Source organism: Cavia porcellus, unplaced genomic scaffold (genome assembly GCF_034190915.1).
Source record: "Cavia porcellus strain 051 isolate PalLab524CR breed Dunkin Hartley unplaced genomic scaffold, mCavPor4.1 scaffold_21, whole genome shotgun sequence".
Classification (NCBI taxonomy): domain Eukaryota; kingdom Metazoa; phylum Chordata; class Mammalia; order Rodentia; family Caviidae; genus Cavia; species Cavia porcellus.
In genome coordinates, this window is record NW_026947504.1 from 15,827,249 (window position 1) to 15,899,337 (window position 72,089).

The window sequence follows — 72,089 nt, forward strand, 5'->3', positions numbered from 1 at the left end:
GGAAGAAGGGAGGAACTCAAACAAAGTAGAGAACCATTTGGTGAAGAATATAAAAAATATATAGAATACATGAAGCAGATTCAAAGAGATCACCAGGAAATTAAAAACGCCATGGAAAGATGGCAAATCTGCTTGAAAGAAACTAAGGATAGATTATCCAATCTGGAGGACAGTTTTGCGTGTGAGAGTATGAAAGGGAAAACTTTTTAAAAATAACAAGGAAACAAGCAATAACAATACAAAGGCTAGAAGATGGCTATAACTTGAGAATAAAGAATGTGAATGAAGAAGCAGGGGTACAAACAAAGGAACTACAAAGGTTATTCACAGAAATAATTAAGGAAAACTTCCCAAACATAGGAAAAGGAAATGATATTCTGATATTTGAGGCATATAGAACTCCAGCCACCTACAATCAAAACAGAGCTACACCCAGGCATATAATAATCAGGATCCCAGAAATTCAATATAAGAACAGACTTTTAAAAGCTGTTGGAGACAAGAAACAAATAACCTATAAAGGAAGGCCTGTCAGAACAATGGCAGATGTCTCAACACAAACCATCAAGTCAAAAATAGCCTGGAGCAAAATATTCCAAGCCCTGAAAGAAAATAACCTCCAGCCCAGATTGATATACCCTGCTAAACTGTCTCTAGAAATTAATGGAGAAATAAGATGCTTCCAAGACAAAGAGGAACTGGGGAAATTCACAACCACCAATCCAACTCTACAGAGAATACTGCAGGGCATTCTAGAGAGAGAGAAAAGTACTAGGATTCCAGGAACAGTGGCAAAGAGGCCTCAATGAATTGAGCAGCAAACAGGATGAAGAAGATAAGCAGACAACTAATGGCAAAAAAAAGAGCATAACAGATATGAGGCAGAGAAGATTTTATTCAAAAATGATACGATTGATAGTATTAAGTCTGAGAGTATAGGCAACTACACTGAAGATGACAAGACTCTATGATACACATTCTGGTTTGATAACTTCTGGTTTTTGAAGTTCTATACAATACACAAAGTTGTGTTTTTATTAATACTGTTATGTACTGATATATTCAATTATATTATGTCTGATGATATAGCAATTCTATTGGAGATAACAAGAGACAACACAAGAACCATGGTAGAACTCTTTGTACAACAGTCTTATATGTTTATTTCGTTTCACATGTTTATAGGAATATGTTTTGTTTTGACTTGCTTTGTTTTGTTTCTCCCTCTAATATAGAAAGGATAGAAATACATGTTAAGACTCATGCATGTGTAGAATGTATAAACAGTTTATGAGAACTGATCTTATGACACATGATGAAATGAACAGATACTTTGAAGAAAAAGAGACACTAAAATACCCAGTACTGATCCTGGAGTGTCATAATGTGAAACCCAGCAATAGTATTATTCTTTGTTCAGAGTGATATTAGCCTGCGTGGGTTTATTCAGTCTCAACATAATTGAAGATATGGATAACTGCATGTATGTTTAAGTGTATAGGATTGATAACCATATTTCTAATTTTTTGTTGGGCAGTTGAACAGAACTGTTTGCAATCTCACTGTTTGAATCCCCACTTTGTATGCTTCACTTTAGTATCTTGAATAACTAGTCATAAGAAGACAATCTGTAATCATCAACTAGTGATTTCTTACTGTTTATTTTTTCTCTGAACATATGTCTTATTTCTACCTTTAAAAAAAAAAAAAAAAAACAAAACTAGGATTGGAGGTCCCATTTGATCCAGCTAATCCCTTGCTGGATATCTTCCCAGAAGTATTAAAAACATCATAGCACAGCAATATATGTGCTCCTATGTTTATATAAGCATAATTTTAATAGCTAGATCTTGGAAACAGCCCAAATACCCATCAGCCAAAAAATGGGTAAAAAAGATGCAGTATTTTATACAATGGAGTACTACTTAGCCAAAAAGAAGGATAAACTCAAGACTTGATAGGTGAATGGAATAAAAACCATACTCATAATAAGTGAAATAAATCATAAATTTATGTGCAAACATTGTATTATCTACCTAGGGTAAAAAGCTGAAAGAAACTATATACATAATATAGATAAATAGATAGTTAAAATAGTTATGCTACTGATTTCTCTTAATTCATTTAAAAGGTTTTTGCTAATATTGTTTGGATGATTAAATGCTGGTATCTTGTGCTCTAAATTAATTTAAAGATAACAATACACGATGTGTTTACCATTGTTACTAAGTATCTTGTTTTGAAACTTTGTTTTTTCCCTTTAAAAGAAAAGTTTTATTACAAAAGAATGACAAGGGATGTTGCTGCAAAGACAGATGTAGGTCAATTATGCATCAATAGGATAAAACTGAAAGCAACATGTAAGCTCATGTCCATGATGAGCTGATTTTAAAAGAAGACTTAAAACCATGACGCTACTAGAAGTAAACACAAATAAATCCACATGATCTCACATTTAAAAAGGAACTCTTCAATATGACATTAACATCATGAACAACAAAAGGAAAAATAGGTAAACTGAATTTCATGAAAATTATTTTTTGTTTCAAAAGACAGTATTAAGTAAAAAGACCACCCACAATAGGGAAGAAAATACTTGTATATTATATATTCAATTAGGAACTTGTATTCAGAGTACATAAAGAAGCATTAAAACTTAGTAAAAAAAAACAGCACAACTATAAATATGCACAGATATCTGTCAAAGGAAGGTGTATGATGACCCAAAAGCACATGGAAATCAAAACTGATAACATACATCATCAAAGAAATGCAAATAGAAACCACAGCAAAATTTCACTTCACACTGAGATGGCTCAACCAGATCATACAAAGCATTAGTGAGGATGTGGAAATTGGAGTCCTCAGGCACTGCTGGGGTGAACATAAATGGTAAATTCATCTAATAGTGCAACAGTCCCCCAGTATGTCATAGTTATCACGTGATCCAGCAAGTCCTCCCTCAGTTATACACATCAGAGAAGGAAGCCACTTCTCCACAAACGTTTATGGTAGAATTACTCATAATAATTGAACATTAATAATTATCTTTGTTTCTTCTGGTAGAACAAAACACCCAACACCCCCAGTTTAATCAAGGAGAGGTTTATTTTGGTTCATAGCTTCAGAATTTCAGCCCATGATCAAAAGTCTCAAATCAAGAAACATCAAGGTGGGAGGATTTGTGACCAAACTATTCCTGTAGCAATGGCCATGAAGCACAGCCACCAAAGGTAGGAGCCAGGGAGGGAGACAAGGAGACTGGAAAGATACAGGCAAAGGGAGAGAACAGCGAGGGGTGGAGATCAGGTTGAGCATGCTGAGCACACAGAGACCCACACACGGGTCTAAGGACTTGGACTTTTACTCTAAAATGAAATATCAAGGCAGTGGTCAAGGAAGTAATTACATCTCCACTGCATATTAGAAGGAGCATTCTGCGTTGACACTAGATGTAGACAGACAAGGGTAGAGGCGGGGATTGTGGAAGACTACGGTATGCAGAAGTGTGAAGAATGGGTACGGTTTTAGTTTTAAAATCATAGCAGACCCTGTGTGTACTGAGAGGATGAGGGGAGAAGGGAAAGCAGGTTGGTACAGAGACACGAACCGCCATCTATCGCCATAAAGCGTCAAGCAGGTAAAACCCAAAAGCAGTAAAGAAAAACAATGAAATAACAACATTTAGAAATATTATGTTAATTCAAATAAGAGCTCAATAAATGATTGCCATAAACAGAGAAACTGGGAAGAGAGACAAGGAGAGCTGTTTCCTATTATGAGTCTTTTGGTTTTTTAATCATATGAATGTATTGCTTTGATAATTGTTTTAGAAAGGACCAGAATAAGGCTGGAATTTAACTTCACAATTAATGTTGGGTTAGAAAAGGAAGAAAAGAAGCTTAACTGCTGAAGAGGAAGTTTATGGAAAATATTATTTGGAGATGGCAGAATGCCTAGTTAAAACAAGAGACTCAACTAAAATATTTCATTAAAGTGATCAGATAAAGAGACATTTTTAAACTTACTTGTTAGTGTAATGTCTTGTTCAATAAATGTTTCTCTTAAGTGAAGTCAAATTGTCTTTACTACCAGCAATTTAAAGCTAACTACGGCACTCGAGGATAGTTAATGATGAAGACCCTAGAGACTTGCTCTTTTTAAATCCTAAATGCTAAATAGCCATTCTGCTTTATCTGTTTTTTAAGATTATTTGCAGCTTGGAGTTCCTTTGGGAGGGTAAAAAGTATTCTTTTCTTTTTGATATTTTAGTTTGGAAATATTTGCTCTGCAGAGCTACAACAGTCCGGGCACACACTGTATGCTGTCAGAAATCAAGGGCAGATCACAAGTGGTTTTAAGTATTCCCTCATCCCTGTTATGGAAAGGAGGAATACAAAGTAGTTTGCATCTGAGTTCAAATCAGCAAATCATTAATCTCCCCATCATTCATGCACACATTCATTTATGCACTCTTTCAAATCCTTACAAAGAAAGGGGAAATTGAGTGTGAGAGGTTCAAAGAGAGAGCCTTGCTCCCAGCTCTCAGTGGGCTTATATGAAAGAAAATTTTAGAGGACAACTAGAGCCCACTTCATTGAGGACTGAGAGAGAGAGGGGTTTGCCTAGGGTGTTAGGAGAGCCAGATCTGAGTTAGTGGAGGTGCAAAGGATGACAGTACATCAGAGAGGGGAAAATTGCATTGAAAACTGTAGTACTTTGGAGAGAGAAAGAGAGACAGACAGACAGACAGACAGACAGAGACAGAGAGAGAGACAGACAGAGAGAGAGAGAGAGAGAGAGAGAGAGAGAGAGAGAGATTGATTCAGGAATCCAAACCTCAAATGACCACAGTACCCAGCAGGCAGGTAACAGGAATGCAAGGAGTGAGCAGCATTCACACCTGTAGCAAACTGAGAAGAGCAGGTCCCACTCAGAGGGGAGCCCCTCCAGAGCTCCCACAATCTGTGCAGGGCCCAGTGTGTTCACTTCTTCTGGTTTTACAACAGAAAGCCAAATTTGTGTTTTCTGTGTGGTATGAAATTGTTACTGACTCCGAATGTCTTAAAATTATGAAAATAAAATCTATTGTGTGCTTCTTCATCTCTTCAAAATACGTGTCTGACTTCCAAGTGAAAACTTAGTTTTCTAGCCTTCATATAAAGTTGCGTTTTTCTGTCTTTGTTACCTTAAACAAATCACTTACATTAGCATAAGCCTCGTCTCCTCATTGGCAATAAATAAGCTAAATAATGGTACCATTTTAAATATTTAAATTACACAATTGTTTTGGTGAGAGCTCAGTAAGGAAATCAACATACTGCTGTATCCTATTTAAAGATGCTGTTTTGCTATAAAGTTGCCTTTCAGAATATTTTATTCAAAACAGGTTGCATATTGCATTGAATACACTGCATAGCATAGATCACGACTTACCAGTGCATTCCCATGTATGCTACAAATACCCACATTTGCCTTCAGCCAATGAGAGCTCCAGAATGGATGGCAGGAAAGATTTTATTTAATTCATCAAAGTGTATAGTTTAGTCATCTGTTATCTCCTTTTCTGTCATTTACTTTGCACTCTAGCAAACACCTGACCAAGATCAGGTGGGTGATGCTGTTGACCTGTCTACAGGTAACCAAGTCTTCACGCGGAAATGGGACTTTCCACAACTGCAGGGGCTCCCAGCTCAGAGGGCACTAAGGAAAGCTCTCATCAAGGATTGTTTGTAGATCCGGGACACTAGGAAAGACAACCCTACAGCCCAGTTAGAAATCTAATTAAGAGAAACTGGTAGAAACTGGGATTAAAGACGCATAATGGTCTCAAGACCATTCTTTCTTCAAAGAATGAAACTTTGTGAGTAACCTACAGAAGCAACCCTAGGGTATATACCCCACCCTTCTTATTCAATTAGCAATCTCATTTCCAGGAATTCCTAGTTTGAACTGAATGCAATTCATGGTAAAGTTGTGCACAGAGACTGACTCAATATGTGGCTTTTAGTATTAGTTGCTTAATAAGGGTATAGTGTATTATACATAGTAAAGCATGAGTCTAAAAAGACAATGCCCAGGTATACTACAGCTACCCGCCGGGAGGAGTGAGTTGGGCCGAGTCACAGGACCCCGTTCTGGCCTTGATGACCGCCCTCTCTCACCCGGAGGGCACACAGCAGCTGCCCTACCTGAAGGAGGGAACTGGGCCAAGCTGTGGGAACCTGCTCAGGCCTTGCCTGCAACCTTTTTGGACCTGGAGAGCACCGGCACTACTGCCATCACCTGGAGGAGGGAACAGCCCTGCTGAGGAGGTTTGAGGCCTACCTAGGCCATTGGGGGACCTCTATAAGCCTGGGGAGCTTTGCCATCCAAGGAGCTGGATGAATACACAACATCCAATCCCTGGGGAGAATATGAGATTCTTGCTCTAGGGGGTTGGGGGCCCACTGGGCTTGCAGACACACTAGATTGGGTTTAGCGGGATTTGGGATTGCCTGGACCACACCAGGTGGCCTTCTTTCCCTCAGGGGAGCTTTGCTGCCAGAGGGGGGAGCTGTGTAGCTTGAGGAGGCTTTAGGTCTACCTGAGAGGAGCCTGGCAACCTTCTTTTAATCTAGGGCCTCGCTGCCCAAGGAGGGACCTACACTACCAGAGGAGTCCCAGGAGCCCAGGACATAAGAGACAATTTCCAAAACGCCCAGGGGAAGCTTTGGAAAAACACTTGAAAAACGGAAATATAGGACAAAATGAAAGACCAAAATGCAATCTGAAACATCCAGTCTATCCCAAGAAAGCCTAGGAGCTATTTACATAGAAGAAAATACATGCCAAATGCCTGAAATACTTGAAATAATAGTAACCGAAATAAAGAAGTAACTCCGGGAAGCTTTAAAGGAATTCAAACTAGAAATAACCTCCCAAGTAAGAGAAGAAATGATGAAAGAAATGAAAGAGATGCTGAACATATCTAAAGAAGACACAGTTAAACAATTGGAGGAACTAAACAAAAAGATAGAATCCCTGGATGAACAATATAAGAAACAAACAGAATATATAAAGCAGATGCAAAGAGATATACAGGAAATCAAAAATTCCATTGAAAGTTGTAAAAACCGCCTCAATGAATGTGAAGATAGAATTTCAGACCTTGAAGACAAGATTGCATCCAGTGAACAGGAAAGGAAAGATCTTTTAAAAATAACAAGAAATCAGGAAATAACAATTCAACACCTGCAAGATGACACAAAGAAAAATAACATAAGATTGATAGGGATAAATGAAAAAGAAGGGGACAACATAAAGGATGTCAAGAGGATATTTAGAGAAGGAATAGCTGAACATTTCCCCAACATGAGATTGGAAACTGATATCAAGATCAATGTAGCATATAGAACTCCAAATAGCCATAACCAAAATAAAATTACACACAGATATATAATAATCAACATCCCAGAAATCAAACAAAAGAACAGAATATCAAAAGCTTTCAGAGAGAAAAGACAGATCACCTATAAAGGAAAACCTATCAGAATCACAGCAGACTTCTCAGCACAAACAATAAAGTTAAAAAGAGCATGAAGTATTTCAGATCCTAAAGGAAAATGATTTCCACCCTAGACTGAGGTACCCTGCGAAACTGTCCTTCAAAATCAGTGGAGAAATAAGATACTTCCATGACAAAGAACAGCTAAAGAACTTCATGATCACCAAGCCAACCCTGCAAAGAATACTGAAAGACACTTTAGATACACTTAGGAAAAAAACACTAAACAAAAAAGACAATTAAACAGAATAGAATGATAAAGATGCAACAGCAGAAAGATAACATGTCAACAATAAATGAACATATAACAGTTATAACCATTAACATAAATGGTCTCAATGCACCAATTAAAAGAAACAGACTGGCAGAATGGATCAAAAAACAAAATCCAACCATATGCTGTCTACAAGAAACCCATCTAACCCAAAAGGATAATCACAGACTGAAAGTCAAAGGATAGAAAACAATACTTCATGCAACAGGAACCCAAAAAAAAGTGGGGGTAGCTATTCTGTTTGCAGACAATGTGAACTTCAAACCAATGATGATCAGAAGAGATAAAGAAAGTCACTACATACTGGTTAGGGGAAAACTTCAAGAGGAAGAGATAACTACCTTAAATATATATGCACCAAATTCCAGAGCACCCAGTTATATAAAACAAGTACTAACAGAAATGAAAACCCAAATTAGCAGTAATAGAATTATAACAGGAAATCTTAACACACTACTGACACCAATGGACAGATCAACCAGACAGAAAATCAGCAAAGAAATGAAAGAACTGAATCACACCTGTGAACAAATGGACTTGATAGACTACAGAATGTTCCACCCGACAACAACAGAATACACATTCTTCTCAGCAGTACATGAGTCATTCTCTAAAATAGACCATATATTAACTCACAGAACATATTTAAATAAATGCAAAAGAGTTGAAGTTATCCCTTGCATGTTATTGGATCATAGCACTTTGAAATTAGAAATTAATGATAAAAGATACTGCAAAAATCCCACAAACACATGGAAAATGAATAACACACTCTTGAGTAATCAGTGGGTCACAGAGGAAATTACAGAAAAAATTAAACAATACCTACAAACAAATGAAAACACAAATACAACTTACCAGAATCTGTGGGATGCAATGAAAGCTGTCTTCAGAGGAAAATTTATTGCACTGAGTTCCCACATCAGGAAAACAGAACGAATACAAATAAATAACCTGATGTTACACCTCAAACATCTAGAAAAAGAAGAGCAAGTCAAGCCCAAAGTCAAAAGAAGAGAGGAAATTATAAAAATCAGAGCAGAAATCAATGCAATAGAGACTAAGAAAACAATCCAAAAAATCAATGAATGAGTTAGTTCTTTGAAAGAATAAATAAAATCAATTAAGCCCCTAGCCATCCTTATTTTAAAAAGGGAAGAAAAAGCTCAAATTCATGCAATAAGGAATGAAAAAGGCAAAATCACTACAGACCCTATAGAAATACAGAAGATCATCAACACCTATTTTGAAAACCTCTACTCTCAAGGTTTGATAACACAGAACAAATAGACAGATTCCTAGAAGCATATGAAGTACAAAGCTGGGACAAGAAAAAGTAAAACTGCTGAATAACCCAATATCTATTAATGAAACTGAAAACGTAATTAAGTCCTTACCTACAAAGAAGAGCCCAGGCCCAGATGGATTCACTGCAGAATTCTACAAGAAATACAAAGAAGACCTAATGCTGACACTTCTCAAACTCTGCAATGAAATTGAAAGGGAAGCAATCCTTCCTATGTCATTCCTGGAAGCAAATATTACTCTAGTACCAAAACCTGAGAAGGACTCAGGTGAAAAAGAGAACTACAGACCAATCTCCCTAATGAACACAGATGCAAAAATCCTCAATAAAATATTGGCAAATAGGATGCAGCAAATCATCAAGAAGATTATACACCATGACCGAGTGGGATTCATCCCAGGCATGCAGGGATGGTTCAACATATGTAAATCACTGTAATCCACCATATCAATAGAGCCAAAAGTAAGAATCACATGATCATTTCTATAGATGCAGAAAAAGCTTTTGATAAGGTCAAACATTCATTTATGATAAGAACCTTGCAGAAAATTGGAATAGATGGTTTTAACCTCAATATAATAAAGGCCGTCTATGACAAACCAACAGCCAGTATCATACTAAATGGCCAAAAATTGAAGGCCTTTACTTTAAAATCAGGCACAACACAAGGATGTCCCTTATCACTGCTCCTATTTAATATAGTGCTGGAAATACTAGCCAGAGCAATTAGAAAAAAGAGAGAAATAAAAGGTGTAAAGATAGGAAAAGAAGAAGTTAAATTATCATTATTTGCAGATGACATGACACTCTACATAAAAGACCCCCTCAACTCCATTGAAAGACTCCTAGGTATAATAAATAACTTTAGCAATGTGGCTGGATACAAAATGAATACTCAAAAATCAATAGCATTCCTCTACACTAACAAGAAAATCACAGAGAGGGAAATAAGAGAAGCCACACCCTTCACACTAGCAACCAAAAAATGAAATATTTAGGAATTACTCTCACGAAAGAAGTGAAAGACCTATACAGGGAAAATTATAATACACTGAAAAGTGAAATTGAAGATGATCTCAGAAAATGGAAAGACATCCCTTGCTCATAGATAGGAAGAATAAATATTGAGATTACCATTCTCAAAACTCTTATACAGATTCAATGCAATCCCAATAAAAATACCATCAACATACCTCATAGATCTAGAGAAATCACTCCTAAAATTCATCTGGCGCGAGAAGAGACCCAGAATAGCAAAGACAGTTCTAAGCAGCAAAGGCAAGGCAGGAGGCATCACAATCCCTGACTTGAAGTTATACTAGAAAGCAACTGTAGTAAAATCAACATGGTACTGGAACCAAAACAGAGCCAAAGATCAGTGGAATAGCTCAGAAGATACAATCACAACTACAAACACACTCAACCACCTTATCTTTGATAAAGGAGCCAAACATGTTCACTGGAAGAACAACAGTCTCTTTAATAAATGGTGTTGGAAAAACTGGCTCTCCATGCCAAAAAGTAAAACTAGACCCATGCCTATCACCATGTATAAATTAAAATCTAAATGGATCGGGGCTGGGGATTTAGCTCAGCGGCATAAGCACCGCCTTGCAAGCAGGCAGTCATGAGTTCAATCCCCAGTACCAATAAAAAGGAAAAAGACCAAAAAAAAAATCTAAATGGATCAAAGATCTGAATATTAAAACAGAAACACTAAATCTATTGGAAGACAAATTGGGTAAAAACCTTGAAGACATAGGAGTAGGTAGAGAATTCATGAACAGGACTCAAACCACACGGGAACTACTTCCCAGAATCAATAACTGGGACCACCCCTTATTAAAAAGTTTCTGCATGTCAAAAGAAATCTCCAGCATAGTGAAAAGAAAACCCACAAACTGGGAAAAAATCTTAGTGAACTTCCCCTCAGACAAAGGACTTCTGGCAAAAACATATAAAGAATTAAAAAAGAATCAGACCCCCAAAATTCAAAAACCCAATCCAAAAATGGGCATCTGAGATGAACACACAATTCTAAGATGAAGAAATACAAATGACAAATAAATACAGGAAAAAATGTTCATCGTCATTAGTCATTAGAGAAATATAAATTAAAACCACACTGAGATTTTCATCTCACTCCTGAAAGAATGGCCAAGATCAAGAAAACCACCAACAGCAAATGCTAGAGAGGCTGTGGGGAAAAAGGAACTCTCCTGCACTGTTGGTGGGAGTGTAGACTGGTGCAACAATTGTGGAGGTCAGTCTGGGGATTTCTCAGAAAGCTGGGATTGGAAGCCCCATTTGACCCAGCTATTCCCCTTCTAGGCATATTCCCAGCAGAACTGAAACCATCATACCACAGTGATACATGTGCATCCATGTTTATAGCAGCACAATTTGTAGTAGTCAGATCTTGGAAACAACCTAAGTGTCCATCAACTGAGGAATGGATAAAAAAGTTGTGATATTTTTATACAATGGAGTACTACTCAGCTATAAAGAATGATCACATTGAGGTATTTATAAATAAATGGACGCAGCTTGAGACCATACTCGTAAGTGAAATAAATCAAACTCACATGTATAAATACCAAATAGTTTCTCTAGTGTAAGAAATGATAAGAATACATAAAAGTATGTCGTAATCATGATTCCCAATCATATTGGCTTGAAGCCATATAATGTTTTCACTCATTAATTGGAATGGTTTTAATCTGGGTTGTTCGATTTTATTGTCTGTAATAGTACGAATAGCTATTTTGAAGAAAACAAAACATCATAATAGCTAGTGCTGATTTAATATCATCTTGTTTTGAAGTCCTATCAAGCTGTTGTTCATCTGTTTCCATTGGTTTTAACGCGTTGTATCTTATTATATTTTAATATATGGGATAGTATAAACAAAAATTTTTATAGGCAAAGAGATAATATAGAAACCATTGTTTGTTTTCTGTTAGCTGGTTCTAAATACCCTGTAATTCTTTCATTCTCTTGAATGGTTTCACACTGTCGATATGTTTAATGCTATAGTATACGAAGTTATACTCAAATATTTCAAGGAAAGAGAAACTATGATAACTACTGTTAGGTCAGGTTATCTGGTGGTGAAACACTATGATGCTTAAATTGTTCTGTTCTGACCTATGTTGTGCTGTTGTTATGTCCTCTTTTATCTCAATCTCCCCTTTTTTTAAAAAATTAATTATTTTTTCTTATTATTTTTTTAATTAAGGGAAAAATAAATTAAAAATAGCGGGATATATTATAGTAACTTTTTTGTTTTCCTATAAACTGATTTGAACCCCTGGATTGCTCTCCCCATCTTGTTTTGACTGATTTTATTCTATTCTGTTTTGTTTGATAGTATCATTTGAGGGTATAGGCAACCACTTTGAAGGCAATAAGATTTACTATGATGCCCATTATGGTTTGACTATTATCTTCTTTTGAATTCCTGTAAGGTCTCCAATGTTTAGGTTTTATTAGTTTTGTTCTGTACTGTTTTGTTTAATTCTATTATACCTGATGATATTGGCAACTCTTTTAAGATAGCAAGAGACATAAAGGTAACCATTGTTGATCACCTGGTATTCTGTTTTTACATCATGTACTATGTCCATCCTGGTGTTCTAACTGACTCTGTTTTGCTTTGTCACATTTGGCTTTTTTCTCTTCAAAAAAAAGTAATAAGAACTGTGGGAGTAATAAAACCCAAAATGCGTAATTGTTATTGTAAAAAGGAGGAAAAGAAAGTGATCTAAAGGATATAACTGCATGTATATTTAAGTGTGTAAGATAGAAAACCATATTACTAAGTTTTTGTTGGATCATTGACCAGAACTGTTTGCATCTCACTGTTTGAATGTCCACTTTTTATGCTTTAATTTTGTAATTTGAACAACTATTTCGAAGATGACAATATGTAATCTATTAACTAGTGATTTCTTACTGTATATTTCTTCTTGAAATTCTGTATTAGTTGTACCCTTTTACTGTTTTTTTCTCTTTAAATAAAACAATAGCCAGAGACCAGATAATGAAAGGTGTTGTAGGTTATGTTAATTGAGATTTGTAATTTCTGCAAAGAATTCGGGACGTACAGGAAGATTTTAACCAAAGCACTAATCACCTATGTTAACAATGGTATATAACAAATGCTTGCTACTTACTCTTAAATGAAATGATCAACATGAAGCTGAAACACATTGAGTTTTTCAATTTTCTCCAGTCTGACAATTTATACACTGAATACAATCTTTAGAAGCTGCCTTTAGTTAAGAGTGTGTTTCCCAGGGGAGAAGTCAAATTAAGGACCACCTGCTGTACCTCAGCAGCTCCCCTGCTTCTGAACTTTGTACACCGACGGCTGCTCAAAGGCAGCAGCAGCATAAGACAAGCACAGGGACTCCTCACTGGAAACAGCGACATCTCCTCAGTGTTGAATCCAACCTCTTAAACCGACACCAGAGGCGAATCAAAGGGTGTGTTAGTTCTGCTTCCTGGTCCCTGAAGACAACAGCTGATGGAGTCAAGAGAGGACGAGAGGTGGGTGGTGGGAGAGAAGGAAGCTGCATTTTAGTGATGGAAATAGTTCCTGGAGAAGGCCTAACTCACAAGTACTAAATGGCTAGTTGCAAAAAGACGGCGCAGGAAAGGTTTTCTGAACCTTGATGTGAAAAGGGTTGCAGAAATTTTCACTCAATTTTTCTGGGCTATGGCACAGAAGGTAGTTGAGATGAAGCATCTTTGTGGATGTACCTCCCTGACAGTTGCTAAATTTCTTAGCCCCCAAATTACAAGGAGCGGAGGAAATTAACATTTCTTGAATACTTGCTAGGCTGCAGTGTAGAGACATTTTCTGTACACGGAACTCAAAATTCTCCATTCTTTTCCTGTCTGACTCTTAATATCTATTGTTATTCCTCTGAGGCAGAAAGATTTTGAAAATGGCTGGAGGGCTTTCTGTAGTTGCATAATGAGTACCTTTTGTTGTTGCCCAAGCTTAGAATTCCCCCGTGACTTCCCTCATCCCCCTATTGGGGTATAATCTGATTTATAGTTAACACATTACCCAATTCAATTTTACAATCATATTAGTGAATATATTCACATCATATAAATCCAGATGGCAGAGCAAGAGCTTTTTCAATACTAAATAAAGAGTCTTCTATGCTCCAGAATAATCACCAGGAAAAAATCTGAGGGAGTCAATGTAATCCTTTAGCTTCCTAAAGTATTTGGAAAACCTGTTCTCTCTGCATGTATTTTACATGGCCCCTTGTTAGATACCACGCTGCAAATACAGAGCTGCTAATATTTATCCTGATAAAATGATCTATGTGTTCTCATAAGTCATTCAAGATTAATAGATCATAACATGTGGCATCTAATATACAATATAAATATTAGTAATTATTTTTTTGAATAAGGTGGTATACCCTTCTATGTCAAAGTGTATTTTTTACTTTTCGTCAGCACATAATTGTACAAATTGTCACTGTATTTTGAGTGGTATGTATCCAATACACAGTGATCAAAATCAGATAAAATATATGGGAATGGAATTCTGGAGATGAGGGAGGACACTGGAAGAAGTGAGGGGAAAAAGGAAGAAAAGAGGATCAAGATGCAATATGTATATGTATAATTACCCGCAATGACTGAATGTGTTAGATATGACAAACAAATACTGATAAAAAGATCAGAGTAATTAACATCATCCACAAAACAAACACTAAAGAGTTGATCTTACATAAAAATTAGAATGACATCTACCAGAGATTATGAAGAATGTGCAGAGTGGGCAGCTTAGAGAAAGTTTGGTTAAGAGGTACAAAAAATATAGTTAGATAAGATTTCATTGTAGTGTCCCATAGAATGTTAATTATTATTGATTTAGGGTCTACTATTTAAGATATACTGTCAATATTGAGATGTGAGAGATGCTAACAATTTCTTTCTTCTTATCTGTCATCGCTTCTTCCTTAATATCAGAAACTTAATTTTGTTGGAAGCATCAAAATACATTGACACAAAAGTGCTTTTTCTAGGCTGTCTTTAAGATGGGAGTAGCAAAGATGAGTAAGTTCTATATAAAGTTTAAGGAAAGGTATAAGCTTGCTTAGGAGACTGTTTTTCTTTTTTCTTTTTCCTTCCTTATTTTCCTGTAATGTAGACTTGATGTCTGGAGCTGTAGTCAGTGGTTATCTTGCACTTGAGGAAAGAAGTCTGAAAGAGTTTTGGCCCAAACAGGACACTGTAGCTGGTAAAGCCTCAGGCAGAACCAAGGAGCTCCATCTCCCCCACCCCTAGGAATTTACCTATGGTGCCAAAAGAATACCAATGGGCTACCTGTGCATCACTAATGCCCTCTCAGGCTCCACCCCAAACCTAAGCTACTTATATGCCTTCACTCCACATGTTCCATGGAGAGATCGCCGACCCTGGTGGGAGATGCCGCACCCCAGGGGATCGGGGTGTCTCTCGCATTCTCAAAATAAAGGTCATTTATATTTCATACTTCTTATCTTTTCAGCCACCTCCGGTCCCCCACAGTTCTATCATATGGTTCTCTGAGCAGGAACGGCAGACGAGAGACTCCTGGGGCTTTCCCAGTTTGAGTCCCCTGCCGTTCAGGACCAGGACCAAACTGCATCCTGCATTAATTCCTCACTTCTACACTCGGGAGCTGTAAACTTCTCGCTGCTGGCTCGCAAACAACACTGACCCAATTTACCACAGGTGAGCAACCGCTGGAGATTGCTGCTGGGCCAGGCCCCAGGCAGGTTTTCTCCCCCTTTCCGTGGGTTCACGTAGCACTCTCACGTCCTTAGACAGCCCAAGGCAGTCTTTCTGGGCCAACATGTGTCCACACTGGGAGACTCTCACGTCCTTTGGGTTCGGATAGCCCAAGGCAGAGTTTTCCTGAGCCAGCCTATGTCCACATTGAAAGACTCTCATGTCCTTCAGAGCTTTTTAAGTTCTCATGGGCAGAGCTGTTACTAATCCCACAAGAAATCCACTCGTATATTGGTGACAGCCAATTATTACAAGTTTTGGAACCATATGATACTGATCAGTCTATAAGTAAAAAGTGATGACTTACACTTAGCAGACCACAGTCCATTGCCTCATCTGGCTATAACTCCATGGGCCAGACCCCATACCAGATTTTATCTTGGGGACCACTTCCTGTCACCCCCCAAAAAACCATACCTATCTATGGCTTATCACACTGATGACAAGTTTACAAAACTCTCTCTCTTTAAGCCTTTGTTTTGAGAATGTGTGTCCTTTCCCGCCAGCATCCTTTTGTCTCCTTGCCACTTCCCCTTTCCCACCACCCGCTGACCCATTCCCCACCGAGATGGTAAAAATGCACCCAAACAGTGTTGAGAGATATGTGTGGGGCTGCTTTAAGCTTTAAGCTGCTTTAGGCTTTCACGCTGCACCCCAACTTCGTGTGGTATCTCAGCTCTCATGCGGTGCTCCAGGTCCGCGGGGTTCAGCTCTAATGCCGAGCCCTAATCTGTTGGCCCTGCAAGCAGTTCCAGCTCCACATGGCGGCTCAGCTTTGCATCAGTCCGTTGGTCTGCCAGCATGTAAGGTCCCAGCTTCACACCGCATCCCAACTCTGCCTCCCAGCTCTGCCACCTGTGTGCCACCACCCCGCGTGCATTTCCGGGGGCAGTCCCAGCCTGCCCTGCATGCTATGTCCCGGTGCTCACCCTGCCTTCACTCTGTGTACCCCGCCCCCACGCTGGGTATGCTCTGCTGGCATGCCGGAACACAAACACATAAATAGCAGCTCAGTGGCTCAGCTCAGAGATACTATTTTTTACATTCTCAAACCATTTAATCAAGGTTAAATAAGCGGCAATAGACAAGACTTTGGCTGATAAACGGGAAAGTGGCCACCTGGTAATTTTACAATCTTTGTTTATTAATCAAAGCCTTCAGTAATCTCCTGTTTAACAACTAAAATTAAGGGGTATTTATGAATTTCTTTTGCTATAAACCAACAGTAATGTTCTATGTTAAGCTTACTGTCTACATTGTACTGTATTGTTATCAATCTCCTATTTAACAACTAAAATTAAAAATAATTATAAATTCCTTTTGCTGGGAACCACTAGCTCTTTACCAAGACAAGGGTTGTATGATACATGCAAAACAGCAAAACCGACACTGCAGCAGAAGCCAAACTTAAACCTTTTCCAGCCTGTCTGCCTGCCCTAGCTCAGCCCTCCACCGAGCCATAATTAACTATATTTAACTGATATTAAATAACACCATAGCTGATTTCTCTCCTAAATAAAAAGGTAAAAATTAATTAAACAGGCCATCCTCTAAAAATCAGATGCAGATGGCATTAGACATGTTAATAACATAAGGAGATACTCATATATATGACATAAATAACACATTCCTAAAATTCTCTGGACCTGTCCTCCTTACAGGAAGTCATTACTAAAGTTATAAATACCCGGTTGATTATATTTAACTCCTGTATACTTACTTAATTCTACAGATACCTTCTATTGTAGTCCAAATCCCAAACAAAAAGGCAAAACTTGACCTTCAAACCTCATAGAGACCTTAATATAGTTTTTCATGTTTTCAACAATAGAGATAACACTTGTGACACCTGGAGTTCTGAGATAGGTAAACCAACACAAGGTGGAGCTGCCTGGGCCTCCCATGGACCATGCCTCAAATGCAGCTGAAGACAATGGGCAAGAGAGTGCCCCATCCTGGCATTCTTTGAGACCTTACCCCAGGGCTACTGGACTATCCTAGCCACCAGAGAGTGGGTAAGCCATCCTAACTTCTAGCCCTCACAGGAAATGCCAATACTGTCAGACTCATGGCTGACAGAGATGCTTAAACTTGCTGCTAAAGACTGATGGAGCTCAGGGCCAACAACAGCCCCCTTTCTGGGTGTCCGTCTCAGAGTCCAAGTCCCACTAAAAGTCTCAGGAAAGGCATTCTCTATACTTGTGGACATAGAGGCCATATGTACAGAGTTCTTCCTGAATTTTCAGGCTGCTATATTAAATCCTCAGCCTTTAGGGGTATTAAAGGTCAACCTATGCCATTTATAAATAGGGCCTATTTTGTGCAGGTTCCAGACTGCTTCTTCCCAATCCACCCAGTGGTGCCAAATCTTCCCTCCACCACTCACTCTACAGTCCTAAATCTTAAAAATGATTTTTATTCCCTTGTGTTTATACAGGCTGACCCAGACACTGAGGCCTCAACAGCTTACACCTGTTATCACTAGTAAACCTCTCCTCGGTGCTATAAACCACCTCCTTCCTTTCTTATTCACCAATTTCTCAGGCAACCCTGGTCAAGATTGACAGATAAATTTTGTCTTCTCATTTTGTTTATACTTTTTCAGGATACATAAAAGCCTTTCTCACAACCAGGGAGACTGCTGATATACTTGCTAAAGTTCTGTTCCAGCAAATCATTCCAAGGACTACAACCTGGTTAAAGCATCCCATATGTGATATTCTTGACAACCTCAACAGTGATCAAAGTTGCTAGACTACCATCCTAGTTTCACATCACTCAGGCTAAGTGGTGCCCTTCCAGCCCTAGATCTAACCATCCTGTTGCCTACCCCTCTCTGCATTAACGAAGGCCCCAAAACCACAAATCTCAGGCTGTCATGTTTTGTTATCCAATTTGGTTTCTAATTTCTTATTCTTTTTACAGCAGGACTCTTAACAGTATTTCCTAAAGACTCCAATGTCATGCATACCAGAGATAAGCCTTACTTACCTACCCTTCTAACTTTTACCCTTTCAGTAATCACCTCTCATAACTTCACTCCTCCTAACCCCACATTTAATTTTCAGAATTCTGCCTCACCATGAAATTGTTTCTACCTCAACATGGTCCTGATATAATGACATCGAAATCAAAGGCACCTTTCCTTTTACCTCACCTCAGTCCTTAAATATGACAGTGCCATGCCTCCTCATAACATCTTGTCTCTTTGTTTTTCCATTCTAACATACATGCATCACCAGTGAATTTGTCCTGGCTAAAATACCTGGCATCAGCGTCTATCTGGGCATCAACTGTCATCCCATTGACTCCCCTAGACCCCAGTACAGCACCCCTTTACAGCAGGAAGCAGTAAAGAGAGAAATTTTTGTCCCTTTTCATAATAATAATCATAAGATGGGATATGAAAGAGTTTAGGCCCAGGCAGGACACTGTAGCTGGTAAAGCCTCAGACAGAACCAAGGAGCTCCATCTCCCCCAGGCCTAGGAATTTACCTATGGCACCAAAAGAATACCAATGGACTACGTGTGCATCACTAATGCCCCTTAGGTTCCACCCCAAGCCTAGGCTACTTATATGCCTCCACTCCACGTGTTCCATAGAGAGATTGCCGACCCCAGGGGATCGGGGTGTCTCTCCCCGCATTCTCAAAATAAAGGTCATTTATATTTCACACTTCTTATCTTTTCAGCCGCCGCCAGTCCCCCACAGTTCTATCAAAGTCATCATGTTACTAATGAAAAAACAAAAAGATGACACCTAGGACATAGATGGTGTCAGAGAAGTCCTGTAACAACTGTAAAATGTCCAACTCCAGACTGTCTATAGAAGAAAAACTTCTATCTTGTGTAACTAGTTACTTCAATTTTCTGTTATTAGCCCCCAAATGCAGTTCCTAACTGATTTATTCTTTGTTGTAAAAAATGAAAGCAGACAAAAACTATTCAATCAAGGTATGAAATGAAGAAGATAATATTTAAATTGATGGTAGGAGATTTATCCAGGGGGAGGGAATCACTAGGTTGGGTTCACAGGGAGATGTTGATGCCCATATTAGCAAGGGGAGTGACCGTTCTTGTAACAGAACAGAAGTACAAAAATCTAGCACGTGTCACCTGCATTTCCAAACACTTTGCCCTTTATGGCTGTTAGAAAACACTATTATTTATCAACATTGAATATGTTCAGCCTGTAGGAGAAATGACAGATCTTTGTAGTGTTTTTTGAGTGATTTATGAGTCTATTTAATGAAGAATGAAATGAGACAGCATAGCAATGTTAAGTTTGCTCATGTCAACATCAATGCCCATTTCTTCAGGAGCAGGAGAAAAGACCAGCATAGAGAATGGTAATAAAAAGTTCTTGATTCTGTTTCCCTAATTATTCCTAATCTACTAAAGAGCTGAAAACACCTTAAAATGCTAATTAATTAAGCCTCCAGTCAAGAGATGAGTCCAGAAGAGACCTCTCTAATGGAAATATGGACTTTGAAAGAACTCTGTGGCTGGGGGTTCATGTCTAGCTAAGCAGGTAGAGAAGAAAGTCCTGTGAGGTCAGCTAATGCAGTGAAAAGCACTAACCAGAGCTCTAAGAACAAAGAGAGTACAGCGCCCAGAACTCCAAGAAACCAGCCTACATGAAACCAGCAATGACCTCACCACTAAATCCTTCCTGCTGCCTTCAGCATCCATCTCCCAGCAAAATAACCACATTGTACCCTGAACTCAGAATTTCTCATCTTCAGGAACTCTTTACAAGTGTGGCATTTGTGCATTTTCCACTAGCCACTAGTATATACACTTGCCAGAAATTATCACCTCGTGGCATTGTCCTGTTTTAATAGCTCCCAAATTATATTCTACTGAATCATGTTGCAGAGATGTTTTTAATCAGCCATGCTGCTTTTGGCCAAAAATAAAAGAAAAATCATCTCAAAGTGCCTTGAATAATAAAGGGAATATGTTGTTTTTGGTTCACTTAGCCGAGTAGTTTAAAAGTTTGTCAGCTTCCGGCATTGATTTGAGGTTAGAGTGATGGTTCCATTTCTCTGAAGTTCCCTAGGTGGTATTCTTGTATTTTGGGGATTTTTGTTTTGTTTTGCTTTGCTTTGCTTTGTTTTGTTTTTGAGTCAGAGTCTGTACCTAGGCTGTCCTTGAACTCATTACAATCCTCCTACCATAGGCTCCCAAGTGCTGGAATTATAGGTATTCACCACCACCACCATGCCCAGTGGCAGTATTTTTTTTATCAGTTTGTTCTTTGTTCTGATTTCTGTGAGAGTAACAAAATGCTGCTGCATTTGGTAGAGGGTCTGATGACACTAATATACATCATCATTAAAGGTAAGAGAGTGCCTTCTTATAAGGTGTCAGATAAATGCCTTGAATGCCATCATAAACAAAAAAATTAAGGTGGGCATCTATTCTTATAAAATGTTTATCTCACCCAAATAAGACTGTATAGGTTAACATGGGCTAAGATATACTGGGATAACTAAGGGCCCCAGCATCTTAGTGGCTGGCAAAGCAACAGAAGTTTATTTCTTATTCAACTTTGCATGTCGATCCATGTCTTCTTCGTTTTGGAACTAAGACTGAAGTAACAGCCACTTTCTCAGACATCTTAACTCGATAGCAATGGTAAAAGGCTGATAGCAGAAGCTCATGTCGGTATTGAAAACTTCACCTGGTAATAGAACCTGTGGCTTCCACTTGCATTTTATAGAGCAGAAGACATCATTACCTAAGCTTGTTGTTAATGAGAGAATAAATAGAAGTCTTCTGCAAGAAAATTCAAATGGAATGAGTCTGAAATATTTTGAAAAAATTACAATCTACTGATTACTCAGTTGCCGATATCTGAAACAGGTAGGAGAAACAGGTTTTATACACCGGATTTATATCGAACTAGGCCTACGCCTCTGAGATAGGTCGCCCTGAGAACACATGCTCTAGTGCACCTACCCATAGATAGGACAGACTGGATCCTCATTTTCAAGATGAGAAAACAGAGGTTTGAGGGGTTCCTTTATCTAAGAGACTGCAGAGCAAACTTCAAAGCTAGATCCTTGGAATTAACCTTCAGTCATTGTTACGAAAACTTAGAGATTACTCCTACTGTAGCTGAAAACAATCTCCTTGTGTAACTTATTTGATCACAAACTTAACTAAGAAAATCCATTGCTCTTCTTGAACAATCATCATATTTAAATTACTTCACAGGCTCAAATATGAAAAGACAAATAATTTGGATAACAAATGAGAACATTGCATCTGGAGAAACCAGGTAGCTTTGTACAACGCAACTCAAAATATACATTGCACAGGCTTCTTAAAGATTACTCTGACAGCATCTAAAAACCGTGAAATATATTCATTCATTGACCTAGAAACTTCATGTCTAGAAATTTAACTCATGAGTTAGTGGGGAAGGTGATAAAACGAAAATGAACTGCAAAGAAATTCAAAGAAAGAAAAATGTTAAACTACCTAAATATCCAGAATAAGGGGGTTAGTTAAGTAAAACAGAGAATATAAATCTATACCTAACAAAGTAGCATATAAGTATTTTAGAAATCTCATACCTGGATATTTAATAACATAATTTAAAAAATCAAGGTTAAATCATGTTAATAAGTGGTGTAAGTATGTTTCATTTTATATATTTAAAATTAAAGAAAATTTGGACTTTTTGTTTATGTTTCTGTTTGGATTTTCTGCATCAGATGTTTATGATTTTATATCAAGAAAATAAGCAATAACTTTTGTTTTTTTGAATGATTCACTCTTGCAAACTGAAGCCAAGATGCTATTACCATCTGCAGAAATAATAAGTTCTAAAGAATGTCTTGCTCGTTAGACTAGGTTGTCTGCTGTGTATGAGACTATATATTAAAATATAATACAAGCAATATACACTATATAATTTATGATAGACACACAAAAACAATATAAAAAACTGAGAAATTTTAAGAATGACTAAGGACTGCCTATAGGGAAGAATTTTAATTTTAGTCAGAGAGAGAAACAGAATTTTATCCAGACAGAAGGTGATCAGTCACATAAGCATTCCAGATTGATGCTTCAAAATATCAGATTCCTTTCATTTTAATCCTACACTGACCCAGCCACCTTCTGTCTGTTTTCTCTTTCATTCAGAAGCAGTGTCTCATGTCAGTAACACATGTTCCTGTTCCTCACTGGTAGAATTCTCCCTAAATAGATAAGGAAATTTTCTGATCAATAAGCCAGTTTGAGGAAGAATTAATAAATGGCATTGAGTTTGTCAATCTCATTTCAACCACAGATAAGTAAATAGTATTACATGGGGATCAACTCGATTCTTGCCCTTTATTAACATTTCTGCTTCCTTTTCTACCTACAGCTTTTGGGTATAATCAGATGTGTTGACCAGTGTTTCCAAATTTTCACCCTTGAGTTTCTTACAACTTAGTGTTAATGCTTGTCAGTGTGATTAAAACTTTTAATTCAGCACTAAAATGTAAAATTAAAAGTGTGCCTCCTCCATAATTTGTCCAAATGTCCGCCTACTATTCCAGTGATAAATCTGATAGCTGTATTTCCTAGGCATGTGAGCTGTGTTACAGCACCTTTACTCAGATTCTTTAAGTTCTGAATCCTTCCCACACCACGTGTCACAAACCACCAACTCTCAGATGGAAAATTTTCTCTCTCCCCATCTCCCGTATTCCTTAACCCTAGAATTTCTGTAACATATGAAGAATGTAAGCTTCATACAGGTTCACTCTTTATCTTGCTTATTTCTACATGGACATTACTTAGTGAAAGTGTCTTGTGTTAACAGGAAACACAGCTTGCAAACTCAGTGCATTCATCTTATCCTGGCTCCTCTCTTCACTAGACAGGATACTCACTGAACAGAGATGGAAGCTGTGCATCGAACTCTCTCATGGTCCTGCACAATGTGCAAATTTATTTTTTATGCTAGCAATTTTCTAAGACATATTTAACTAAAGAGAATAGCTTCACTCCAAATGACAGTCTTTATTTTAGTCACTTTTCTGTATTCAACAATGAAAATCTTGATAAATTCAAAAACTGCATTCCTGCATGCACCAAAGATAAAATAACATCCACTAAAATCAATCTGTATCCTGAATGTTACATTCCTTGCGTTAAAGCCAAAATTTTCAATGTTTTCCAAACCAGCTTCTAATTTTGTTAATCAATTCAATAAAATGTCTCAAAATGTCACTGAGATGTATCTGAGAATGGGATTCACAGATAAAAGGTCTTGCTGGAGCATAGACATCAGTATCAGAAATATGACTTGCTATTGTTTTCAACGTCTGTTCTGTAAGTACTGCATCCTGAGGCTTCCCATTATGATATTTGACCTTGCTGCATATTTTTCCTCCAGAAAAATTTTAAAAGTGTCAGACAGAAGCACCAAGACTGTGTTAGAATATACATATTCAAGAACATCTTTTTCAAGAAAAATGAAGTGAATAAAAAAGTCAGTTTTTGCCTCTGTCATTGAGCCCCAAAATAAATCATGGCTCATGATCACTTCTGGTACATCCTTGACATACTTCTCTTCTCTACAACACAAAAATTTTAAAATTGTAATGCACTTCTGAATCTCAACAAGGAATAATATAATCTCATGGTTGAACATTTCATAAACAGTTTGAACTGGGATCAGGAAAAAAGAAAATGCATGACAAGAACCACCCTAGGAGTTGTTAGTGTCCCAAAAGCAACCAAAAGCCTTGGAGCCAATTTGACTCAGCCTGGGAAGGCCCCGATCTCCAAGGTGGCTGATGCAAGATTGGGGGGTGAAGCAGGAGTCTCTGTGCTGTTCCTCGAACCATAGTACCACTCACTCTCCCAAGTGGGTCTATTAAATTTGAAGCAGAACACACATTTTATTCCCACAAGGAATAAAATGTGCTAAATATAAAAGGAATTCAGCTCATAGACAGACTGGAATTCATTCCCAGTTTTGGTATCTGATAGGGACACACTAAAAGTTCAGCAAATCAAGGCACAAATACAGCCCTGAGGATGTTAAAATCATGGACAGTATGAAGCCTCAGGATGCAGTACTTAAAGAACAAACATTGAAAATGATAGCAAGTCATATTTCTGACACCGATGTATCAGAAAGTGATAAGTGCCCATTCACATTACTCTCATTCATGAAAGGCTGAAAAGCTATTTTCATTGAAGTTCTAATTACATACAGTGAATGGCTAAAACTGGGGCAGGAGTTGGGGGCAGACACACTCGTGAGCAGATAAGCAGAGAAAGCTTTACTAATAATGGCTGCCCTATAATGAGGACCTGTTATTAGCCAGAATTTGTTCTGGATCTTTCTACACATTGCTTTGGACTGCTACACTAACCACTAATCCATGAAATATTTATTGAGCACATTGTGCATACCACATGTGTTTGTTTATATACACTTTTATAGATTATCTTAATAATCCTTAAGACAGCTGTGTGTTGTAAGTATTTTGTATTCCCATTATTAGATACAAAATTTGAGATGAACATCTGGTTCATTTTGTCCCAAGTTCAATAACTTGCTCCAAGGACCTACAGAGAACAAGCAACAGAGCTAGAATTTTCATGCATTCTGGGTGTAGAGTTCCAATCACTGCCCCATGATCTCATGTAACTCTTCAGAGTAACTCTTGCTGTCCTCCATTTACAGTTGACAAAACACATTGATTTTGCAGGGACAGAAGGACTTTTTCCCTCTTCATTTTATAGGCCAACGAAGGCCTTAACTTGGGTGACTAAGCACTAGGCAAGCAGACAGCACAGAAGTACACCCCCATCTGGAATGCCAAAATAGGCTGTTTACACCACAAAGTTTCCTTATCTGTAGCCCTGTGTCTTTCTGTCGTTTTCTCTGGTTGCCTCTTTTTTTGTTGCCCAACACACAAAATTCAGAGCACAACTTTTTTATGTCAGAGCACAACTTTGTTTTCTTTCTTCATTGGTAAAAATCAAATCTCTTTATAATCCCGACAAGAGACATACTCCCAGAAACTTGATGAAGTCAGCATGATAGAATGCTGGAATCCAGTAATGGTGAGTGACTCTCCAAATTACTGGTATTAATCAAATGCTTCATAAGTGTCCTCACTTCATTGCTTCTCCACATGACCACATGGACTCAGAGCCAAGTCCTTTCCCAGGTGCAGTGCGTGACCCCTGCTGTTCTTAGAGTTGCCTGATGGGAGCCATAGTAAATTACTGACCAGCTAGACAAGAGGAGGCAGCATTTAACTAAAGGAAGGCAACAGGAGACGGTAGTAAGCCAGTGCTAAACCACGAAGCCCCAAACTGGGCTTGAGTTGGATGAAGGACATCAAGAAGGAGAAAGTGCAGAAGACAAAAAGAAGGAAAGTCACCATAAACTGCAGGGTGAATGAATATTAGACTAGCTCCTAAGACTAAGTGGATGACACTGTCATTTCCCAGTGTGTGGCCCATCTGGTGGCAGACAGGGAATAGGTCTGTTAGCGGAGGCTCAAGGTGCTGCAGAAAAAATATTCTAGCACTGCCCTACCAGTACCTTCTTAGGCCGGGCATTGACCATGAGAGCTTGGTAAGAGTGTCTCTATGAAAGATGATCAATACACAGTGAATGATTAAATTTTAAAAATTTATCATTGTAAAGGACACATTTCTATTAATGCCCCTCAAAATATTCCCCTTCCCCTTCACCTCAAAGTGGCAAGCATTCTTGACACTTTCTGAAGCAGTTCTGGATGTCCTCTTTCATGAATGTCTTTAAGGAGTGTGACCAAAAACACAGTGGAGGCTGCTGCCAAGAGTCAACCAACCAAAAGGCAATAGATGTTTGCTGTAGTCCCTTCATTCAACTCCCAGGACAGATTAGCTAACGAAAACTAGTATGGAGGGGCCACGAAGATGTGTACTTTTAACCACCCTGTGTGATTTTTCTGTACCCAAAGGTTGAAATGACTTCCTCTTTTGAGTTGAAATATATTAAGAAAAAAATGAAATTTTTACGAAAATTAGGGAGATTTTATAGAGTTGGCGTGAAACCTGACGATCTTGACTGGGAGAGGAAATGACTAGGAAACTCTGAGAAACCACCCAACAGACACCACCAATGCCACAGTAAATGAAGGAATACTAACAGTCTTCTGTTGTTCCCACTGCCACAACAAAAGCTCCATGGGCAGGGACCTCCGAGTAGCACAAAGTAGGTGCTTAGTGAATTTCCCTTCTAGTACTCTACTCACAGTTCCTTAAAATAGGCTCTGACTGTCCTGGTTGAGGTGACAGCCACCCTTGGCCAGAAGAAGGCAAGAAACTTGATTTATTGTCCAACTCAGTCAGCACACAACAGAATAGAAATTGTTTCCCAAAAGGAGGATAATGTGTTACCTCAAGACAAGGGGATAAATTCTTAATAGATCAAAAACACTCGCCAACTGTAACAACATATGACATTAACAGAATAATATTTTTATGAATCTCCACACTGATTTCCACAGTGGTTGCACCAGTCTATACTCCCACCAACAGTGGAGAAGGGTTCCTTTTTCCCCACAGCCTCGCCAACATTTGTTATTGGTTGATTCTTAATGATAGCCATTCATTCTGGGGTGAGATAGAATCTCAGTGGTGCTTTAATTTGCATCTCTTGAATAAGCAGCAATGTTAAACAGTTTTCATATGTTTACTTGCTGTTTGTATTTCTTCATCTGAGATGTGTATACTGGATTGGATTTGGGGATTCTGATATTTCTGAGTTCTTTTTAGATATTCATCTTTTGTCTGAAGAACAGCTGGAAAAAAAGTTTTCCAAGACTGTGGGTTTTCTTTTTATTTTGCTGGTGGTTTCTTTCACTGTGTAAAGCTTTTTAATAAGATAAGATTCAAGTTGTTGATTTTTTGTGATATTTCCTGTGCGTTTTGGGTTTTGTTCATAAAGTTTGCCTACACTAGTGGCTTAATGAGTTCTGTCTATTGGCCAGGCATGGTGGCACACATCGGTAATCTCAGCACTCAGAAGGCTGAGGCAGGAGGATGGCTGTGAGTTGGAGGCCAGCCTGAGCTACATAGTGAGTTCAAGGCCAACCCAAGCTATATAGAGAGACCTTGTCTCTAAAAAACCAAAACAAACAAAAAGATGTTCTACTTATGTTACTTTCCAGAAGTTTCAGTGTTTGTATTTTAGTATTTAGGTTTTTTTATTCATTTTGATTTTAGTTTAGTGCATAGTGAAACATAGAGTTTGATCCAGCTCTTCTCTTTCTGGGTATATTCCTGAAAGGATTAAAAGCTTCATACCACAGCAATATATGCACACCCATATTTATAGCAGCATGGTATGTAAGAGCTAAATTTTAGAAACAGCCCAAATGCCCATCAGTTGATGAGTGAACAAAGAAGGTTTTGTTTTGTTTTTATTTCTTTTTTACAATGAAGTACAACTCTTTCATAAAGATAAGCTTGAGACATTTCTAGCTAAATGGATGCACCTTGGGACCAAACTGTTAAGTGAAATAAATTGGACACACATGTTTAAATAATTCATTGTTTCTCTACTGTGAGAAATAAGAACCAAAATGTGCAATAGATATTGGAAATGAGAAGAAAATGTTCAAATAGGTAGGAGAACAAGGGAGGTGGCGGGGAAGGAAGGGACAAGAAAAAAAGAATAGAAGGAAAAATGGAAACAAAATTCTGCAAATAAAGAGGGAAAGATGAGTTGGAAGGAGGAGGAGAGAATGGGAAAAAGAAGCAAGACATATCATGTATGGGTACAGATTCCCTGTGTCAAATGTTATCATTATGTATATCTAAAACATACTAATAAAATCTAAAAACAAAATTTTAAATAAATGTCTAAGGAACCCATGTAAAAAGGGGTGGTCAAAATCAGAAAAAAACAGTTTTTTCCCAAATGGGACTCCAGTTATTCCAAATGCCATACATGTATTCATCAGTCTCTTCCTATGTTGAGCACTTAATTTAAACACAAGTACTGTACATGCTGCACCCATTTGTATCCATCCTGAGATTTATATTTTATTTTATACATGTGAGTTTGTATCACTAAATTTACTCCTATTTAAGACAGGGGGTTCCCCTGTCACATTTTAGAATGAATAAAGAGATAAAATAGGCTGCTCCTTGTGAGATGCACATGGGTCTTCCCTGGAAACTATATTTTTCAGGCTTAATGACCTTCTTCTTTCAAATGTAAACACATTTCCCTGTAGACAAAAAGCATATTTGCCTAGCAGTCAATCCTGCTATGCTTTCTTTTCTATAAGATCTGGGCAGAAATTAATCATAAGGTAATATAAATTTTTTGAACTGCTCAAGTAAAGTGATTTTGACCTTCTTTGCTTGGGTTTATTTTAGAAGATACACAGCTGTGGGCAACCAACCAGTATGGTCCTACAATGCATCCCCTTAGTTTCCTGGATTTCTTTAGCATCCGGTAGAATCCCTCAATTCAACAGCCCACTAATTTCGTCTAAGCTCTAATTGCATACTTTATCGATTTATTACTCCTCCTCCTTCTGATGCCTAAAAATCCCCAGGGAATAGTCACAGGGTGCAAGCCTTCCACCCCTGCCATCACTGGCCATATCTCACCCTGGCCCATTGCTCTGTGCCCCTGTGCTGATCACCACCCTCTCACCACTGCTTCCTGGTTCTCTCTGCAAGATTTTCTTCACAGACGTAGTCCCAAGGATGTGGCCCTGTCTTAGCATTGTCATAGTCAGAAGGAAACAGCCCCTATCCTAATTCTCTTTTGCCCAGGACACCCTGAGCTGGAAACAAATAGTCTCTCATCTTATAAACAATGCGAGGACAAGGAAAATTTAAAGCCAATTATCAGATAGCATAGATCCTGGGATCTATAAATTTAAGAATGGTTTCCTCTTCTCTTCATACAGCTATAGGTCGAAGCTGACTCCCCTCCATGAGAGTTTGTATATGTTTCTTTTTTTAACCCTGCAATTCAAGATTTGCTCCCTTTAGCCGGAGAGAATAAACAAGCAATGTCACCTCTTCCCCTAATGCAAGGCCTGCTTTATTTTTCCACAGGGTGAATCACAATAAGACTACATATCTCCTTGGTAAAAAAATGTGGTTCAGTGGTAGAGCACTTGCCTAGCATTCATGAGACCCTAGGTTTGAACTCCAGCACCACACAGACACACACACACACACACACACACGAGAAAACACCTTTCCTACAATGCTGAGATCCAAACAAGGAAGCTATACTATGGTAGAAAATGTTTATCTAGTCTTCAAATACGTTGGGCGGGAGGCACTAAAAATTTTAATTCAAAATAAATATAACCACACTGATTACCACAATGTTTACAGCTCGGGCAAAAATGAACAAGAATCTTCTTGCTGTCTGTTAGTGGAATCTGCTTTTGTCATTATATAATGCCAATACTTACACCAAATGCTCCCCAAGTAGAAACTTAGTTTTCTGGGATAGTCTAAACTAAGTCTTCATGAGAATAAAAGCTCTTTTCTTTCAGAAGGCAGCCTCAGTAAAGATACTCCCAGGTTTTTGCTGGGTTACTGACAGAAGACTGTATATGGTTCTCTGAAATCTTCTGCAGGATGTGGATGACTGTTTGAGTTCAGAACTTTTCTGTGTACACTGATGAGCAGCCATGGGGTTAAACACCTTAGTGGTACATGATTGAATGTCTTGCCAAAGAGTCCAGGCCAAGGATACAGCCCAAGAGGTAAGGAAGAGCCTTGAACTTGGTAATCAGCATGATGTAAGAAGGAATCTGATAAGCAGCAGGCTGAACAGGTGTCTGGCAAATGGTAGTTTTAGCAGCAACACTCAGCCTGAGAAACACACGGAACACAACCTGCAAAGGCAGGTTCATTGGTCTCTGTTGTAAAGCAGTTTATCCTGGGACCAGCAAAAACTAACCAGAATAGTGATTTAGAATTTCAGAGGGGCTGGAGTGAGGACTCTCAGTTCTCGATGGCACTGAGTGTCTTGTGGCCACAATTCTGAAAATACAGTGTGATAAGAGCTCCCAGTTTTAGAGAGTTCTGCACAGGAGTCCTTGAAACAATATCTGTTTCAGGTCTTCACCATGTATGTCCTGGGTGACAGCAACTCCAGGAAAGTCACTGGAAACAACACAAGCGACCAAGGTTTGGAGTGTGTTCTCTGAGTTTTTAAATGTGGACAACTTCAGCAGACTAACCTGAGCTCCTACCTGAAGATGAATACACCTCGCAAGAGCAAAACTTTGTTATCAGTGAATAACCACTGGCTGCCAGCCTAACTCCATTTCTTTTACAGCTTTTTGTTTTCATGGTTTTTGCAAAAATTTAAGCATGTTCCAGTAGAATTCATTTAACAATAGTAACTCCCTACTACTGTGGCATGGAATTACTTCAAACTGTAGCCAAAATCTGCCCTCTAATGGTCTAAAACTTGCAATGCTTCTTACTATTCAACTGTTCTTAACCTTATTGTAATTTTAATGATTAGTCAAGCCCTGCAGTCATATTAGTGATGGCTCAGAATGTCAAGTTCAAAGAAGCTTTAAGTATCATCTGGATTGTTTCCTTCTAATCAATGCACCAAGCTCTTGTTTCAATGTTGGACTTTCCAGTAAAAATAGCAGAATAAAATAAGCTCATAAAATTTTCTTTTTACAGCTGATGAAATGGTTATTTTTAAGGCAGATATTTCATCAGTAGCAACCACAGAAGGCAGGTGTACCCCCTGAATTCATAATCTTTCAAGTGAGTTAGTCACCAAAATGCTAAGAATTCCAAAAATATTATTTAATTGAAAAAATGCATTGAAAGCTACATTCAGTTCTCTAACCAATACTTTGATGAAAAGAAGACAAAATCATTGCCGATGAAGCAGAAAGGGTGTTTAGAGAATAGATCTACATAACTTTGGGCACATAATAAACAAAACTGCTTCTTGTTTAACAAGAGTAAATCTACTATGATGAAGATGAGTGATACACCAAGTAAAGAAAAAGACAAGAACCCCTTAGAATGCAACGAAAACCCAAATGTGTAGTACAGGTTCTTTGTGAATAATTCATTATAAGAAAAGTTTATTAAGTACATGAATTTAGGGGCTGGGGATTTAGCTCAGTGGCTTAAGTGCCTGCCGCAAGTGGGCAAGGTCATGAGTTCCATCCCTGGTACTGATAAAAAAAAAAAAAAGAACATGAATGTAATAAAAACAACACCTGTACAAGGAAATATTAAAAGGACTGATTAAGATAAAGGAAAATATCAGTTTAAGAATATAAATTGCAAGGCAAACAAGGCTGTTACAAAGATAATGGATTATAAATAACAATCAGTAAAATGAGGCTGAAACGGAATAGAAAGGTGGCAGGGAGAATCACAGAAAATAGAGAATGAAAAGACAAAGCAGATAAAATAATGATAGAAGACACAGTCAGAAAAAGTATCCAACACGAGGACAATTGCCATCATACAGCAGAATGGTAAACAAAAATAATTTATTGAAACATATAATTTAAGAAAAATATACTGACAGGAAAGTGATATTCACAGACTGAAAGGCTACACATTATGTCAGGGAAAAATTGGTACAAAATGATCTCCATTGAAAATCCCTTTAGTGTAATTGTTCAGGGTAAAGGACAAAGAAAAAGTCCTTCAGACATTCAGGCAGAGAAAGAGCAATCAGCCACTCAAGAGAGAAAAGTCAGGTGGGTTTAGCGCTTTGCCATGGCAACTTCAGTGCCCCGAACAATGGAGAAAACGCACAAACTTCCGAGCAAAGCCGTGTGATCCAAAAATATTACACCGTGCCAGGCTGTCATTTAGTATGGAGATAAAAAAAAAAAAAAACAGGTTTCTTTTTTAACATGACAGATCTTGGGAAATAGAACCTTTTGAGCCAATTTAACAAAATTAACAATCCTACTTAAAGAAGAGGCCAAAATAGGGAATAAAAATTTTCTGAAGGAAAAAGCTATGATAAAAAGTGCACTTGTGGAATACAATATTTCATTCATTTCACAGCTAAGACTAATCTTGTGTGGACATGAAGTCCTAACAGAGTGAAAATGGAAGGGAAATTTGGAGAGCAGTGGGGTGGGAGGAAGAATCAGCACAGCAATTCTCTATCTTGTAAAGCCCAGGCCAGCAAAATACAGCTGCCCGCCAAATCGACTCTGTGCCCTGGTTTTGAAAATAAAGATTTACAGTGGCACAGACACATTCGTTCGTTTGCATATTGTCTGTCAGCTTTCACACTGTAAATGCCAGAGCTGAATCTTTGTGAGCGAGACATTTTAGAGCTTTAAATATTCACGACTGCTCTGCACAAAATGTTTGTTGATCCATTTTGTAACACCAAGACATTTCAGGTCATCTAAAACTGAAGCGTGCCTATTTAAAAAACTGTCTTTTAAATTGCTTTGATAAGTTTTTACCTGTGCGGGGATTTACACTGAGGACATTTTTATTCAAATGTGTATGTGCGTGTATATGCACAGAGAGATCCCTAAAGTAACATTCATTGACTGTCAATAACTGTAATTTCTAAACGACAAAATGTGGAGCAAACTGCTTTTCTTTTGCTTATATATGTTGCCTTAGTTGTTTGACAATGAGCCTGTATACCTTTTTAGAAAAAAATATAAAATGACTATTCTGAAATAAAAAGGACCTATCTCCTTCATCTCTAACGCAGCTTTCCTGAGAACATTCATACTACGTGTTGAGAGCTTCCTCGTGCCTCTTCTCTCACTGAGAAAAAAGTTGCTATGTATTTGACGATGTGAATGAGAAACTTCTCTGCATTTTCTGATCAAGGGCTAAAGAGGCTCTTGTCCTCTCCTGTAGCCTGCTTTCCGATCAGGTGTAAGAAGCGCGTGGAACAGCAGAGGGCGCCCTCCTCCACGGCGATGGGCAGGAAACGGGAGGTCTGCTCCGGCTTCCTCGCTGCAGCATCACCTGAGCTCAGCTGGACGCTCCAGCTAAGTGCCCTTGGGCCGCGGTCCTCTGCAGGTGAAGCTCTTTCCCACTCCCGCCCTTTACGCTTCCTATTTCTTCTGCTGAGCTCTTTCCTCTCCCTAGTTGTCTGCATTAAAAGCTGTTCTTTAACGTTTTTACCAGGCTAAGCGCCCTGCCTGGGGAGGCCCTCTCTGCCTACCTGTGCTGCCCACTGACTTTCCAATCATATCCTTGTGTGTATTTCCTTTTGCAAAGGTAACAATTCATGCTTCTGTTTTTTAATTTTGCTTTTTCTATTTGCCATATATTTTATTGGTACGTTTGTAATGCATGGTGAACACATTCATCGTGAGGAGTTGATGTATTTACATACTATCTCAGACCTGTTTATCCCCCACCCTTTCTCCCTCCTCCCCACCTTGCATCTCTTTTCCACCTGCAAAAGATCTCTGTGCCTCCCTGTCTCCTATTATCTTGTACTTTGCCCTTTAAATTATTTACACTTCAGATTTTTCATATAAGAGAAACTGTGTGCTATGGATTTCTTTATATTTCTCAGAGTCTGTCATGGTTGTATCTATTTGATTACAGTCTTGTCTGTCGCTTTCACTGGAACCTAAAATGCCATAACAACAGGTATCTGTCTGCATTCTTCATTGTTACATTTTAAGGTTCTAGTGCATTGATTGACACATAGTAAACGCCCAGTAAACATTTGCTGAATTAATAAATCAATAACTTTGCACAATGTGACTGGGGATGCTTCTTCAAGGCTACTCTTATTTAAAAAAGTTGTGGGAGTCTTTATTACAGGTTTAAGTGTGTTTACATTCAAATTCACATGGTGATACTGTATCCCCTACTACCTGAAACCCTGACTACATTTCAAGACGTGCTCTGGAAAGAGAGAAATGAGATTGAGATCAGATTAAGTGAGACAGAACCTCAGCTAGTTTAATCAGATTGAGAAGACATTGGGCCCAGAGAAGAAACACAGGGATGGCACTCACAGAAAAAGATCATGCGAGCCCCAGAAAGAAGGTGGCTATGTGAAAGCCAAGAATAAATAAAACCCATGGGAACTCAACTTGTCAGTATTTTAGCCCTGGACTTCCAGGCTCCAAAACAGTGAAAAAAAACTGTTCTTCTGCTAGTATGACAATCTAAACAGACTAATACAGTTCTATATAAAATACATAGTAAATGAAAGTAACAATTTAAGATCTGAAAGAAAAGTGGCTCTAGCCCTAAAGATGGGTTAAAATGCCAATTGTGTTCAAATTATTCTATCGAAGTAGTAGAATTCGAGAAGTCAAATACTAAGCCCAGAATGAGATGGATGACTATGTAAAGTGTGAATCTCTGCGTGTAACTGAAATGTGGGTTCAGAAAGCACTGGCAGTGTCATTAAGGATATTGTATAAAGCTTGACGCTTCCCTGTGGCCTGTCAGTTCATCTCGGAATTTGATAATGTATTTGCAATTTAATGTGAATCTAATAAAAATTAAAATCTACAGTTATTAACATGAATTTTACCATTCTTCACTATATTATTTAATATTAGTTTCAGAGGCAAATTAAGAGGGTTGACAGGATGAAGAGTCACTAAGTCTGCATTTCGTGGCTCATGGGTGTGTACGAGCCATTCCAGAACAGTGGAAATCCTGATGCGCGCTAACTCAACCGTTCAACCGTTTCATTTAATTCCGCTTCTGGCTGGATGGTGCGCTCCCCAGCTCTCTACCTTTGGCTCACTGGCATGCAAGGAAAACCAAAAGGAAAAGGAACCATAGCCTGGGTTGCCTTCCCTCTCCCCTTCTTTCTACATCATCATCTTCAGCCTACACGGGAGCTGGATGGCCCACTGTTCAGGGCGTAACAGAAGCCGGGGAGATGCTCAGTCACCGGTGTTTATTAGATTGCAGCTGGCTCCCTCTTTTGTTCCAAGAGCACTTTGGTTCGATGGAAAGCACAGCTCTGGGGGTTAAGAGCATCCCCACGTGCTCAGTAGTAGATGTGACACTCATTCTGCACTTGCCGTGACTTTTTTTATTAGTACTTATTTGTGAAAAGAAATGAACAGATTCATCCTAGGGAGCTGGCACATATACATGCATCTCTTCTTAGTCATTTATATTTCCCCTCCCCTGTTCTCCCAGCTCTCTCCCTCCGCCCCTACATGCCCTTTCTTTCTCCAAAAGGTCTATCCCATTTCCTATCATCTATCTTTCATTTTGTTCTTTACATTTTTTATACTTAAATTTTCTCAAATAAGAGAAACCACCTGGTATTTAACTTTCTGTGTGTGATTTATTTTGCTTAGAATTATGGTTTCAAGGTGCATCTATTCTCCTAAAAATGATTCAAGTTTATCCTTCTTTGTTGCGAAGTAGATCTCTATTGTACATATGTACAACATTTTCTTTATGCGTGCATCTGATAAACATATTGATGGTTCCCCGGATTCAGCTACTGTGAGTTGTGTGGCTGCACCCCACCCATCATGGTGCAGTTGAATTCTGTGCTCATGGGTTTAGTGTGAAAGAGGCATCATGAAGGACAGCAGGTTTTTTGTATCACATGTGTCCTCTGCTCATGTACATACTCCAAAGTCCCACTGGAATTTATTTGCTTGTGCTTATAAGTTCAAGTGTAAAAATTATTAAGAGTTTTAATTTGGTCACAGCAGTGCAATAAAACAAATCTGTAGCCCTAAGCATGGGTTCTTATATGTTAGCCCAAATTACAAGCCCCTGAAGCCAGCCCTGAAAGAAACTAAAGCCATCATTCAAAAAGCAAAGAGAGTGGATGCTAGACCAACTGCCAGAAAATTTCCTCAAAGTGGGCATCTTGATGTGATTCCAAAAGCCTTCCTTTAAGGATGGGCCAGAGCAATTTCAGTACCCAGCCCGTAAGAGTAGACACAGGAATTAACAATCATACGCTACCACTTTTCACCGTTGTAAGCATTATCTCACAATCCATGGGTGTGGGGAGGGAGAAGGGGAAACTTTAAAGGAACAAAATCATCTTTCTAGGGAAACTATGGTCATGAGTTTGCACAAACCAACTTGTAAATCCTCCTTGGGAATCCACTCTATTTCTAAGGCAAAAACAACTTACATTCTTGATTCCTGAGACACCATTTGGCTATTTAACAAGACAAGTCATTTTGGCACCTTGTTGAGACCATCCAGAGGAATATGGTGGTAAAAGAATCCACAGACAGGATTTGGGAGACAAAGGTCCAGCAGTCAGTGATGATCGGAAGTTTATGTTCTTAACTCTCTTTAGAACACTGATTCTCTTTTCTCACTTTTGCAAAACATGAGCTGGAAGTGATGACCCTCATGGGCTGTGCTATTCTAAAAATAATCAACACAACATTAGAAAAACTTTGTGACAGAGATGGCAGAGCAAAGAATGACAAAGTCACATGGAGTAACTTGACAGCGAATAATGACCTGAAGACATTTTTAGAAACTGCTGAAAGCTGGTCAACTTTTCACAGGTCTTAAATGTCCCTTCAGGGCTGACTTCTCTCAAGCCAAAGGAGCTCAGGCCAGGACAGTGACTAGCAGCAGCTCTTTTCCACTCCCCTGCATCCCCACTGCCAGCCCGGGCAGTGCCTTTTCCCTGCTACTCTCTGTTCTGACTTTGGCTGGCCAGTGACCCTGAGTCAGAGAAAGAGCCTGAGTTGGTACCTCTCTTCAGTTTTTTACCATTACTATTCTTTTAGACCCCCTCCTGGCTTCTGATCGCTTTAAGTGTCTGGAAATATTTATAGAAACAAAGCAACCAATCAGCATTAGAGAAGAAGAAAGGTAGATAGAATCCCTGAGATCTACCTCTGGCCATGATGTTAACAACCTGGGTGACCTCAGATGGACTTCTTCCTTCTGAGATTATTGAGTTTTATTTGTCTGTCTTCAGCACATTTTGCTGGGTGACAGTAAACTCTGTTTTCACTTGTAGATACATTCCTTTATCTTATGAAATCCTGATGTTTTGTTTGAGTTGACACTTGTCTAAAAAATCTTATCAGTAGGCTTTTATCACCCCAATCCAACTGGCAGGACCAACCCCTCTGAATGCAGGGAACAGGACCTAAGAACACCCATGGGAGAGCTTCAGGCCTATAATTGGGATTCTGAGGAAAAGTTAACTTTCCCCTAGATTTGAAGGCAAGAATGTGTGATGCTTAGAGCTGGTATAGTCATCTAGTTATCCTGAAACTGAGTCACCCTGAGAGAGAAGCCAATAAACCGCTAGAGAAAAAGGAAAATGAAAAACAGAGACACCTCAGCTCATTAACATTTTCTGAGTCTGTTGCTGAAACTACACCTGAAGCAAATATTTTCCTTGATTTAAGCAAATGTGTTTCTTTGTTTATTTACTCTAGTTTCAACTGAGCTTTTGATTACTTGCACGGATAATAACCCTTATAACTATATGTTATGATTTAGATCTAAAATTTCTGTCAATATCTTATATTCAGAAGTGAGGTTTAGAGAGGGGGGGTCACTGTGAGTGTTATAGCTTAGAGCTAGATGTGTCCCAATAACTTATACATTCATAGCTGGGGCTCTTTTGGAAGGTGATTGGTTGATGGTGGCTTAAAGCTGGCTTGCTGTTAGGAGGGGCCTGGCCAGAAGAGGCAGGACACTGGGAATGTGTGCTCATCTCCCCCAGCCTCAGCACCTCCTTTTGCACTCTGCTTCCTTTCTGCTTCTCCTCTGCCATTCCCCTCTGCCATGCCAGTCTGTCTTGGAGTCAGCTAAAAATGGACCAAAATATGAACCACAGTAAACCTCTCCTTTCATCAATTATGGTGTTGAATGTTTTGTTCAAGCAAGGAGAAAATGACTAAAATAGAATTTTGGTACCAGGAGTGGGGTCATTGATTTGATGCTACCTGACCATATGTCCCAGAAGCCTTTGAAACTAATTCACCAGGGGAATTTGAAAGGTTTGAAGATGTCAGCTTGAGAAGTAGCTCTATAATGCTGCAAGTTAAACTTGAGGGGAGATTCTCTTCAGAGATCAGAAGACCAGAATGCTGACAGTAATGGATCTGGTAAATACCAAGCTTAAAAGATATTAATTGGGAACAAAGACTCTATTGGCAGTTAGATTCCAGACCACAAAGGGAAATTTGTCTACATTTTTCATATATCCCGAGACTCTGCAGGAGCCTGAGATTAAGGGTGGTGTTCAGCCAGTGTTCAAACTCTGGAACAGAAACCTCTTTCAGAAAAGGTTGTACTGGAAATGAGGATCAAATAGCTTACTTGGAAAGTTTTCAGTTTTCCCAGAAGGGAAAGGCCTGGGTAAAGGAAGGCTGCAAATCTCATTCAGAAAGTAGAGAACAAGAAGAGAGGAACCAGAAAGGGAGATACTCCTTGCAAGATCATGATTCCAGTGATCTTCCTCTTCATACCTATCTCCCATAATCCAATCACTTTTCAAAATCTCCACCTTTGAGTGCATGAGGCTGTTGAGGGACATCCAAACATAAACCATAACAGAGAGCATAACCTGGAAAGTGTATTCTTGTCCCATCTTCTCCATTTCCTCTCAGTTTCCTGGCTGCCATCAAGAAGGTTGGGCAACATCCATGCACCATGCTCTTCCACTGTGCCATTATTCCTCAGAGCCAGCCAGCTGTGGACTTGTCAGTCACATTAATGCCTTCTTCTTTAAATTGTAGGTATAGCATATTTTGTCCCAGTGATGAAAAAATGATGAATGTACTATATTTCACTTATCTGGCCCTCAATTTTTTCTACTACAAAATAACTTTTAGAAAACTATGTTTATGTACAATAATTAGCACCTGACCACATTAAGCTATTTATCATCTCTTTCAGGAGTTGCCATAATTCCAGAGTGGTATCAAAGAAAATTTTCAAAGTGCTAAGGACTGGTTTCTTTATTTTCTAAGTATCTGATTTCACAGGGCCTTGAACATCCTACATGATAGCCTTTACTATATGTAACGTTCACTTTTTGCATGTAGTACAGTTCTATATTTCCAGATGAGGTCTTTCTTTTGCAATGTAGATGCCATATATCTCTTAACCTAGGAGGTCTCGAATTGAATGTAGATCCTCCAACACAACCCCAGCCCTTATCATATTATCAATGGAAAGTAATGACATCATCATTCACCCTGTTGACCAAGTCCCAAATACACAAATTCCCTTTTTTCTCTTTTGCTCCTTCTTCCCAACACATTCTGTACTCAAGCCTAGGTAAGTCTGTCTTTAAAATAACTATTTTTACCTTTCTTTCTGACTGTCCTGCACTTCTACATTAGGACTACCATGATATTTTGCCCAACCACTGATAGCTATGTCCAGAAGTTCTCAAGATGGCTCTGCCCTTCTGGATGAGGATGCTGTCCCCCTCATCCTTTTGAGCCTAGGGTAGTGACAGCTCAGCTGTTACTACCCATGAGTGACCACATGATTTCTGTGTTTCCTCTTTGTAAATAAACCTTCCTAAATTGTTCTAAATTGAAGGTCCCATCTGTTTCCCATTGAGATCTTAATCCCCTCTTCTTGTCTCCTCTCCTTTCTAAAATTTTTGTTCACAAAAGCTGGAAAGGAAGAGAGGAGAAAGCTGAGGAGTCCTTGGTAAGTGGGCCAGTTTTGACTATTAAGAAACTCTAGGGATTAGTAGGGAAGCAGGGAGTGCATTGGTCCAGTGTTTCCAGGCTCTCCTTGTTTAGGGCCCTATTTGTCAATACTGGAGTAATATGAAAACTACAATGAACCATCCTATTATGCAGAGCCTTCTGGTGTGAGACTTAATGAAGCTTCCAAATACACAGAGGCTTTGTTACCACAGATCGATACTGTTGATATTTTCTATTTATTAAGTTTCACCTTGCATGCTTATGGCCAGACAGTATTCAAGTACCTAGCTATTGCTTGTACCTGGAGGCCAGACAGGCAAGGGAAACAAAACAAATACACCCACTTTGACACAGGTGAGAGTGAATTTTCTGCAAATGACAGTGTCATAGTCGTGTAGCATATCACAGTTTAACAAAGGCTCTCATCCCCCAGTGGCTGAATAATCAATAAGCATTTTGTAAATGATTGAATTATCTATAGGGTCATTTCTCCCTCTTTAAAATAACCTTGTGAAGTAAGCATAACTGGGGTTATTATTATTATTTGTAGACAATGAAACCAGGACCCAAGTAGTGAAATGTGTGCTGAGTCCGTAGAGCTCATGACGGTCACTATGCAAGCCAGAACCCCAGTATATCCAATAACTGCACCAGGTCTTTTCAAGAGGAGATTTATCAATTCCTGGAAGACACAGGGCTTGATAACAACCTAAGCATCGTCTGCTCTCAAGTCCTTACCTCTCAGGGCATTGCTAGGAGCTGAGAAAGAGGACATGTAGGCAGAAGTTTGGGCTCTTTACTAGCTGGGAATCAAGCACATGGAACAAGATAAAGACCTTCCAGTGCCAGGACTCCAAGGAAATGCTTTTTGACATTTTGCTTCACACTGAATCCTTCCAACTAGGCTTAGAAGCTAACTTTTGAGCAGAACGAATCCCTAGGGTGGGTGGAAGGGTTCATGACCTAGTAGCTGTGGTTCTCCAGGCAACAACAAAGCCACAACAGCTCCAGGAAGATGCCTGAAATTCGTGGAAAGTAGGGAGAGAAAACTACAAGGAAAGGAGACCCGGAAAAACAAGAATTATACAGACAAAATAGGAGAGGCCAGAGGGGCAGGGCAACAGCTGTCAGATCTGTGTCTTGATGCTGAGGGCACCTCTGCCGGCATCCTTCGCAACACATTTGACCTTGCAAATGCCAACTAGGAAGTGTCCAAATAAACTAGCACACCCACTGTCAGTCAAGGCTCTTAAAATGGAGCTCTGAATACAGTGGTTTTCTGAAAATACCCATCTGAACACTCCCTTCCTTGGGCATAAGCTCCAGCTTTCCCCACTTCTCTCAGAATAAAGCCAGGCCACTTGACAAATCTCACAGGCAGTGCTGAATGTTTTTATATGCCCAAAATTTTTCTAACTCTTTATGAAGGATTTTTGACCCTTGGCTAATTGTCCTCCTGAGTTCTAAGCTTCGATGTCACTTTCAACAGAGATTCCCCTCTGACCCTATTTCCACCCCGATATTAGGTCCAGAGTTCACGTGACATGATGCTGGCAACATGATTTTTTATAGTGTCTTTGTCACCAGTTCGATGAAGGACACTTATTTGTATGTTGCCTTCTAAGCTACACCCTTGCATGAAGCAGAGGTCCTGGCAGGCAGGAAGTCAGGAAGTATCTAATACAGACACAAAAGGAAGGAAGAGTTAACAACTGTAACCTTTTCTCAAGCAAAAAGGGAAGGAAAAATAAGCACATATGAGGACTTGAGCAGGAGATTATATTTTTAAGAGAGACAGAAACCCAGCAAAATAAACTGCTTTTCATCTAAGGGTCATAAAGATGTGTATTATCCCCTTGATAATTGTGTAGTTATAATTGCTCCTGATGGAAAAAGAAAAGAGCCTTCTTGGAAAAATGGTTACAAACATTTGATGATGTCCTTCCTTAAGAATAAATGTGGAGAATCAAATTCAACAAATGTCTATCTCAAAATGAATTAGTGAACGGGAAAGCATATGGGGCCAGACAAAGTAGTTAGGTGTAAAGAGACAGCCACTTCTCAGCTCTAACCATCTGTTGAAATCCACAAATGGAATCCCTGTCATCAGATCAAAGGCTACCCCAGGATATCCCCAAGTCTATGTGGGACATTCATGTGTGTGTGTTTAACTTTTGGTTCTTAAATCCCTCCAACTTCTACACACTTTTTGTAGTTACAGAAGCAAGGACAAAAGAAACATAAAAGAGGTCTCAGATGTTTGACCTTTGCACCAAAGATCCTGACCTCTATGCGTGTGGGTCTGCTTATCTAAACGTGTCAACACCAAAATACCAGCACCAAAGCTCCAACCAACGTGATTTCCTCTAGAAGCAAGCAATGTGTGAATGGCTAGATGTGGACCTAGGTTTGTCTGGCTTAATTATTGGCATCTAAGAGATGGTCCATAATACTGCAGAGGCTGGAGGTGGGGAGGAGTACGGTGGGGGAAAGAATAACCGACATAGGTCTGCAGTTCAGAGATTCCACCACTAGATGGTGAAGTTTGTTTTAGTCTGCAGACAGAAACTGTAGTCATGAATCTTTGATGGATGGATGTACAAGTGACGAAGAATTAGCTAGAATGTTCCACCAACACTAATGCTGGAGCTATTTTCACATTGTCTTTGCTCTCTCTCCTCAATTCTTACCCCATTCATCTACAGATTCAATTAAAGTCATTAAAAGGGGATGTCTTCTCTTGACGTGAGTAGCTTTGTAGGTAGAAAAGGATGAATGATTGATCACGATGTGTATGTGGGGCTAGTGCTGGGTATTCAGGCAGCTCACGCTCTGTGGCATCAGTATCTTACATTGTTGGTATGCAGATGACGATTTTTGGACTCAAAGAACAGAGTAACCACATTGTCTTTATTGGGAAGGATGTGAGAAGTCTACTCAGAGAAATAACTTTTGGGCCTTATAGACCCTGGAAAATGAGCAGGAATTCACTGAGATCTAAGTAGGAAGAACAGTCATGCGCTTGCCAATATTTATTCATCTCCTGAGGGTCTATGCATGTGCAGTGGTCTCCTGGTCACTGGAGATACAGCAATGAGCAGGACACAAGGGCTTTGTCCTTGAGGAATTCAGAATCTATTGAAAGAGACATATGCTAATGAAGAGAAGAAATATATTAAAATTACAGTTTATGCTAGAGTTAGGGAAGAAAGACATAGGATGCTGTCGTAAGAAATAGGAGACAAGACCTAAACTATAGAGGGTGGTCCACACGATCTTCTTTGAGGTGGAGGCAGAGCAGCTGCAGCTGAAGGGTGGGAAGGCTCCGTCTCGCAAGTTAGATGAGCATTGAAAAGGCTGAGAAGGGAGCGTGAGCCAGGGATGTACCTGCAACAGACAGGGGCAACCAGCAGAAACCACCAGGTTGTGTAAATGCAACATTAGCATGGAATTTACTGCGCTTGGGTACAGGCAGGCAGAGGGTAATAAGGCCATCTTCCAGGAACAAAGAGAAGTCCTTCCTTCTTAGGCAGGAAGGTGTTAATCAATGTCTATGATCAAAGTTCTCAGGCAGTCTTGTACCTCAGTGGGCAGTGTCCTTGAAGTGTGAATTCTCAGGTGTCTCCAGATGCCACCAGATGTCTCCAGGACCTGCAAGATTCTTTGTCCTATCTATCTTCTCTCTGTGCTTGCCCATGACAGCTATGGTGCTGAGCTGAGTTCTCTACTGAGAATAGGCAAGCAGTTTGGTGGTTGGAGGAGTCAGGTCTGATTAGAACCTTACAGTACCTAGCAGAGGGAAGGTCTCCAACGAGAGGACCCAACACACATGAAGCCACTGGGGAAAGATCGAGTCCCCCAGTATATTTCAGGAGCATGAAACGTTTCTGTCATCTTTATGGCTTGGATCTAGATGGTCCCCTCACCCCTGCAAAGCCTCATGCACTTTTTGGAAGTGGCTATATCTAGGAAGCATGATGGATGCTAGGATTAAAGATGCCCCACCTTGGGTGGCATCACCCCAAACACTGGCAGCCTGTAAAGGGTAAAAGGAAAGAGCTTTGCAGTTGCTGCTGCAGCTCCTACTTCGCAGCTCTGCTGTCTTCTGCCTGCTCTGCTTTGCCATGAACATTTTCTCCTCTGCCACGCCCCTCTGCCCTGGAACTAGCTGACTGTGTACTGAAACCTGTACTAACTGTGAGCCACAATAGGTATTTCCTCTTTCAAATTTGGGTGTTGCATATCTTGTCTCAGTAATAAAAAAAAGTAACTAAGGCAGTCATATTAGGATGTGCAATGAAAAATGAGAAAAGAAAATGATGGGAGCAGAGGCTGAAGAGATGGGCAGTGTTCGAAACTTTATTTTGAAATTCATTGTTTTCCAAGCAAAGGCCAAACCCATAGCAACCTTACTATTTCTGACATATCTTCATTCCATCAAGACTGTAATCTCCTTGTTGTGTTTGCAATATATTCAATTTCTCACTAAGTATATTTTAAGGGAAACAATATTATCACTGTACTCAGTTTAAAAAAAAAACTAGTCACATTTTCCATTAACAGCAGGTAAGCAAAATTAGTAAATACAAGATTAATAACATTTTAAAATATTTTATATGCTTCTGATCATTTTTGAGTACTTTGTGACTGAGGAACCAGGGAAGGAGTACAGTGAGGGATTTTAATGACAGGGCTGAGATGAGATTGTATTTCAGAAGTCTTGTTAAAATCACTATTCCATTTATATCTACTACAAAAAAAGGCAATTCTGGCAGTTAAAAGAAGGGGATATTCCTCGGCAAAAGCTTCTCCCCAAGGGGCTTTCCAGTGGAGAGTTACATGTAGCTAACTTTGAAAGCCCTGATGAATAGAGGCTATTGCACAAAAAGTCAGAGAAAATGGACAAGGGTGACCTGCTCACTGAAATTCCCATGTTTAGTATCATTTCCTCTGTCCTGAGGTGGAAGGCTTAGCTCTTGGCAGCTGATGAGTACAGATTTAGATAAAGCTCCTGAAAATGAAGAACTACCCCATAATTCTTGATGAGGAAAGTCACAGTACAAAATCTAATAGACTCTTTTGTTCTTCTTAGGAACTCACATCTGACAGCTTAAAAGAAAAAGTAAACTTAAGCACATGTCTCCTGGAGCTGTTTATTATTTCACAAATGCCTATGAAGCACCTATAAAAAGTCAGATGCTATGGGAAATCAAGAGCCTTTAATAGGGTTATGCATTCAAATGCCTAATAGGTGCTAAGAAGAAAAGCTTAACAGTGAAATAGCTCATTATAGATGGTGGGTGTGGGGGAATGGAGTGAATCGAAGATCTCAATCCCATTTGAAAAAGGAAATTGCTGCCCAGTTCCAGTCTATAGAAGCGAAGCAGAAATGCAGGACCTCTGTCTGTGGGTCTTCGGAGATATCAACTGAAATATCATTGCACAGTAGTCACTATATTTAGGGGGTTAAAGGGAATATAGCCTGCTTTTTTGAAAGGTAGCAAGTGTTTTAAAAGTTTTGAAAGTTTTACATGCTAAGCAAAACATATCTTCAGATAGAAGGGGATCCAGTGTTCCTAGTGGGTGACTTTGGGGTCATAGTTTCCGCCTTTTAGGGTTTTTGTGTTGGGAGATAAGACAAGTTCATAACAAGCATGGTGATACATGCTGCATGACCAAGACAAAATGGCAAAAGAATTCTAAACCAGGAGAAATGACTGAGCCCTAACAATGGAGTAAATTCATCTCAAAAAGCAACATTAACTGTATAGTAAAAGAACCAATAAAAATCAGTGAGGAGTGGAAAGAGAGGTACATGATCATCTCAAAAATCTGCCGAGGAATATAACCAATGAATGCAAGACTGAGCGTCACTGTACGCCAGGGATCATGTTTAAGATGCAGGTGTCCACTCTCACCTCAGACATCCCATACAGGAATCTGGGGCGAGGGGAGTTAAGGATTTTGCAACCCAATTTTCAGATGTCTTTCCAGTTCATTTAGGCCCCTTCTTAAGAACCTCTACTTTAAGTTTCTAAAAGCATTTACTAAAGAAACAAAATGACACTGTTACTTTGCCTATTTCCCTAAATTAAAATAAGCTAGGATTCACGGGTGGGCAGGCTTTTGCTCTGAGTTTGAACCATCAGCACCTGTAAACAGGGACCTACCCAAGGCCAGCTGTGTGCCCTGCCTTGACCCAGGAGAACAAATGCTTTCTCGTTCTTTTCCATGTGGAGCAGGCACAATCTTGTTATCCACACAAAGGCGCTCTGTGCTACAGAACCCTGCACATAGCACAGGAATGAATTCTAGAAAAAATGATGCTGAAAGTATACATCGAATTATCTTAGAGTTGAGGATGGAATTAATATTTAGCAGAGTTATACAAATCCAGGCGGTTCACCTACATTTGTTCAAATGATAACACAAAAGTTCTATCAGAACTCTCCACATATACCTTAGTTTTCAGCTTCAGTTTCAAGGCTCAGTTTTCACATCTAAGATCCCAGCAAGCAGCCTCTACCGTTTCACTGCTATGATTGCCATGTGAGAGATTTGTCTGACTTCAAAGCTGCTGCTCCTCTTAGCACTGACCATCCTTCCCAAAGAGGAACTTATCTAAACATCAGTCTACCCTAACAAATCTTGCCTCAAACTGTGTGCTGTTCAGAGGAAGACATGCAAGGACCATGGTGTTCTTTGGTTCTTTGAATCATATATATTTCAGAATCACAAAGAAGTCCAACATGCTTTGAGTGTTCTTGTTCTCTCCTCTTTTGAGCTATGATCACTCGCTTCCACTCTAGGTTCTAGTAAAAATTCAGTTTGTATAAACACTCTAAACTTGTGAAGTGAAAGACTTTGGATAATGGCCTTTATTATCGCTAAAACTAATTACTCCCATAAACTTTCAGCAGGGCCCATAAAATAGAGAGCTATTTTCATGTTATAAACTATATAGGCTGCACAAAATAAGAGGGGAATGCCTTTAAATCCTGCACAGGGAACTGATCCCAGGAGACCTGAAGTGGCAGTTGCTAGGTAGCTCAGGCAGCTTCATTATGCTCTTACATGACTGCCAACGGAAAATAATAAGCCATCTTATAGCCCCCTCCCAAGCCAGCATATTTCAGTTTGTTGGTTGCCCAGGTAACAGTTCCTGTTCCAGTTCCGGTTGCTTCTGTCTCTTAGAAACGGCTGGTCACTGTGTTACATAGTTGGTCACTATGATACACTATGATACACATTGTTATCAGATGTTAACCCAATGATACACATTGTTAACCCAATTGACAAGCCATTCTGTCTCTGTATGTCCTGCCTGTTTATCTCATATAAGCACTAAAACATCAGGGATTGGGGCCTGATTTACTAGAAATGATCCTGATCAGTGCCTCTCAACATAAATAAATCTGCCTCCAAATCCTGGTGCCATTTCAGTATCTCTGCTTGCCTTTGCTACTACTTCATATAATATGCATTCATAGACTAGAAAGGCTTTTTAAATCCACTTCCCATTTGATCTGGGAATCTTCAGAGGTGGGTAGTGAAAGAGTATTCTAATCAATTTACAAAGAAAGTGAGGCTTGAAGGAACACCCAGTGACAGGTGATGTTGCCACCAAGTGTTCTTTAACTCATCTCCTAATTCTTCTCTGGAAAACTCTCCCTCATTGTGAGGCCATGTGTTTTTGAAAAACATGACAGCAAATTCATCACTCCGGTGGGGTATATGAATTACAGCATTAAACTCTAGGTCTCTCAAATTACATCAGGGATTATTTTGTAAGCTTGGTTACACTTAATGAGATGCAAAAAGAATTTCATTGGTTGGTGGAAACACGTGTTCACCTTCCTCATTATCTTTTTGTGGTTTCTTAGAATGGAGCAAATAAAAAGAGAGTAGAATAATTAGGAAGAGTTGGTTTTCTAACTGAAAAGACTGAATTTCCAATCTTGGAGCAATTAGTTTTACACTTTTTCTCAGTTAACTTCATCTGGCTTATTGAAATCAAGAACTGGAGAATGACTCGACACACTTGTAGTGTTGACCACCCAGTAACTTCACTTTGCTCATGAGCAACGCCTCTCCAGCCCCCATTCAGCCTCATCTTCTGCGTTCATGTGTGACGTCAGCTGGAAACTTCTCCCCGTACTTCAGGGAGAGAAGTGAAAGGGTAGAAATGCAGCCAACATCTCTTTTTACCACCAAAAATTTCTGGCTCCCAACCAGTCAGTGAATTGCATACCCTTAACTCAAGAGCACCCTCCCTTCCTGACCCAACCCACAGTGGCAAGAATAGGAGGCCAGAAGATAGGGTGTGGAAGAAGTCCAGTGGGTGATAAGGCACAGGACATGGCCACTTATGCAGCAGAGGCTGAAAGGATCAGCTCTCAGAAAGCTGTGGGCTAAGTCTTTCTACAGCACCGTGTTTCTCTGTGGAATCCCAGAGACCCACAAATTCTTAGACATCCTACAGTATAATAACCTTACTTTCCATTTGAGTTCTATATTGGCTCAAATTTTTTTAAAGGTTTGAGCCAGTAAAAACCTTTAGGACATATGAAATGTTTGCATTTGCACTTGTTTTGTTTATTTTATTTATTTATTATCTTTTTGAGCCAGACTGGCCTCAAACTGCACCACCATGTGCAACTGCACTTGTATCTAAAAAATATCGGTCTCACAGAGTACCACTCAGTTGTCATGAGTTAGTAAAAAATAGAAACAATGTTAATGAATAAGTGATGTGTTCACGTCAAGTGAAAGCCAAAGGACATTGAGGCATTTCATAGGAAAAAAGGTTTGCAGCAATGCAAATAGAAAACCTGTGACAGAAAAATAAAATGAATGACTAAGAGCTAAATCAGACTCTAAGGAGCCCTGTCAGAGTAGGTGTGAAAACCTTTCAGCTTAACTATTTTGTTTCATTTAAATTTAGAGGTTTTGTAATTTTATTTTTGTTTAATAGTATTACACTGTTTTGAATACACATGAAGTGTGATTGAAAAACAGTCAATATTTAGTGATTCTTTTTTACTTATTATAGTAAAAGACACATTGCCATTAATCATCCCCAAAATCCCCCTCTTCGCTTCCAACACGCTTGTCCTGTCATTGTTGTTAGCTTTTAAAGCAGCTCTGGCAGTCCTCATTTTGGTGTGTCTTTCGTTATGCTGTCCTGGCTGCTTCAGTTTCCTGAACGGATTCAAAACATTTACCGTTCATGGTCATTTTGACTTTGGGGAAGGGCCAGAAGTCACACATTGCCAGACCCATGAGTAAGGTAAGTGAGAACACACTGTAATGTTTTTACACGCTGCCTTTCTGATAGACGACACACAGAAGCAGGATTCACTGTACTGTTTTTAATCACATCTCATAAGGAGGAGTTCAGAACTGCTCCAGGAAGTGGCTAGAGTGAAGGGAGGATAAGCATGTTCAAGATGAGGAGGAGTGTTCTTGAGGGAAATTAATGCCAATGTGTCTTTTACTGCAATAATATTTTTTTAAAATTTAATCTTGATCAACTTTGTCTAAGCCATAAAATGAGCAATACATTCTTTCTTTTATTTTTGTATGCATATAAATGACATCAACACTAGAAACCACAAAAAAAAATTCTTTTTTTCCTTTAAAAGGGTCTTAAGCTTGGAAATGCCTAAAGTTTGGTAAACCATAATGATACAGCATCTGTTCCAGGACTATCTGTCTATGCCTGGTTTTCCTCCTTAGGACTTTAGCCTCATGATAACCGCTTCATTTTCTTCAAGCCGATTTATCAAGGTGTGACTGACATACAAAATGATGTGCACATATTTACAGTCTGAAAATGTGATGAATTTGAAGATAATTGCAGAGCTGAGAAGCCATCACCGCAATCTGTGCCTTAAACTTATCCCTCACAAATGTTTCTTTCCTCCCCTTTATTTGCTATTGTATCATGTAATAAACACACTTAAGGTGACCCACACTTTCAGCAAATATTTAAGTATTTAATATCATTTTTAACTATTGGTACCATGTTGTACCGTACATCTTCAAAACATATTCATTCTGTATTAACAAAACTTCGTACCTTTTGACTAATAACTACTGATTCCTCCATCTTCTCAGCTCTTAGAAACCACCATTTTTTCTCTGCTTCTGAATTTAACCATTTTAGGTATGTGACATAAGTAGTATCATATTGTATTTGTCATTTTATATCAGGCTTATTCCATACAGCATAATATCTTTTAAGTACATCCATGTTGTCACAAAAGGGAAGGGTTCTTTCATTTTTAAAACTGAGTAATATTCCATTCTGTGTATAGGTCAGATTTTCTTTATTATATTCACTAGCTAATGGTCACTTAGACCGCTTGCATGTCTTAGGGATTATAAAAAACCGCTGCTATGATCATGGGAATGCAAATAGCTCTTCAAGATCCTGATTCCAAATCCTTTGGATGTATTCCCAGAAATGAAATTGTTAGACCACATGCTGGTTCTATTTTTAACTTTTTTGAGGAACCTTTATATTGTTTTCCATAGTGACTGCCTTGATTTATTTTCCCACTAATAGTGTACAAAGTTTCCTTTTTGCACGTCCTGGCCAACATCTTTTATCTTTACTCTTTTTGATGGCCAGCCATCTGAACTGGAATAGAGGTGATCTCCTATTGCTATTTCAATTTGCTTTTCCCCAAGTTAGTAATACCTGTTTATGCCTGTACCTGAGTACCTGTTCATGCACCTGTTGGCATTTTCCTGTTCCAATTTTGATTACAATCTTTGTCAGGTTATTTGCCCATCTTTAAATCAGGTTTTTTTTGTTGTTGTTGTTGTTGAGTTGTAGAAAGTTCCTTATTTCTGCTTATATTGATCCCCTGTCACACATGGAGCTACAAATACTTTCTCCCACTCTGTAGGTTATTTTTCATTTTTTAAATTGTTTTCCTTGTTTTCTAAAGGTTCTTTGACGTAATCCTCCTTACTTATCTTTGCTTTATTATTTGAGGTTTTTAGTGTCATATGCAAAACAGCACTATTAAGGGGCTGAGGTTGTAGCTCAGTAGTGGAGTGTTCGTCTAGCATGCATGACGTGAGGCCCTAGATTCAATCTCAGGCGCCACAAAAACAAACAACAATGACAAAAACCATTGTCAAGGCAAATAGCCAGAAGCATTTTCCCTTTTTCCTTTCCGAGGGTTGTGCCTTGTCAGGTCTTATATTTAAATCTTTAATCGATTTTGAATAGGTTTCATGTATGGTGCAAGAGTCTTCTTCTGCATTCTTCTGCTTATGGATATTTCCAATATCATTTTTAAAAAATGATCCTTTCCCATTGTGTATGCTTGGGACACATATTAAGGATCAGTTGATTATATTTAAATGTGTTTATTTCTGTCCCTCTGTTTTGCTTTTTGGCCTATACATCTATTATTATGTCAGTACTATAGATTTGTTACATATTTTGAAATCAGAAACTGTAATACCTTTATCTCTATTTTAGGTCAAAATTATTTTGGATAGCCAGGGTCTTTTGTGGTTCCATATGAATGCTAGAATTTTTTCTATTTATGTAGGAGGAACCCCACATTAGAATTCCTGAGCTGCTTCCTGTGCTGATGGACCTTCCTCATGTCATGGCACCATTTGCTTATTTCTGTTCATCCCTAAAACTAAGAAATCCAGACAGCCCTGTGCCCCAAGATCATCAGATGCATCAGTGTTATGGATTAAGAACTGGTGGTCAGCTTAACGCCAGCTGGATTACATCAGCATGGCACTGAGTGAAGATGCTCCAGTTGCCAGGATAAATAGGTGGCGAAAGAGGAGGGCATTAATGCATTGATGCCTTAATGCATTGTTGCTTTGAGGCATTGGGGGTTCTCCTATGAGCTGCTGTCTGAGCTGTTGGTTCTCCTGGAGGAGCTCTGGTCCTCACATCGAGCATTGCTTCCTGGCTCTGGAGGGGAAGACGTGTGCTGCTTGGTCTCTAGGATGAACTCGTCACGCTGCTTCCTGGCATGTACCCGACTATGCTTATTGTTGGAGGAGCTCGGGGCCTCCGTGTTGCTGAGGCTGGCTGTGGTGCCTTTCAGGACAGCCCTGGTCTTTGTTGTTAGTGTGACTTCTCGGATCCAGCGTAAAATCCTCATCCCACCAGCACAGCTTCTTCATCCCGCTGGCATGGACTTTCTGGCTTATACCACTGACCTTTGGGCCTTCCCTGCACGGATCTATAAAAGAGACTGGCTTGAGTCCTTCTTGTGGGCTCGGACCTCCAGTTGGACTTCTGGGAGGCATTGTCCTGAGCTCTGGGTTTTTATCTGGACTCATGTGGGACATTGCTGTGGGATTTAGGCTCTTGACTAAATATTCTATGCCTTTGGTGTTGCGGATAGATTTCCTGCATTTTCTTGTGTTATATTATAAAAATGACCGGGTGACCATTATAAAAATAATATTATAAACTCCATGTCCTGATTCTAATTGTTCTCCTCACAACCTCTGACTATAACAATCAGCCTTGCTGGGGTTTGCCCAAGAGAAAATGAACAAGAAGCAATCAAACATGCTGATAAAGTACAAAATGAGATACACAGACATAATGGAAAAAGCCAGTGAGAAGATATTTAAAGTAGAACAGAAATGTAATGATGGTAATCAAAGAGCTCAGAGTTGATTGCCAAAATCCCAAGCTTTGGGTAACGACATTTGTTAACCATCCACAAAGGTCTGCAATGCCTGGGAGGAAGATGATGCACTACATTATTTGGTGAGAGTTAAAGTGACAGAATTTGAAGATACAAAATCAGGTAACAGAATAGATCTTTATTTTGATGAAAATCCTTGCTTTAAAAATAAAGTCTTCTCAAAAAAAATATAAAGTCTTCTCTAAAGAATTCCATCTGAGTGGCGATCCATCTTCAGAGTTCAGTGAAATCCAATGAATATCTGCAGAGGATATGGTGAGACATTCAAGTCGAAAGCAGAATAAAGCCTAGAGAAGAGGCAAAGAGCTTCTTTACCTGAGTTACTGAGCGCTCTGATGCAGGTGCAGATGAGCTGGGCAAGGTCATCAAGGATGGCATTTGACCAAATTCATTGCACTGAATCTTGGTTCCTGATATGGATGATGATGAAGAAGATTCAGAAGATGAGGAAGAAGAAGGAGAAAGAAGAAAAAGAAGAGAAAGAAGAAGGAAAAGGAGGACTGACAGACATTGATGAAAAAAGTGATGATCATGAAGGTAAAGAAGACTAAGATGGTGATGAAGGGGAAGAAGAACAAGAGGATGACGAGGACTCACTGAATGCTGATGGATTCCAGCCTTCATCCCTTCAGTTTTCTCTCGTCCCTGTGAGCGAGCTGCAGTCTCCACCTCCATCCCTCGTGCTCAGTCTCTCTGTTCTTGAGGTCTCTTTTCTCAAACACCATGGTTCTCAACTTAATTTTGAAGAGGTAGAGATGCCTTGAGCAGAATATAATGGGAAAAGAATCTCTACAACGTTCTATTCTAAATTCATTTTCATCCCTTCCTGTCTCAACAGAAACTCTGGACTGAAAACCACCGTGCTCTGTACGAAAAAAGAAGAGCTTCCTGCCTTCCCTGCAGTGGAAGCTGGAGTCGGCTGGGCTCTTGTGCAGCAGTGCAGAGTTAGAGTTTTTTTTTTCTCCTTTTCCTGCAAATTGAGCTGAGCTTACACTGTGTCTCTATGCAAATACAGTTAACATTTACCAACATCTGTCTATCTATCTACTTTCTCTTGGATGAAAAGGTAAAAAATTTTTTTTAAAAATTTAAAAATAGGGTTAAGACCTCAGCAAATGTGGGCTCTAGATGATTGGATGGGCTACATGGGTATTTGACAGCGTGGCTTCTCCTTAACTGTTTAACTGTCCTTCTCCTTAACTTCTGTTTAACTGTCCTGTTTAACAGACACTCTTACAGGTTAGGATACTACTTTAAAATAAAATTCTCTCCCAACGATGGCTTGAGCTCTGCTACATGATCCTAAGGACCTGTGGGATCTTATGTGGAACTGACATTCTCTATTGTAATTTTGTTCATTTATTTTTAAACCATTTTTTTGTTTGTGTGTTTCAGTTTCACTGGAAAGGAAAGGTGGTGCTCAGTTTTAAACATTAAAAGCATATAAACTATTTTGTTAAATAAAACTCATGTACACACACACACACACACACACACACACACACACACACACAAGCACTGGAATTTTGGTAGAAATTTCCTGACTCTGTAGATCACTTTAAATAATACAGAAACTTTGACAATATTAATTCTTTCAATCTAAGAACATAGGAAGCATTTGCATTTATTTTTTAAAATTTCTGTCATTTTAATTTAATTTCTTTCATTAGTGTCATAAAGTTCAGCGTACAAGTCTTTGATCTCCTCAGTTAAGTTTGTTCCAAAGTATTTTATTCCTTTTGATAATAATGTGAGATTTTTAAAAAAATTTTCTTTTTGGATAATTCATTGTTAGTTGTACAGAGATATAACTGATTCTTGTTTGGTGATTTTTGTATCCTGTAATTGAGCCAAATCTATGTTAGTTCTAGTGGGTTTGTTTTATACATAATAAGACATCATCTGGAAATACTTCATTTTATTTTTTCCTTTCAATTTCTGTTTTTATTTTCATTTTCTTGCATAATTGCTCTGACCAAACTTCCAGACAGTGTGGAATGAAAGTGATGAACATGAGTGTCCTCATATTGTTCTTGAGTTTAAGAAAAAGGTTTAAGTTTTTCATTATTTTGTATGATGTTAGCTATGGGCGTTCATATTTATTGTGTCAAAGCAAGACTAGTTTTTTTCTATGCTTCCACTATGTTTTTTCTCTCATTTCATTCTCATGTGTTGTGTTTCTGACTGGATAATTTCTAGTAAACTGTTTTTAAACTTATTTTTATGGCTTAAAGCCTCATCCAGTCATAGGTGGGATTTTTTTTCAGAAGTGGCTGTGTCTAGAGTGTGTGACACTGGAATTTATTGATGGTGCAACACTAGCATCCAGGCATTAGGACTAAGAGTGTTAATGCTACCCACCCTACACAGCATAGATAAAATACAAGGGAAAGAAAGAGCTGTGGTCGTTCCCTGCTTGCTCCTGCCTGCCTGCTTGCTGTGGAATGTTTCTCCTCTACCCTTCCTCTCTTCCGTGCCACCCTGCCTTAGAGCCAGCTACAGACTGAAACCTCCACAAACTGTGAGCCAAATAAACCTTTCCTCTTTTAACTTTGGGTGTCAGATATCTTGTCTCAGCTGTGAGAAAAGTAATTAAGACATTTGTTGATTCTTCTGTTTTATCAAGTCTCCTGTTGAGGCTACTGAATTTTTTTCATTTCAGTCATTATGTTCTTAAACCTCAAAACTGCCATCTTTTTAATGGTTTCTATATCTTTATTGGAATTCTAATTTTGTTAATGTATGATTTCCCTGGTTTCAACTGAACTACTTTAGGATTATTTTTAATTCTCTATCAGGCGATTTCTAGATTTCCATTTCTTTAGGTTAAGTTACCAGAGCCCCAGCCCTCTCCTATCTTTCTGATCATGTCATATTTCCCTGACTTTGAATGGTCCTTGCAGCCTTGCCCAGGGGTCTATGCATCCGAGGAAATGGCCACCTCTTTCAATTTTTATAAATTGGCTCCTACAGAGGAAGCCTTTCTCAAGAAATTCTGGGAAGGCAAGCCGGCAGGGTCCACGGACAGCAGAGGTCATGACTGCACCTCCTAATCGAGTCTGTGGGCAGGTGGACCTGTTCCAAGTGTCCCTGAAAAAGTGGGCATGACACCTAGGTCCAAGGGTAAACTGACCGTGTCAGTGACAGAGTCACTCCCTTCTCCTCACACAGTGTTCACAGGCCAAGGGGGCCTGGTGCTTTGTGAGCTTGGGGAAGGGTGGAGCTGCTAAGTGCAACTGTTTTTCCTACTCTGCAATAGGATACATCTTTCTGTATTTCTGTGCTCAATCTGGGTGCTACAACTCTCCTGAAATACAGCCCTCTTGTGATGATATTTTTGCATATAGTTGTTAAACTCATATTTCTTTGGCAGGATGGAGGGGATGAAGGAAGGAATTGTGTATTTTTCCATCTTGATCACTCCACTCTGCAATAACCTCATAGTGGACCTTTTTTTCTGTGGCCTCTACACCTCCTAATCAACCCAGTACACGGTGAGCACTGCAAGCTTTCTGCATGTTGGTAGGACTTTAACACTTCCAATAGCTTCCACATGGTTATTAAATGTAAGTCCACCTGTCTTCCTGTTCCAGCCTCTGATCCCAGGCTTACACCTGATTTGCTTCCTCATTCACCTTGTCATTTATTTGTGTTCTTGATGAATTCTAGACTCCTCCCTCTTGCTCTTCTGTCTCCACTCCTGCTCTTTATGCTGTCTTTTCATCACACGTTGTCTCTAAATTATGCTCAAATACTTCAAGTTGTAATTTTATTGCAAAATCCTCTATGGAAACCCAAGCAATAAAACCAGCCCATGTTAATTCTCATTCTCGTCCTCCATTCATACACTTACCAGGAGCTCCTCACATTTCTATATGTTTGTCTTTAATTGCATTCCCTCTGAAAATGTTATACAATATTTCAACTGTAAGTTCTATTTAAGATACAGTGTCTCGGGATTTCCTCCATGAGTAACATATGTGGTGATACCTTGCTTTCAACTCCATTGTCTGGTGGAAAGGGTTCCTAAAGAGACTGATAGCTAAGAATAACAGAGCATGCTTTTTTATAAAGTAAGAACATGTTTGTGTTTGCTTAAGTGTTAAAAATAAAATAGATTCTCCTAAAGATCAAAATGTTTAATAAAAGAAATACATGAGGTACAATTTATATTTCTCTGATCTTAATTACCATCAATCTTTGCTAAATGAAAAAAGCAAAACATTATTTTACTGTCCATTATTTTACCGTCGTTTGTGGTTTAATTCTCACTGAATCTCCATCTTATAGTAAAAAGTATATCCTTGAGCATATTTATATTTGGCTTCTTAGGTTTCTAACCCAATGTGTTGCTAAGCCAACTCTTTTCCTCTGTTTTTCCTCTCTTCCTTCCTTCCTTCCTTCTTTCCTTCCTTTCCCAGCAAATATCTGATGACTAACTGCTGTACTCCAGACTGTATCCTAGAGAGATGCCACTCATATAACAGCAAATGTATTAGACATGAGCTGAGTCCTAATAAGCTCAGTCAAATAAATACTTCTATTTGACTATTTTTAAAAGGTCCACCTAGCTGCTTTGACCAATCAAAATTCCAGTTTTTTAAAATTTTAAGCTAATATAAGAAAAAAATTTTTAAATAAAAGATAATTTCTCTTCTCTATATCCCTACTAGTAGTGTTCTTCCTTTTCATCTTTCAAGGAAAGAAGGAATTGAGGTTAATACTGATAATGTATCTATAAAGAAATGGGCAGTACCCTAATCAACAGTGTGAAAAACACACGACAGTTCCCCCTTGAATGGAACCACTGCAAGCAACTAAGGATGTGATTGGAAGTATTGATTCTGGTCCAGTATTAGCACAGAGGTCAGCAGATAGCCCAGGTCCTACTACGCATAGTCCTCTGACTGACCACAGTGGTTTCCAAGTCCATGTAGCCTCTGCTGGGGAATCGGAGTTCTCCCGCATAGATAAGTGCTGCAGATCAGAATAAAAGTTTACTTAGGTCAAGGAAGTAGGAAAAAAGTCAGCCCAAAGCTATACTATATGAGCTGATTTCGATAGTCAGAATGCCCCCAGGAAATATTGAGCATGAAACTATAAAATATCATTAGTTTTCTGAGTAACAGATTATTAGTTTGTCTCCCAACAAGAGCCAAAGTAACTCACAAAGTTTTCCTTAGCGATATTCAGGGTTTTCCAAGATTAGGGAAATAGAGCTGAGTTTATTGACATGAAGATAAGTAGCAATAATCTTGTCTAGGTGGAGCCTGCATTTGGATGGAGATGCAGGTCTGCCATTGTACAATGCATTTGCTGTTTATCCTATTAGCTTTTTGTTCTTTTCTTGGTTTCTTTTGGATTAATTTGACTTCATTTTTTAATTTCCAATTAACTTGTCTATTGGCTTTTAGCTCTGCCTCTCTTGTGAATAGCCGTTATTCCAGAAGTAACTCTAAGGAAATAAAGCATAATTTTTTTAACATTTTTGTTTTCTTAGAGTTAATGTCATGCCATTATGTGTTTAAAAAAAAAAACCTTGCAACCATAATAAGTTCACTTTCTGTTCAGCGTTAGTCCTTTTTTCTACACTGTCCTGTTATTTTACATATATCACTTTTCAATCCCACAAGTCAATGTTATAACACTTACTCTAATCATATGTATCTTAAGAAAGTGCTTTAAAAATTTTTTAAATGCTTATTTACAAATTTATCATTTCTTGTGTTTGTTTTTTAGTAAAGAGCTGCATTTCAATATGGCATGCATTCTGTCCAAAATATTCTTTGAAATTCTTTATAGTATAGGTTTTCGGGAGATACTCTCATGTTCTCTTTCATCTGAAAATACCTGCATCTCACTTTAATTCTTAAAAGATGAATTGACTGTATAGTTTCTCTGTACTTTAATGGATCATTTCTCTCTGTTCATTTTTTCTAATAAGAAGTCACAGGCAGTGTAGTTTTTGTGTACAGAATGTGACATTTCTCTCAGCCTAATTTCAACATTCTCTCCTTTGGTTGTTAGCAGTTTTCTATGTGGATAGATAACTTTTATTGATATTTGTTGAACCTGGGATTCACTTTTCCTTTTAAATCTATGAATTTATCTACATATTTGTTTCTTCAAAGATTTTTTTTTTCTGTTCCAGTCAATTACTTCTTCCTTTCTAGGATTCCAATTACACATTTGTTTACTTATTTGTTTTATCTCACAGGTCACAAAAATTATATTTGATTATTGTTGTTTTTCTCTCTGCCTGTTTCCTTTCAGCCTGGGTTCTTTATGTTGGTACACTTTCACATTTACAGTCTTCTTCGTGTGTTATCTTCCACTGCTGTAATAACCCAGCAGTTTGAAATGTTGCATATTTCTGCCCTAGAATTGAAAGGACTTTTGTAATTTACTTTTCTATTGAGAACACCTTTATTTTTAACCACAAGTCTTTTCCTTTACATGCCTGAACATGATCATAATACTGACTTCAGAAATTTTGTCTATTAATTTCAACATTTTTCCCTTCCCAATGTATAACTTTTTTCTACTATTTCTTCTCTCAAGTATAAGTGAAAACTTCTTTCTTCTTTGTATATCTAGTAATTTTTACTGTATATAGAATATTGTGAATGGAATATTGCAGTAACCTTGAATTTTGTTATGAATCTCTATTAAGTACTAATTTTGAATTTTATAAACAGTAAACATAGCCTCAAACTTTTCTGAGTTCACAGTTAACAGTAGCGATTTTAATTTTCATTCAGTTAAGATTTAGTTTTGCACGTGTCTGTTTCAGGCCCAACTAGAGATGAGAACTATGTCTTTGTGCAGAATTTATGTTCCAGATGTTTCCCCTCACTCCTAACCTCTGTGGTAGCTCCCGTCTCTGTCCTCTAGTTCTTCCAGCTGTCAAGACTGCAGACTTTTTCTGCACTGTGACCACTCAGTTTCTTTGTATTTGAGCCTGCTTTCGGGTAGTTTTCATTTTAAACACTGCTGCAGTAGCTCATTCAATGGCATTTCCTTCTCCCAAGTGAGGCTTCTGCCCAGTTTCCATCTGCCTTGTTCACTTTCCAGGGCTTTTAGTTGTCTTGTTCACTTTCCAGTTGCTTTTTATATGTTCTCCAAAGTTTGGAAACATCACATAGGCATTACATCTCTGTTAGCCTGAGCCAGTGAAGAAGGCAAACATACAGCAGATGGTGGCTCTGATCAAGATAAAATTTTAATTAAGCCACAGTGCTGAAAAAAAAGATGCATAGTGGTGATAAAAGCCTATATTTCGGGCTACTGACATAGTCAGCTTTGCATACAGTTGCAATGATAATGAATACATGCATGTAAGACTCTTAAAAGTACCTAAATCATAGTAAGCACTCCCTAAATGATAGCTATTGTGTCATTTTTTCTCCTGTTACAATGCTTGGGGAAGGCTTGCATGGAGACGGGTAGTTGAACTTCGGTCTGAAGAGGAGGACCAGTTAAGATGGTGCAGTGAGAGGGAAGAATTTTCCAGGCCTAAAAGAAAGCACATCATACTGAAACCTCACAGTAGCCAGGGACAGAGGACCGCACAGGGGTGGGACTGCAGGTCAGAATGATAAACAGGGAGAGAGGGAGAGCAGCCAGGTGAAATGGAAGTCTGGAGGGAAACAGAGGCTGGACCATTTGGAGGTGGTAAACCGTGTTACAGAATTCCATCCTTACCACAAGAATAATGTGAAACCATTGATGAGCTTAAGGGCAGGGACAACATGGTGGCCAGTCGCTGACAATGAAATGGAAGAGGCTGGAGTAGTTGGGACACTGTTGCAGGAGCTCAGCCATAAGGCACTATTAACACCTACTGACTGACAGGTGGTGGTACACAGGTCAGATAGGCTGGAATGAGAGACCTGGAAGGGACTTGGATACAGACTGCATCACTTAGTGACAAGGATATTTCTGGAAGATTTGTTTCTGGATGATTTAATCATCGTACGAACATCCTGGAATGAGAGAGTACACACACACACACATGAGCCAGGTGGGGCAGCCCACTAACCGCTAGGCTCTGGTGCAGCCAATTTCTCCCAAGCTCCAAACCTGTACAGTGGGTCACTGCACTGGGCACTACGGCAATTGTGGTGCAGCAATAAATGTCTGTGTATCTAACTATATCAAAACACAGAAAAAGTATAAATACAGTATAACAGATAGGATGTGGTGCACTTGGATAGCATAATAACCAGGAATGGAATTTGAGGACTGGAAGTTGCCATGGGCGAGCCTGAGCGAGAGTGAAATGTAAAGGCCAGGGATATTCCCGCACACTGCTGTAAACCTTGCAGGCACTGTAGGCTTCAGTAAATTTATAAAACGTTTATGACTCAAGTTATGGCACTTGAAGCATAAACATTAAAACATATATAAAATATTTTATTCTTCTGGCTTTTTTATTAGATTATGTCTATAATACATAATAATCATATTCACCTTGGGGAATTGGTACGGGCACTATCATTTCCTGATCATTATTACTCCAATCTACCCTCCCTTTACCCGCCATCCCCACAGTCCCTTCCCATCTCCTTTTCCTACCATGGCTCTTTTATTTTGCTCTTTAAATCATTTATACTTTGGGTTTCTCAAACTAGGACTAACAATGGGAGCCAAAGTAAAACCTGTCTATGTTGTAGCGGTCAGGTATTTTGTTCCAGAAATGAGGAAAGTGCCTGAGACACCTTCATTTCTTCAGCAAATATTTTTGTGCATCTAAGATTTGTTGGAAGGAAAAAAAAATGCTGGGAATGGGGACTTGTCTCAGTGGCACAGCCCCTTCCTGGCAAGGGTGACGTCTTCAGTTCAATTCCCAATAACAAAAAAAAAAAAAAAAAAAAAAAAAGAAAGAATAAAAGAAAAGAATGTTGGCTGAGAGCTTTGCCCTTATATGCCAAATTTGCTGGTGGAAACAGACCAATTTCAAGCTCTTCTTCCTCCATTCTCACTGCTCTCCCAAGATTTTCTCCAGCATGCAGAATGTCTTGCCAACTCATACTGTTTTGTTCTATTCCTGGACACCTTGAACCTTTGGGGACACAGATCATTTCCTCTTTTTTTCCTTTCTTCCTTTCTTCTTGCCAACAAGATCGACCTCAAACCCCACCTCTTCTAACCACCTTCCTACTTGGTAGTCATTTTATTCTTGCTTATTTGAATGTCTCTGAGGAATCAACTTGTTGGTCAGTGGGTATGTTTTGAGTTTATAACTTCAGATTGTCTATTTTCCTTCTTGTAGTTTAAAACTATAAAATCTTTGAAGGCCAAAGCATACCTAATTCATTTTTTTGTTCCATCATCTAGCACACTGCCCAGTTCTCAGCCAACAAGCAATTGGTTATTGACTTTTATACACCTACCTCATGTTAAATAAAAGTCCAGAAAGGAAAATGTTAAATCCTGCAAAAGTTCTTGGAGCTGTTTGTTTCAAGGGCACACTTTCTAAGTCGGGGGTTGTCAGTGCTTCTCTGAGCAATATTCTGGAAGATTTTAGGGAAGTGATAGGACTTAAGATGAGCTGTTAAGTTGAAAAGGATGTGGGATTATGGATAGACCACTAGAGGCTGGCAAAATGTGGGTTGCAGCTAAAGAATTTAATCAGAAATGTAATTCCCTCTACCCACTGAATCTATGAACACAGATCATTAATTAGATAGGCAACCAAGGAGCTTGTATTAGTCAGTTTTCTAATTGCTGAGAAACAATACCTGGACACTCACAACTCAGAGGAGGAGTTTACTTTGGTTCCCAGTCTCAGGAGTTTCAGGTTCATGATTGCTGGCTCCAAGACAGAAACATCATAGTGGAAGGGTAGAGTGGAGCAGAGCTGCTTAGTTCAGCATGGTAGGGAACCAGCACAGGAACAGCGCCAGAAAGGATGGGGCCAGGGGCCATCATGAGCACCCCAGGTCACATCACATGACTTACCTAGACAATGCAGAAGTGCACTCTGCTAATCCCCTCCGTGACTTCCAAGCCAATCAAGTCAACACAACTAGGCTTGATCACCACAGCGCTGTAATGAGAGAGAATCAACTTGCAAGGCAGACAAACTGAGCTTAAGTCACATTTCATACCTCACTGTATGGCACTGAACAAGTCCTGTCTTCTTTCCAGGTACCAATTTCTAATAATAAAATAAGCATTAACAATAATAATAACCATTTCTACTTATTAAACTCTTACTGTGTGTATCAGTCAGTGTTTAGTAGAGAAATATATTTAAAGCCCAATGTAGAAATATATAAGGATTTACAAGACTGTCTTACAATGCCCCTTTCCCCAGAGGCAGGTGTAGAGGAGTGCAAAAGGGCTGTCTGGGCACTGGAGAACCAAAGGATCCAGTCCAAGGCCTGGAGCTCAGTGTAGTATCCTGTGTGAGTCCATATCAGAAAGTCTAAAAGTCTGCAACAGAGACTGAAAAGTTTATGCCAGAAGCCAGGAGATGATGACCAAGGTGAAGGTGAAGATTGAGGCTCCTCTGAAGAAACAGAAGCCAGCGTTCATTTTTGTTTCCCCTTCTATTACATTTAGGCTACAAGCTATTGGTTGGTGCCACTTATACCTACGGTGGATAATCTGCCTTCACTAAATCCCTTCAGCCCACACCCAGAGCTATGCTGAGCCACTTTAGTTGGGCATTTCTTACTCAAGTTGACACAATCAGTTACCTGTCACATTGTGTTTTAGGTACTATTCTAAAGCTTTATGTTTTGTAGATGAAGATAGTTGCTTTCAAAGAGCTGAAATAACTTGGCCAAGGTTCCATAGATAGTAAGTCATGCAGTTATGAATATTGCTCTGGAATATTTGATTTGATCTTCAAAATTCCAAGTAAACCATGCAAACTTTAAAGGAGTTCTGGCGACAGTAAGCCTTGGACATCCTAGGGCTTATTACAGGGAGAGCACTCTCTTTCAAGGCAGCCTACATCTAGCTCCCTCTCTGATGTGCCTACATATGAAAACCATGGGTCATTTGATATTGTGAAAAATAAATCATTATTCTGCACACAGAGGTCTTATCTCTATGATTTTGTGTTTGACTGCTATTTACCAGCTATAATTATTCTTTATTAATCTTATTCATTCAATACAGTCCCTGTTTGGGATAAGAGCACAAAAACACAGCCAATGATTTTCAGTCAGCAAGTACTAATGTTGGCATTGCAACTCTAAATGCCCTTCTTTGCTCTGCAATGTGAGCCGGTCTCAGGAACAGGTAAACGCATGTGAATCACCCCAGAATCCTGACTTCCTTTCACCGGCTGCTTTACCACACGTTAGAAGCAAAGGGTTGGAAGAGTTCTTAAAGAGTCTCCAGGTCAATCATCTCTCTTCTCGCCTTACCATTTCCATTCTCCATTGTTTAAACATTCCCCGTTAGCCAGTGAGCCAGCTTCCAAATGCAGCTCTCCCTCCTGGTAGCTGAATAAATATTACTTCTTGGGTCTGTGTGAGCACTCCTGGAAGGACACCCATTTGGGCCAGTGCACTGAGTACAATACGCTGCCTGCCCCAGTGTGGGAGAACATCATTCACAGGGCGGAGCAAAAGGCAGAGGAAGCGTGAACTCCTTCCAGCCGATTACTTGATCTAGGACATCAGTCATCTCCCTGCTCAGTGCTCCTGTGTTCTCAGGACTTTGGACCCCATTGGAACTCACGTCATTGGCTCTGAGGCTCTCTGGTCTTTAAATGACACCACCAGCTTCCATGAGTCTCCAGGCCACAGAGAGCAGACAAGGAGACTGCACAGCCCCACTATGAGCTGATATATTGTAAACCCACGTGTATTCTACTGTTTCCATTTCACTAGAGAATCTTGACTAACGCTATAGCTCATTTTAACCCTGACTTGCTTGGAGAGGTCGTATGAAAGTCAGTAACCTTTTAGTGAATAAAATCTGCTTCCTGCTGCCGATCACTGATCCCACTCAGTCTTGTGCCTCATTTCTCTAGCAACACCTCAGATAGTTCATTTTGTTCTCTCCAGCTTTGATTCTTTCCATGTTTTCTGTGGACTTACCTGAGTCTCATATCCCTTATCTATAAAATGGGTAGATGGGCTAGCATTGTGTGCATTCCAGAAAGCATTCATCTTGTTTGCTTATGATATCTTAAATGTCCAAATAATTGTACCCCCAAACAAAACCTAGCTTGCTGCCAGGAACTCTAAACAGCAAATGTTCCCTAACATTTTGCCTATTGTGTCTTTTCCTTCCTTCCACTTTGTTTGTGTTTCTGTGGAGATGTAGAAGATAGTCCAGAGAAAGTGGGGTGGGTGCCTACCGCATTGTTGACATTGCCATGAACTGGAACTGGGAAGAGATTTGAAGTGGTTAGGGATGCTGAGAGCCCAGAGCAGCCCCACCCTTTCCCACCTTGGCTTCCAGCTTCATTTCCAAATTACAGGGTGGTTTCCAGATGAATATCCTGATTGATTGGCATTGACCCAGGGTCCCACACTCAGGCACCTTCTCCTGCACCCAAGTGCATCGGTGGCCTCTGCTCCAAAACCTCGGCTGAAGAAAGAGTATAAGTCTTTTTACAATATTTCTGAACATACAGAAAGAGCCAAATGTTTAGAAAGCCAGCATAGATGAGAAAATTGACTACTGTGTGTAACACTAATAACATTAAAAGCAATAACAAATAAATATTTAACAGCAAACTTGTTCCAGCTACTAAACTAAGTGCTGTACATTTTATTTTATGCTCATGCTAACCCTATGAGCTAGCTTTTATTTTCAATGCATTTTTACAGCTGATGAAATTAATCTCTGAGAGAACACACAACTCACTCCCCCAGTACCACACAGCTGATAAGGGATAGAACCAGAATTCCAGCCCGAGTTTGACAAACTCTGATTCCTAACCACTTTGTACTGTACACTGGTGCTTGTTTTTAAATGATTTTTAAACCTTTTTGTGTCTTCGTGTCACTTTCTCCTTGAAAACCTGAAAGATGCCTCAAATCTGATTTAGAGCACCGCACTGTGTTTCACTGAACCCTGTGCATGATTTTCTCCTAACACTTGACGTATATTTTGTCTTTCTTCTAAGGTAATCTGTGCACTGCTGCAGGCAGGAGATGTGTTGTTGCTTTTGTTTTTTTCTTCCCTGCACACTTAGATTCCTTTCTTCTTGTATTCTTTCATTCTGGAAGGCAGGATGTTATGGTACTCATGACTGAGGATTGTCAGCAGTTATTGGTTTATGGCCAGAATAAATAGTTTTTGGATAAGGAGATGATAGATTCCACCTAACATTTTCCAGACATCAAGAGAGCTCCTTTTAGTATTGTCCTAAGAGACAGAAGTTTGGGTTACATTAAGGAGAGAAAATAGTCTGGATTAAGAGGTACCAATTCCTGAGATTAAGCAATAGAATGAAATTTCTGGATTTTTACAAGAAACATCCTAAAAAACAGACTCTCCCACATCTGTGGAAGGAGAAACCTGAGATATATGTCCTGAAGAGAAGGAAGGTTACTCTCTGTAGCTGAGCTTGTGTTCTAAACAAAGACAGAGTTCAAGGACCATGAGACCGAAGATGCCCCTCTGCACCACATAGCAGACACACAGTGAGCTTAACCATGCAAAAACAAATCCTCACTTTCTTTTCTTAATTTTTTTTTATTGGTACCAGGGATTGAACTCATGACTGCCTGCTTGCAAGGCAGGCACTTATGACTCTGAGCTAAATCCCCAGCCCCAAAATCCTCACTTTCTTTGGAAATCCTCAATCAGTTAGTGCTGATGACACCTAGAATTAAAAGAAGTAGGGTTAGACTAGGACAGCCCGTGTACTAAAGCTCTGTACTTCTCTTTGATGGAAGTGGAAAGTTAGCTCTCTGTCCCTTGAGATTTTGCAAATAGCGATATAAATCACTGCACTTTCATTCACTAGGAATCTTAAGACTGAGCCCCACAGGGACCGCAAACACTGACCGCCAAAGCCCAAACCAGACCTGGAAAGGAACTTGAAGTTCATGTGGTTCAGAGGCTGGTTTTCTTCTTTCCTTCTCTCTTTTTTCTGTCCTTTCTTCTTTCTCTTTTTTAATTTTTCTGAACTTTATGACTAGATTCTTCCGTTCTTATTCCCAGTGGCCTTCTATAAAGAACCCTACCATACAGCAGAAAAAACAGAGAAATGAAAGGAGAGTAGTACCAGTTAATGTTCCTTGGGTCTAGTTCTGCTCTTAGTTCTTGTGGTATTTTAAGGTATCTCCAAATAAAGGAGTTGTATAATTTATTGTCAAAAAGATACTATTGAGCATATAAGAAAATCCTGCTAATAATGCTTCAGGGCTGGGTATAATCTGGGGCTGCTCTGGCCAAATCAGGAATCATTGAATCCTAGTTTTTAGGTATATATATAAGTCTGTCCAACTCTACCTGTAAATGATAGGTATCCTAAAGGGAGAAATTTTTTCAGAGTCGTATAGTGACTTGGTGCCACAGGCGGGGCTGGAACCTGGGGCTCCTTTGGCAGGTATCAGTTGGAGCCCTTCCACTAACTGGACAACTGGATCAGCCCCCTTGACTTGCTTCAGTAGGGAAAACATGATTCCATAAGAACCAGGAACTCCAGAGGCCCATTACCTTTGTCCAGCACACTGGATATGAATCTATTGCTCCATCCCCGCAAAAGGTAGGAAATGTTTTTTCTAAAAACAGAGTAATGTTCACTTCCTGAACATCAGTTACCCCAGTATTACTGCAATGACTTGAGGCTCAGTGTCCTCCAAAGCATCACGCAGTCACAGGTGGCTGAACCTAGGGTCCGTGATGCTGGGTGTGCATGCTGTCCTAAGGGCGGTAGCTTTGATAAACTGTAAGAGATGGAAAGAACACTACTGTTGCCCTTGCCTGTCACTTATAGCTCGCTGCTTGTTGCCTTCTACCTTCTACATTGTGTCTGCCATAAACTGTTTCTCCTCGTGTTGCCCCTCCCCCTGCCATGCCCCCCTGCCTCGGAACCAGTGACTATGAACTGATACCTCCACAAACCGCAAGTCAAATAAATCTTTCCTCTTTTAACTTTGGACATTGGGTATTTTGTCTCAGCAAGGAGAAAAATAACTAAAATAGCCACATTTGTGGGGTTTTTTCCCCAAAACTGCATCATATCTGCACTACTATGAGCTTCATATTTTTCTTCCATCAGTTTATATCCTACTCCCAGACACCCACTTTACACTCACTCAGAACACAAAGGTTTGTGTTGTCATGGTTGCAGGCTGGTCATACTTTTCTAACAACCAGTAAAAGAAACAAATTACTAATAAGGTATTTACCTGTGTATTTCTAAAATTAACAATATCCCACCTGTAGTACGCCTACTGCATTGTGGAAAGCACTCATACATATTTAATTACGACTTTGTGGATTTTAAGAATCAGTTATCTTGTACTATAGCTCCTATAAGTCTAGTCTCTACTCAAATGTTACTTGATGTCTGATTCAGTGCAGAATGCACTGGATTTTTTGGTTAAGTTTAATATGCAAAATACAGTTCTGTTATACAAACAGCACTATGATTTCTAGGAACTTTGAAGAACACCGTGATTTCTAGGAATTGAGACCTTCATAAACACACTTTGCAGTGTTAAATTTAGTCTCCTAATGCCTGCCACTTGTTCAAATTTAATGCTTCCTTTTCTTTTTTTATATATTTATTCATAGATATATTTATGTACTATTTATGCCAAAGAGTTTTGCTAGTTATTTTTTATAAAGCACTTCTTACATACCAGAAATAAATCCGATGGCATTGAATAATCCCACAAACAGTCACTGAGCATCTGTCATGTGCCAAGTTCTATCTAAATTGGGGCAAGTCAATGGCACAGTACCTGGCTGAGGCTCCTTCATGCAAGTGAGACTGAGAGACGAGTAGGTGCACGTGCACACACACACACACACACACACACACACTTCCTCAGTGCTACACGAAGGAAGGATTTGAAAACCTCTTCCTAGTGATGTGCTTGGGGGAAGTGAAGATCTATGTTTGGAGCAGATATAAAAATTACACCCAAGCAATCACATGGGCAGAAATAGGTACTGTTCTAACAGAATTCCACTGTTCCTGGTGAGTTCTCCCCACCCCCACCCCCAAAAAGGTTGCAAAAATTCAGTTCATTTTGGTTTATAATTTGGGCCCCGCCCTCCCACATGTAAGTTGAAGTAACATTCTGTCGGCTTTTCTGCCCCTCTCGGGTTGCTCCACTCCTGTCCTGCCCTGCAGTGACCTCTAGGGCAGGGAAAACAAGAAATAATGGCATTATGGGATGGGTGAGCAGAGAGTGTCAGTCCATGAACTGGGCTCCAAACCCTCACTGACCTCAGCCCCAGACACTGGGCACCCTTCACTGGTATAGGTTGCATGAGTCTGCCCTGCTCAGTATTTGAGGGTGTCCACCTGCATCCACTACAGATAGCCCAAGTGTCTGCCACATAAGACACTCCTGGGTTAACTGTGCCTCTGATCTTCCAAACCTTGCCTCTCTCTTTCCTCTCTTGTTTGATTCTGGGAACTTCTCACAATGGGTGATCACAGTCCCCAACTCCCACACCCCCCCTCCCCACTCACCTCCTTGGGAGTGGCTTCTCTACTGCTGTCCTGCCCTGTGGACAGTGGTCCCATGCTGAATATGAAGCTTGTAAGCGTCTCGCACTGCTCCCTGGGACTGACTGCCCTCCACGCCCCGAGCCTCTGTGAGCTCTCTTAGCCTCTGACACAGGACTCACACACTGCCAGGGCTCGGACAGACCCCTTCCAGCCTCCCAGCCTGGTCCTGCTTACACGTTCTCATTGTCATTCTCCTTCACAATCCACCTGATATCTGTCCTGCAGTTTTCCTATTTTTTTTCCTGTACATATAAAACCTAGATTTGAAAAATATTTTTATCCTTCTTGCAGTAAGGTTGGTTTTCTACAAATCAACAGTGTTACTATGTATTGTGTGACTATAGACTATAAAATCTCTAGGTACTCTTAGGCGTTTAATAGGAATAAAAATAATTTTATTTTAAAAAATTTATTAATTAATTTATTTAAAAAATTTATTAATTTTTAAAAATTCCTACAAATATTTAAAATTATAATGGTAGTGTCTTCAGAGATATGAGCCCCTTAAACCATCTTCCAGACTTTCTGCATTTGATAAATTAATGAAAAAGGAAGAGATAGAGGCACTAACTTACTGAGCTGATACCAAGAAACAGTTGTAAATATTTTACATTCACTGGCTTCTTTAACCACTTACCATCCAATTATTTAAATACAGAATGAAGAAAATTGCCTAGTTTTCATAAATTTCATGTTAGTGTAACAGCATGTGTAAAAATGACAACTTTATCAGATTTATTCCATACAAGAACCAACTGGTTAAAATGACAGCTCCCTGAGTGATGCCCAAGACCGGATGTAAATAAACCCATGCCCCAGTGATGCTCAAGGTAAACTGTTGAGTGGTTAATCCTCCTATTGGCCATGGATATAATGCTCATCTGACAGAGGAGGGAATTACGTCCTAAAAGAGATTATTTAGCACTCTCAAATGATCTGACTAGATGTGATGAAGCCAAAACTTCCTTCTGGATCTATCTGGACCCAAAATTCATTTAGTTTCTTCTTTTCCACAATAAGCAAAATAGTAATCAATGAATGTCAGCATAGATTATTGACATGGTTAATGTTCGTGTCCTATCCATGCTACTTACAGCTTATCATATCTTTTTAAATAATAAATGGGTATATTTATAACTGTAATTTCCTAGTTTGGGGAGTAAGCATGATGCACTAAACTTGCCTGCGGGAGGTGGGTGGTAGATGTTCCTTTGCTTTTCATATGTTCTTTCAGTCTGCTTTTACCAGTTTAATATGCAATCTGCAGTTATCAACAAAGAACCAATCGTAACATGATTGGGAAACCGAAACCTGCTGTTTGATAATCTGCTTTACAACACAGTATCCCAGAGCGTATTATGATGAAGAAAGGGAACTGCCTGTTCGTGTAAACACTGATTGCCTGAGTGGATTCGTCTCAGAAGACACATTGCCAAGACCCAGTGAGAGCAGAACTCTTTGCTGAGCATAAGGGAGCCTTTATGTGGCATTCAGAAAAGAGTCACAGCTGTCATCCTGGCAGCTGAGCCATGACAATCCCTAGGGCTGAGAGTTGGGCAAGTAAATATAACTTTCTTGCCATGAAAATACTCCTAAGCCCTTCCCCGAAGTCTGTGACATGGATCCTCCCAACATAGCTAACAGCAGCATTTCCTACAGATTGGAAATCTAAGACAAAATAATCTGCCCAGAATTAATGATGAGCAATTTTCTTTTTTTTTTTTTTTATTTAAGAGGAAAAAGAGAAAAACACAAAACAAAACAAAGCAGTGTAAGGTTACATATAATACAGAACTACAAAAAAAAAGCATAACAGTAAGAAATCACCTGTTAATAGATTACATATTATCATCTTGGAAATAGTTGCTTAAATCACAGTATCAAAGAATACAAAGTAGACATTCAAACAGAGAGACTACAAACAGCTGTGTTCAATGATCCAAAAACATTAATATAGTCAGCTATTCAACATCCCTATACACACTTGCTGTTATATCCGTTAGAGCTCTTTTTTCCCCTTCCTCTCTTTTTACAACAAAATTTACACATTTTAGATTTTATTACTCCTTAGTTCTTATTACTTTTTTTGGGGGGGAGAATAAAGTCAAATATGGCAGAACAAAGCTGTCAGTGAAAACC

At 39.2% G+C, this 72,089-nt stretch overlaps 1 pseudogene; it reads left to right on the forward strand.

Moving 5' to 3' along the window:
• Positions 1 to 31,058: 31,058 nt before the first annotated feature.
• On the forward strand, positions 31,059 to 54,042 carry LOC100733545 (protein SET-like; annotated as a pseudogene).
• Positions 54,043 to 72,089: the final 18,047 nt, after the last annotated feature.